General features: G+C 37.7%; 1 protein-coding gene and 1 long non-coding RNA gene across 2 annotated transcripts; both read right to left on the bottom strand.

The window, feature by feature from the left end:
- Positions 1 to 5,467: 5,467 nt before the first annotated feature.
- Positions 5,468 to 8,103, bottom strand: LOC126584668 (uncharacterized). Its single transcript, XR_007610061.1, has 3 exons — positions 7,480 to 8,103; positions 7,306 to 7,374; positions 5,468 to 6,613 (listed from the first exon to the last, which is right to left on the bottom strand). It is a non-coding gene; the product is annotated as an uncharacterized LOC126584668 (long non-coding RNA).
- Positions 8,104 to 22,592: 14,489 nt separating this feature from the next.
- LOC126584663 (probable carboxylesterase 12) lies at positions 22,593 to 23,948 on the bottom strand. The gene has a single exon (XM_050248996.1). The coding sequence runs from the start codon at positions 23,738 to 23,740 to the stop codon at positions 22,802 to 22,804; it is 939 nt and encodes a 312-aa protein (XP_050104953.1). The 5' UTR covers positions 23,741 to 23,948; the 3' UTR covers positions 22,593 to 22,801.
- Positions 23,949 to 63,260: the final 39,312 nt, after the last annotated feature.

Genomic DNA, 63,260 nt, shown 5'->3' on the forward strand with positions numbered 1-63,260 from the left:
TTGGACGTGTTGTGTTGGGAGTTTTTTTGCTTGCCCTTATCTTCTTCTAGATCCATGCAGATGGTCATCCGTTTGGCTCACTAGTGCAGCAATGGTGATGAATACTTCAACTGTTTCTGTACGGCTAAGGTTTTGTTGTTCTTTGGGCTTTGTTTTTGTTTGGGCCTAATCTCTGTTTATTGGGCCTTGTTTCATTTCCTTTGTATTTTCTTTGTTTGTTGAATGAAAAGTTCACTTGTCAAAAAAATAAAATAAAATAAAATCACCGTACATAAACAACAAATTCACACTATCATAGGAAGGGGAATTGAAAATGTAGAAACGTACATTAACCATGTAGTTTTATAAATATACAGAGGTACGGATTATAGAAATATAAATAAACATAAGTACAGAATTATCGATATATAAATGTACATAGATACAATAATATAGAATAAATATACATAAGTACAAAAATATAGATACAAAAGTGCATCTATATACACTCATATAAAAGTAAATAGGTACAAAAATATCCAGATACTAGATATACACCTCTTTGTAGATACATCACCCTTGAATAGGTTACCAAGGGGTTTGTGAACTTTAATCCTAGATAAATATCGTAATGTAATTAAAATCTAGTGTTATATTACATATTGCTTGTAGTCATTTAATGTGTGCTTTAATTCTAATTCAAATTCATATTCAGCTTTTATTTTAATATATATGTGGGTACTATATTGTCTACCATTAAATATTTGAATTTATTAATATACACATCTTAATTTATTAATTTTGTTTAGTATCCTTTAATTATGTCCCTATAAATGTACCTAAATGAGAGAGACTTCAAAATAATAATAATAATAATAATAGTGACACGTAAGAAAAATATGCAAAATACATAAGTGTACTGAAAATATATTAAAATAAATTTGATGTACCTAAATATATGTCCCCAAATATATTATAATAAATTCATGTACCTAAATGTATGTACCAAATAGTTGTACTAAAATGTATGCACAGAAATGTATTGTATCAAACTAACATACCGAATTATCAGTACCAAAATATATTATATTGAATTAATGTACCTAACCTAAATGTCTATACCAAAATATATTAAATTAATTAACGTACCTAAATGAAGAACACAAAATGTATTGAAATATATTATATAAAAAAATTTGTTTACCTAAATGTCAACAGAAAAATATATTATGATGAATGAAATGAAAAGTTAGATTAAATGTAATTAATACATTAAAATATGAAAGAAGAAGAAAAAAATAAAACATAAAAATATATATAATAAATGAGACGATTAAATGTATCAATAGATTAAAACTAGATTAATCTTACATAAGGTTTTAGTCTAAAGTCATCTTTTCTAAGGATTAGAATTAAGTTTTCTAAATGTTTGGTTTTTTTTTTTTATCAACTATATATTACGATTAAATAAAATATTATGAATATTATGGGGTCTTTGAACACCCTTTTTATCAGTCTAAAGTCAACATGACGAAAATATTTTTGAAAAATTATTTTACACACTATTTTTCTCATTCTACAACACCCTTTTTATTTTGATCTCTTAATATGAAAACCAATTATAAATTTGTGAAAATGATTTCTAAATATTAGTCTTTACCAAGTGACAAGATCGATGCTAGCAAGGTAGTGAGTATGAGCAGTCGTTTGGAATATAAATGGTACTTGTGCATATTTAATTTTTAAAGAAGATGATATATATATATTGTTGAAGAAACAATAATATCTATATGAAGGGGTTGGAGAAGTGGGTTAAGTTTCACACTAAGTTAAGCATAATGTGGTTCAAATTTGTCTTTAGTGAAAATTGAATTTAAGACCTCCCACTTATAAGTAAAGAGAAATACTATTAAATTGTAGTACTAAATGACGTAATGAAAATGAATTAGTCTTTGCCATTTTCTTTCTCCCTTTCGATTTTATTCATTATCTTATATACATAGATTAGCACCAGTGGCGGATTCAAGATCTTAGCATAGGGTGGTCTCAATCAGTGTTCTAAAATTTGGCCTAGGCACTAGGCGGTGAAGGTCCGCCCCGATTTTGGGCAAATCGTTTCGAAAAATTGGTCTGGAGCTAGGCTGTCCTAGGCGGCTCTTAGGCGGAGGGCTAGGCGGCACCCTAGGAGGTCCTAGGCGGTTTTTTAGAATGTGAATGGAAAATCATGATCTTTAGCTCTAAAAGGCTCCATCAATATATATGTTCTTTAGACCTCATCTCGAATATTTGGAGGATAATCCCTTTTATTTGTCTACCAAAATAAAAACTGAGTACAACTACATAATGTATAATTCTTGTCATGAATGCAAAACTATCAAAACTCTTGAGATTTACATAGATAAACACTATGTTGATCACTTGAGTGACAAGTCCTCACAACATGCACTAATAAATAAACCAGGCTCCCCGAGAAAAACTTGCATAACCCTAATTAGGGTTTTGGCATCAAAATGAAGAATGGAAGACATTTGCAAACCTAGAGGCTAATCCCTAATGCCAACAAAGATACAAGCCCAATAGGTAGTAGTAAGCAAGAAGGATAGCGATGAGGAGGGTAAGTTAAAAGTTTATTTTTATTTTTTTTGCAGAAGTTAAAAGCTTATTACTGGTTGGAAAAGTTGAGGAATCCCACTTAATTTAATCTTTTCCTTTTTATTAAAGTCTCTAAATTGTTAGCCCATCACATGGAGTCTAAGGGATGTCCAATCACAATGAAATGCAGTCAACAATGCTTTTTAAAAAAAAAATTATTGGCTTGGCTCAAAACGGTGCGTTTTGGCCAAGTCATTCCAAGTCATTTTAAAACAAAAAAGTCATATTCTTTCTCCTCTTGCAACAAAACAAGCAGTGAATCGGCAGCCATGGCTGCTATTCTCCACCACCATAGCCCAGACTTGGGTGGTCCTCGGAGGTTTCAATAGCCCCTTATGTGAGCTTCTAGGTGGTCCTCAGACCATCCTGGTCCCTTAGTAGATCCGCCCCTGATTAACACACATATGTGCACATGTGCAATCACACATTTTATTACTTGAAAATCAGTCTCCCATTGGAAGATATATCCTCCCTCTCATATCATACATCATGCATGACGCCAGAGATTTTCCTCGCTTGATCTTACACGTGTAGCTCTATAAATAAACACAAAACTTGCATCGTGCATGAGTTTTGCAACTTCAATTTATAACGTCCAACTGCTGCCGGCTCAAAAGTTGTTAAGAAAATGTATATTAGACAACTACCAATACCAACTCCTGGACTATATATTCTTCTCTCCTTAGTTTTATACTTTTCAAGAATACTGATTCTCGTACGTCATGTTTTTTTCCTTTTCCTTTTACACAAACGTCTTGCTTATATAAATAATATATACCATATCAGATACTGACAAGTCTATTCAACCAAATTGAAAAATAACAAGAATTGTCTGTCCTCCCAGTTCCGGTGCCCTCCTGTGCCCTCCTGTTTTGTGTGGTCACGGTTAAGCCACGTCAACATTTTATATTGTTTTTTTTTATAGAGATAATAAGACAAAAATGAATAGTAATATAAAATGTTGACGTGACTTAACCGTGACTACACAAACAGGAGGGCACAGAAGGGCATCAGAAGTGGGAGGACAGACAATCCTTGTCCATTGAAAAATATTTAAATGGTGAACAAGACAGGGCACTTTCAAGAGCATGTCTGCTAACTAATTAAAATATAGGGTGAATTGTCAATTTGATCTTTAAATTATCACTTAAATAAAAATTAGATTTCTAATTTTTTTCTTCCAGTAAAATCAGTACTTAAATTATAAAATTCTACCAATTAATATTATATTCGAAATTACTATAGTCATTTTTTCTTCAATTTAAGTTACGTTACTTGCATGTGATACACATTGAATGATATAATGATAATTTTTCATAAAGAAATAGTGTTTGGAGTTAAATTTAGAGAGTAAATTAGAAGTTACATTCACAACATATATAAAACGTTAAGGGCTTATAGGCGAGAAAATGATGGTATTACACTCTAAAGTATGTCAAATGACTTAAGTTGAAAAACAAGTGGATAAAATAGTTTTTTAATGAATTCAGTGACTTATTTTACCATAAAAATAATTGAGAAACCTAATTTTTACTGAGGTGATAGTTCAATGACTAAATCGATACTTCATCCTAAAATATATACTTTATGGAGAATTACTAACCAAAAAACCATTATCTAGAGTATTATTTAATAATAAATTGATTCGACCAAAAAAATTAATAAATTGATATTATTTATACTAAAGAGGTTTGAAATTAGCCTAAGTCATAAAATGAGGTTGTTATAGGTATAAATGTTGGAGTAAAATCCGGTTCTCACAAGATTTTGTGGTCTTACAATCATTGTACGTTACTTGAGGATCAAGTTATAGGATTAGGGAATTTACTTGGACTTTACCTGTTGCAAAAGGAATGTAATATTAAATTGTTATTCTTGCAAAAGGGGTTCCTAATCCTAATTGGTTAAGGAGATATAGACATATTCAGTTACCTATTAGGTCTCAATGATGGGCTAAGCCCGTTAGGTTAACATGCCTATATAAGTGAAGGTCCCTGCGTTTGCTGATACATGCAATATTCACAAACTCCCCATACGATTTGATTACTAAGGATCAGTACAATGTAGAAGACTCTTTGCGCACCAAGCTTTTGTCCATGACGTCTTCAGGTTAGTTACTTACTTGTGTTTTAATCTATATAGGCTAATAAAGTTTTACATGTGGTATTAGAGCGTAACTTGTATGATTAAGACCTTAAAAGAAAATTAAATTAGAAAACTTAGTAAAGTTCTTTTTATGTCGTTCATCATGTTATAGTTTATAGTTTTCTAGTTCATTTTTTACCTTCAAATAATTACGCATGATGGCTGCTATGTTTTTCAATTGTCTGGCATGCAAATTGGATTAGGGGTTTACATTATTATATTGTTGTGCATGGATGTCGTGTTAATTAACGTATTGCCAATATAAGGTTGAAAGACATTGAAACTGGACATATATTTGCATGATGGATTGTTTTCAGGTTCTAGTAAGACATGTTTGATATAAAGATTAATAATGCGACATGCATAAAGTAATATTTGATCAAGTTTTTAGGTATCGCTTGTTTGATATCGATTAAGCAGGCAGTAGCGGCTTAATTGATTTGAGTGGTCTCTAAATCCAAAGTCCTAGTCATCAAATTGTGTTGTTTTAATTATAACGATTACAATAATCTTCTTGCTTGTAAGTGTGGATTATTTTAATTGGTTCAATTAGACAATAGCATGGTATGGAATATATACTGTAAGAATTTGTGGAAGGTTTTCTTCATGCTTGTAAGTGTGGAAAATTTTTCATGAAAGTAATTCTTATAACTATGTATTTTAGTGCCACATACATATTAACTTTCTTGCCCATATGACACACCCCGTCCCGAATGAGGGCATGCTGGCCGTCACGTGAGAGTGACGTAACCATTTGCACAGTACGGAAGCTTTAAGATACAATTTATAAGTTGATACACCCGAAGGGAGTCCTAATTTTGTCCAATCTGTCAGAACACCGTCGAATTCCTCGTAGCCACCACACCTCAGCTATTCTTTAATCTGGAGGGGCGCAAAACCAAAATTGAGTGGGTCAGTAAAACAATTCTTTTCAAATCCAATTTTTTCTCAAAGCATTGTAACCCCTCTCCGTAAAACCTGTATACTTTCCCAGAAATGTAAAATATAAATATACATATATATTCTCAAAACTTCATTTTTACTATCTCAACATTTTTCTTTATCAATCATGCCATGCCATGTCTAATTCAACAGTTAAGTATGGATGCATCAACAATAATCATATCAGGTACAAGAAAGTAATCAACCGGAGGCCCTCTAATAGCCCTGTACGGTTGAACCTAGAGCTCAAAATCTATCATTCTCACACTCTGCCGGAGTCACTCCGCGTGACCTGTACGGCCTTCTGCACATAAGTTACGCTCTAGTGCTTCTCATAATCATCTGTGCACATAATCTAAGGTCACCCACCAGTCGGAATCTCACTAACACTCTCGCGACTGGCCTGTCGTACCCACTCCGCGTGGACTGTACGACTAGCATCTACTTGGATCCAAGGCGAGCGTGCGATGCGGTGAATACTATAAGCACTAAACTATGGTGCAGGATTTGAGCTCAATATACATCAACATCATCATAACAGAAATAAATACTCACATGTGCGTCCACCGCACCATTTCATACATATGCATCATAAATCAATTCTTACCTGTGCGTCCACCGCACCAATTCATACATATGCATCATATATTAATTCATGCATGGCATTTCAACTCACATTTCTATATACTTTTCATATCAATTCTATGCATGGTATTTCACTTCCCGTTTTTCCACATAACTCATATGCATTTCATTTTAAACATATTTTCATTTCAATTCAATTTCTGGGAAACGTCAAGTATATATATATACGGAAAACAAAACTGCCCACTCACCTGGAGTTCATCCAACAACTCCCTAGCACCACACATCAAGGCGTCACGACGATCGCCGCCTAGAATAGTAATCAAATCCAAGCTCAGAATTCATATCGATAGAATATATAACTGATATAAAATACGTCACTACGTAGTTCGATCCGGAAGATCCACCACTCGGATTTTAAATCCATAACTTCCAGAGGTCCACATTATACCTCTAGGACAACATCCTAAAATTTCATTACCATCCAACGGTCGGATCTCCGTCAATTTCCAAAACTAAGTGACGGTTAACATTCTATATTATGGACTTACAACTCCAATTTCGGAAGATCTGCAAATCGGATTCCCAATCTGTAAGTTCCTATAATCCTCAAATATTACGTATTACAACGTATCAAATTTTGGTGACGATCCAACGGTCGGATCATCAATTCACATTTTCACCAAAACTATAAAACGTTATTCGAACACCTAACCAACAATCCTTAATAACTTTCTCATACGGTGCTCAAATTGGGTATATGAATATACCACAGTGATCTACTCGACGTCACGGACGTCGACATATTTTTAAAATAATTTTATTTTTATTTTTTATTTTTTTACTGTAGCACCTTCTTCTTCCTTGGGTCGCCGGACTGGTTTTTCCGGCGGCCGTTTTCTGGGCAGTTTTTCAAATTGCCATAACTTTGTCATTTCTCAACGAAATCAAGTGATTCAAAAACGAAAGTTGTAGCCCTTGAAGAGAAAAAGAGAATGGTACCTTGCACAACACCTAGTTCGCCGTGGTTTGGCCGGAAACTGCCTCGAAAGCCTCGGAGGTCGCCGGAAACTGGGTATTTTTCAAATGAGTATAACTTCTTCAATACTCAACGAAATTGAGTGAAACAAAAAGGAAAGTTGTAGTACTTTACGAGACGAAGAGATTGATACCTACCTCGACTCCTAACTCGCCGGGGATTCGCCGGAAAATGCCTCGAAAGCTTCGGCCAAACTTTGAACTTGTCGATCTCCGTGTTCTTACGTCCAAAAACTTCCAACGAAGCACTCCGAGCTTCCTTGGGACCTCACTAAGCTCACTATGAGCTTGGATTGTCCTAAAAATCAACCAATTCAAAGCTCATGAACAGTACACATTCACGGCAACTTTAGAAACTAGGGTTTTCGAAGTGAAACTTACTTGAAATGGGTATCATCGTGATCGTATGGTCTTCAGGAGTACGATGGCACTCTTAAATCCGTCGTTGGTGGAAGTTTAGGGTGTTTTTTGTGGTGGTCTTGGTGGTTGCCGTGTGTTCGAGAGGGTGAGAGAGAGAGAGATCTGAAATGGAAGAAGAAGAGAGAGAAGGAAAGGTTACGGGTTTTAGGGAGTGCTTTGAGGTATGAGGATCCCACCTTAACCCAAACACAACATTACAACCTAGTTTTAGTCCCTAACACAAATTAACCATAGTTTAGGAACTTTAAATAAAACAAATGTCATCTCTTTACACACCTTAATCTCGTTTAAGGTCATTTTTGAAATTTCACGTCCTCGGAATGAAAAATCCCGGGACGGGCTGTGACACCATAGGTGTAAGTTAATTATGTTTTGAAGTTTATGGGGATTAAGTATGTATTTTTGTTTAATCTTCAGCTGTCAATGCTTATTTGAATTTCAGTTCAATCCAAGCTTTAACTCGGACCAACTATAAAATGTGGAAACAAGACATAAAGATTGTTCTAGGTCTCATGGACTTAGATGTTGCATTGAGAGAGGAAGAACCAAATGTTCCTGAAGAGGACGACTCGACTAAGATTAAAAACAAGTATGAGAAGTGGCATAAGGCAAATAGGATGGCAATTCTCATTATGAAAAGGGCAATGTCTGACACTGTGAGAGGTGGTATTGCTGATATGGGCAGTGTTAAGGAATTTTTGGCATCAATTGAAGCTAAGTTCAAGGAGTCCAACAAGGATGAAATTGGCAACCAAGTTTGTTGATGGAAGTGTGAGGGAGCACATATTGGGGCTGATTGATATTGCTACTAAGTTGAATGCTTTGGATGTTGCAATTAATGACCCATTCTTGGTTCATGTGGCTCTCAACTCTTTGCCTTCGGAGTACTCTCAACTGAAAAGCACCTACAATGCTCAAAAGGAAAAGTGGGATCTCAATGAGCTTATAGCTATTTGTGTTCACGAAGAGCAAAACATAAAACAAGAGAAAAGAAAGGTTGCTAATTTAGTCCACTCCCATGCTAAGAATTTAGTCAAAGAAAATTCCAAAAACCCCTCTTACAAACCTAAAGGGTCTAACAACTTTAAGGCAGCAACCAAGCCAAATGGTTTGAAATGTAGGCGTTGGTTGGAGAAACAAAAGACTAAAGGTAAAAATATTGTGTTTGTTTGCTTTGAAACTAGTTTGGTTGATGTTCCTTCTGATACATGGTGGCTTGATAGTGGTGCTTCTGTGCATATTACAAATACCTTGCAGGGTTTCATAAGCAAGAGGGTGCCAAACAAGGATGAAGTAAGCATGTTCGTAGGCAATGAAGAATGAGTACTGGTGGAGTTCATTAGAGTAGCTCGACTTGTTTTGGATTCTGGTTTTATTTTAGATTTAGAAGATGTTGTTTATGTACCTTCCATGAGAAGGAATTTGGTTTCCATTGGCAAACTCGTCAAGAATAAATTTTTTTCCTAATTTTAATGAAGATGGCTTCGATATTACTCATAAGTTGAATTCTGTTGGAAGTGGTCTGTTTGTTAGTGGTTTATTTAAGCTAAATTGCAAGGTTCCATTTGTCTCCATGAACATTGTAGGAATTAAGAGAAGGATTTCAACCAATAAAACTTCATCCAAGTTATGGCACAAACGGTTAGGCCATATATCAAAGGAACGAATGCAAACTTTAACAAAAATTGAAATTTTGACACCACTTGATTATCAAGACATGGATGTTTGTGTTGAATGTATAAAAGGAAAAATGGTTAACACAAAAAGAAGGGTGCAATTAGAAGCCAAAATCAGCTGGAACTTATTCACACTGACATTTGGTTTTAAATATTTCATCACCTTCATTGATGACTATTCAAGGTATGGCTACATATATCTTTTGGCTGAAAAATCTGCTGCATTTGAAGCCTTTAAAATATATAAAGCTGAAGTGGAAAACAAATTGGACTTAAAGATCAAGGTTGTTGGATCCGATAGAGGCGAGGAATACTATAGCAAGTATGATGAAACTGGCCGTCGTCCTAGACCTTTTGCACAATTTTTGGAAAAAATGGCATTGTAATACAGTACACTAATCTTGGAACACCTGAACATAACAGAGTTTCGGAAAGACGAAATATAACTCTTAAAAATATGGTGAAGAGTATGATGTGCTGCACAAAGTTGCCAATGTTTATGTGGGGTGAGGCTATAAAGACAGCGAACTACATCTTAAATAGAGCTCCTAGCAAATATGTTCCAAGCACTCCATATGAATTATGGTACAAGAAGAAACCGAGTGTATTTCATCTAAAAGTTTGGTTTGCAAGGTAGAAGCAAGAGCTTATAATCCATTGGAGAAAAAGTTAGACCCAAGAACCATTAGTTGTTTCTTCATTGGATTTCCCGAAAGAAGCAAAGGTTATCGATTTTATTGTCCAAATCACACCACAAGAATTATTGAAACTGGGAGAGCTAAGTTTATAAAAGAGTCTGTTGGTGATTTAGAAGTTGAAAGCTTCATCTTTGAAGAGGAAAAAGAAGTAAATAATGAACAAGGACCTACTGTACAAGAAGATATTATGGTTAACCCCACCATGGCAGTACGTGAAGAAAGTCCACTTCCTAATGCTCACGTGGAAAGTGAGCAGCAAGAAATTGCATATGATGACCATGATATGCCAATCCAAGTGAATGAGTCCATAGTTCCTGCTAATAATGTCGATGACCAAAACCAAGTCATTTTAAGAAAATCCCAAAGAATTAGAAGGTATGCAATATCAAATGATTTTATTTGTTATCTTTAAGAATCTGAATTTAATCTGGGAGAGTTTGATGATCCAATTACATTCAAAGAGGCCGTGACTAGTTCTCAAAATGAAGAGTGGTTGAAAGCCATGATGTCTGAGCTTGAATCAATGAGTAAGAATAGAGTTTGGGAGTTGTTACAATTACCAAAGGGGTGTAAGGCTATAAGATGTAAGTGGGCATTCAAAACCAAAAGAGATTATAAGGGAGACATAGAGCAATATAAGGCTAGATTAGTAGCCAAAGGGTTCACTAAAAAAGATGGAAATGACTACAATGAAGGGCTGGGCCCATCGTGGCCTGGGCGAACTAGTGATTGGGGCCATGGGGCATAATGCGGGGACGTTAGGCTCTGCGGTACTCTCAAAATTTATTTTTTTTGTCTCTTCTCGTGAGTTGCCTTCTAATATTTCTCCTCCATACTTTTTGCAAATACTTTGAGATGTCTTCCTCCAACCCAAAAAATGATGAATATCATCCACCTTTGTATCGTCAAGGTGGTTCTTCCGACAATGTGGGTTACTTCAAAGCTGCTTACGTCAAGATCAATTCCGATGAGTTGTTTCAGGATTTCCTCAAGACATATAAGCATGCAATTCCATCAAGGTTTTGTGTTAAGTGGGTGAAAGATGATAGCAACCAAGAACCATGTGGCAAGAGTGGTAATGACTTCAAAAAGGCTAACAAATTCCATCTACATTACTTTGTGCTGGTGTTTACTTTTCCCATACTGCGTCTTTTCCAATAGATGGTAGGGTTCTCAAACTTGAGCAAGTCATTTGATCTTGGCTGACCATTAATGTGTTCTGGTACTTCTTTGAAATTGGCCACAAGGAAGGCATAGGGCAGCTGAGGTCTCGCCATATGTTGCTTGATGTTTCCTGCAAAGGTGATCATGAGTGGGAGAGAGATACCTTAAAGGTTAGTGGGGAGTGGGAGTCTTACTCCTCGCCCGAGCTTCCCATTCCGAATGTGTTTATCAGAGGTAAGTGAATTGCCTCATTCCTGGTCTGCTTAAATCTTTTGTTTGAGCTACTCAATGACTTCAATTTATTGATCATCCTTTTTAATTTGTGTAGATATGGAATTTGGCTTAACTCCAAGATCTTCATCGGATATGAAGAAAGTGCACGTTGCCTTGGGCATTCCTTTTTAGTACTGTGAGTGGCGTTGGTTACTCAGTCCTATTCGTCGTTAGAAAGGTGGGTTGCTTCCAAAAGAAAAGACTAAGTAGATAAAGGATGAGGCACTTACTCGTTCGATCGTTGTTGTAGAGCCTGTTGCCAATGAGGCTGGAAAAAAGAGATATTCCTTACCTGTTAACCAAGCCTTCGTCCGTTCATCTACTGTTGAAAAGCTTGTCTTTGATCTGACTTCTCCCAAGGAGAAAAAAAAGAATGTTGAGTTTAAGCCTGTGAAACCCGCTGCTCTGAAGGAAGCCACGACCATTACTGAGAGGATTGCCCAACAAAAGGGTTCGGTGGTGCCCCTAGTGTCCAGGTTTATATCAAAGCGCATGGCTAGAGCTAAGTTTGGTTCAACTTTTGAGATGCTTACCACTATGAAGAGATGAAAGGTAGATTCTACTGCAAAAATGACGTCTGGCCTGTTCCTTCTTCTATTGTTACTGATTCGTCTGCTGAGAAAGGGAAGTCTACTTGCATGGGCAGTTGTAAGAAGTCCAATAAGTCTGGCTCTGAAGTATTTCCCAAGGTTTTTGTGCTGCTAAAGGCTAACCTACTTGAAGACGTCGATTCATATGCCAAGTTTGTTGATAGCATTGGGAAGGTCATCCACCCATACTCTTTTTTGCGAAGCGTCCAATTTACTCAAGGAGATCATTCTTGCTTGCTACAATGTAGAAGACTTTGATCCTGGTAACTAAGTCTATGCATGTTGATCAATATGTTGTCGAGGATGCTCAGGAGGTCGAATTGACTTTGATGCCACATCTTCGCTCGACTGTTGAAAATTTAAGAAGATTGAATCTAAACTTGCCGTTTTGAAGGGGTCTAATGTCTCTGCCCCTACTTCTGTGTAACTGAAAATTATTCATCAGGAGGTTGTTGATTTGAAAGCTAAGCTTATTACGACTTAAGTGATGTTGGAAGCTGTAGAGAAGAAAGTCAGTCGTGTTGCACCGTTGGTTCAAGACTTTAAGTGTGTTAATTCAGAGCTATGATCTGTTTCTTTTGCCATGGATGAAAAGCTTGTCTTCATCCATGGTGTAGGTTCTCGTCTTAAGGATGTTGCTAGTAAGCTTAAGTCTAAGGAAGTGGATCTGCAAGGTGTGTTGTCCATTAGCGAGAAGCTGAAGAATGAATTGGATAAGCTACAGAATGCTCACAATGGGCTTGCTAAAGAGAATGTGCGCTGAAGAATGAGAGGGTCAGTCATGAAGTGGTGCTTGCTTATTGTCAGGACGATTTCTACAAGCTTGGCTTTGTAGACCATATCTAAGGTAGGGTGTTGGATATGAGTTTTCCAAGAAGGATTTCGAGTCTTACTTAATTTCTTCAGTTTATTTGCTTGATTTTTTGTTTGAGGCTGCCATTGGTGGGACAATTGAGGGTCTGTCTGTCTAGGAAAGGGTAGATGAGGATAAGCTGATGAAAGCTTTGACTACTGAGAATGGCATGGCTGTTGAAAGTGTGGTAGTCAAGGAACCAATGGTTGCGGAGCCTGCTGATGAGTAGTCTTTTTGCTTATACTTAGGAATTTTCTTTTTTTCTTTTTTGTTCTGCTTTATTTGAACCTTCTAGGTATTCAAGCCAGTTTATCAATTTGCTAAAAATTTGATAAACTGATTTCCTTGCTTTACTTTATCTTTGCTAGTTCGCCATGTTGTTTGCAAAACTTTACCATAGGACGGGCGGTTGGGTGAGCTGCTTTGCCGAAGTAATCGATCTCACGTCGTCACTTAGGTTTCAGTTTTGGCTTCGGGGCTTCGGGAGCTTTGATTGCTTGAGGCGACCTACAAAACTTTGTCGTTTGATAGGCATTTGGGTAGGCTACTTTGATAGAGTAGTCGATCTCACGTCGTCACTATAGGTTTTAGTCTTAGCTTTGATGCTTAAAGAGCTTTACCTACACGAGGCTATCTGCAAAATTTCTAACTTATAGATCTGAAGGCCGAACGCGTTGCTTTTGTAGAAAGTAGATGAGTCCGCATAGCTACTATAGTCGTGAACTTCGATTTCAGAGGCTTCACGAACCTGGGCCTTCCTAGGGCTGATTGTGAAATTTTTAACTTATAGAGCTAGTGGTTGGACACAAGGCTTAGCTTTAATAGCTTCATGGGCCTTGACAGCTTTGACAGCTTCATGGGCCTTGGCCCTCCCAGGCAGGCGTAAACTATCATGCGGAAGCGCTACTTTTTAATAAGCAGACGGTTCTGTGTAGTCATAGTAGGCGTAAGTCTCGGCTTACAAATTACCTAGGGCTACTAGCTATTGGGTTGTTGGCCAAGTGCCTTACTTACAAAAGCAGGATACCCACGTGACCACTTTAGGCGTTAGCCCTAGCTCTTAGAGGTTTCTCCGAGGTACTGGTCATTTGATCTTCTAAGCTGCGTGAAGCTCGATATGGATCTCTTGGACAACATTGGGACTGATTTCCCATTGACTAGTATTGCAACAGTTTAGAGTCGAGTTTATGTTAGTTTAGAGCCGAGTTTATGTTCATAAAGATTGCACGTCATAGGCGGACCATCTAGTCACGCGAATCTTTCATAGGCATGGATTCTGCACTTGGCGTCTCTTCTGGTTAGAGACCGGGCTCCCGCATAATTGAATCCTTTGGTCTGCTAAGGCTTTTTAGGTAAAAGACTATTGTGGCCAATTCAGGGAGTGTCTTGACGCAGGTAGTCGAAGTCTTTAGGGTAACTGAGCAGTCAAACAACTCATCCACATCTAGATATTTTGGAGTAGTGTATCACCTCATAAGAAAGCATACGACATGTCTGCTAAGGCATGTGCGTCTTCTGCTTTGGCAGGGGTAGTCAGTTGGTACATTTATACATTTTGGCCCAAGCTTGTATATAATTCCTTTAATCTTCATTAAAAATAAAGAAATGTATTAACTTTGCTTGAAGGCAGAAATAACATAACAACTAATAATTCTCTGTGTGCGAGGTCTTGTTCATCGAGCTACTTAAGTCTTCGAACTTTATTTTTCTTAAACAAGGTCCAAGGAATGGTGAGAGGTCACACATATTACTTTCTTATATTATAGGCATTCCACTACTTTTCGATATCTTTGTCGCTTATAGTAGTGAGGTGAAGCACATACCTTCTTAGATAGGATCTATCTTTTTGGAGCCTTTCCGGTGGGTGATTGTAAAGGCTTTTCTGAGGACTAAATCTCCTGGCTGGAACTACTGGATCTTCGCCTACTTGTTGTAGTTGGAGATGAGCTGCTGTTAGTAAGCCGAAATGCAGGTGATAACCTTTTCACGCTCTTCCTCTACCAAGCCTAAGTTTATGGCCATCTATTTCTTGTTCTGCTCGAAATTCGGCAGTACAGTGCTGATGCTAGACATCACGACATTGGGAGCAATGATTTCCTCATAGCTAAATTCCATAAAGAAAGGAGTTTCACCAGTTGCTCGTCGCTTGGTGGTGTGATATGCCCATAGAACATTGGAGAGCTTGTCTGGCCACTTGTCCTTCTTGTCTAAGAATGACTTCTTGAGACAGTCGAGAATGGTCTTGTTAGACGGCTTAGCCTACCCATTACCTTAAGGATATCGGGTCGTGAATGTCTTAGCCTACCCTTTACCACAAACTACAGGCCATTATCTGTGACGAAGGAATAAGGGATGCCGAAGCGGTAAATGATATTCTTCCTTATGAAGGGCTCTATGTTCGTCTGGGTAGTTATGGTCATGGGTTTGGCTTTGACCCATTTTATGAAGTAGTCGATCATTGCGATCATCATGCATCTGCCCCCAGTAGCAGGCGACATGGGTCCCTATAGGTCAATCGCCTACTGCATGAATGGCTAAGAGCTCATCTATAGGTAGAGTTCACTGCATGAATGTCTAAGAGCTCGTCTGTGTTAAGAGCTTTTTGTGCTAGGGAATGACCTCCAAAGTGGTTTTCACAAACGTCTTATTGGATTGAGCTAAGAATCTTCAAGTCTTCAAGGCGATAAGCAGCAGAGATATAGTCTTGAGAATGATATGTGAGCAAGTATGCCATTCCACATGTAGTAGCATGCTGCCTTCGTTTAGAGCTTCCTATACTCTAGTCTGTTTGAAAGAAGCATTCCATTTTCTATGTAGTTGATGATAGGATCTTGTTAACTCGGAGTTATGTTGATCTGAGCCACCTCGACTGCTAGTGTTGCATCTATGCTCGGCTTATCCAAGTACCTAATTAGAATAGAGATTTTGAGCTTATGGTTTAAGGCAGAGCCTAAGCCTGCTTGTGTGTTTATGTGGGCGTTTTCTGCTTGTAGAACCTAAGTGAGTGTATACACCTAAAACGTCGCGAGCTGCTCTCATACCTTCTTAAATATCGGGCCATCCTTGAATGCTTTGTTGCGTACTCCCTTGAAGTTTAGTTGATGATCAGTTAGGAATCAAAATAGATTGCAAGCTTCTTCACCACTAGGTATTTTGCTAATCAGAGACCTACTAGTAGGGTTTCATACTCTGCCTCGTTGTTTGATACTTTGAAGCTTAGAGTGATTGCCTACTTGTGCATGGAACTGTTTGAGGTAGTGAGAACTAGACCTGTTGCTGATCCTTGGTAGTCGGATGATCCGTTGATATGTAAGTACCAGAAATCTCCTTTAGGTGAGGCTAATGCAGCTACGGCATGCTCGACTGCCTCTAGGGCATTTCTGGGCTGAGTTACTGCGTCATTTAGGCTTGGGGTGAATTCTGCTATGAAGTCTGCCAATGCCTGGGCCTTTATCGCCATGTAGGGTTGGTATGCAAAGCTGTATTAACCAAGTTTCAATGTCCACTTCATCACTTACTCAGAAGCGTCTTGACCATGCAAAATTGATCATAAAGGGTACTGGTGACGATGATCGGATGTCCTTGAAAGTAAGGTCTCAGCTTTTGAGCTGCAGTAACTAGTATAAAGGAAGAGCTCACTACTACCTCTGATACTGCAAGATAGATGTATAGGTTATCCGCTACTTCTGGTTTAAATAGTAGAGAATGTGATGTCAGGTACTTCTTTAGGTCCTGAAATGCTTTCTTGCACTCATCGTCCATTAGTTTCTCTACACTTTCTTGATTGCCTTGAAAAAAGACTTGCATCAGTTGGTGGGTCACAAGAGGGAATGATTGAGGGCAGCTACTTATCCAGTCAGACTTGAGATCTCCTTTAGATTTGTGGGAGATTTCATGTCCAAGATTAATTTGATTTTCCTTGGATGAGCTTCGAATCCTCGTTGGGTTACAGGGTACCCTAAGACCTGGTTTGAAGATACTCCAAAAGTGCATTTGGTGGGGTTGAGTTTAATTTTGTACTCTTTGAGGATGTTGAAAGTCTCTACCAAAATGTTAATGTGGTCTAACTGCTGCTTGTTTTTCGCCATGATGTCATCAATGTAGACTTCCATGGTTACTCCAATCTGCTTTTTGAACATCATGTTTACAAGTCGTTGGTACGTAGCTCCTATGTTCTTAAGGCCAAATGGCATAACCTTGTAACAGTATATGCTTCGCTAGATCACAGATGTCATTTTTTCCTTGTCAAGCTCATACATGGCAATCATATTGTAGCCTGAGTATGTAGAATAGGATTTTCTAATACTCGATCGAGGTCATGACTCCAATCTTCACTAGCCAAGGTACCCAAAAATCTCGTTAGGGGAAATGAGGCGTTGACAATCATGAAGGTCTGTGATAAGACAATTGAAGAATTGGTTACATCGAACGTGATCGTGCCAATAGTAGTTGAGGTGAGCCCATTGAATCCGGTCAAGACCTCTGCTTTGCGTCTGATTATGTATTCCAGACCCATCTTCTGGATGACTGACAATTGTAGAATGCTGATTACATTGCCATTATCCACCATAATCCTATAAACAATGGCGTGGGCCAGTTGAACATATATCACTATGGCGTCATCATGGGGAAAGTCTACTCCCTCAGCATTCTTCTTGGCAAAGTTAACAATTAGTCCAAGTACAGCATCTACGGCTTGAACCTGGAAGATTGATCTCGCCTGCTGGATCTTCCACTTCTTAGAATTGTTGATGGCGTCTAGATGCTTAAATTCGACAAAGATGTCATTGATTTAGATTGTCTTGGTGTACACCTTGGGCGCTGAGCCTTTTTTCACTTGGGATCGATCTCTGCGTCTGCTTTATGGCTTTTTTTTTTCCATTGAGCTGCTTGTCGCTCGTCTTCTTTTGAGCTAGCTCTGGGTTTTTGCGCGGCTGTTCAGGTGGCTTCTAGGAGCACTTGGCTTTACCCCATAGCAAGTGATTTTCTACCAAAGCATAAGAATCTACCAGGGTCAAGTTCTCCAAAAGAGGGGCTGATCTGTTGGAGGCTATTTCCTAAAGGTCGAGCTTACAAAGTTATCATCTCATTCAATGATCTTCATCTTCTCCACCTTGAATCACTTGATGTATGTGCATAGTGACTTATTCGGGTCCTTGTTAATGTTGAATCAATGGTCAGACTTCTTTTTGATCGAGCGATATGATGAATATTCCTTGGTGAAAACCAAGGAAAGTTCGTTGAAGTTCCAGATTAAGCATAGCGGTAATGTCGTGGCAAAGATTTTGCATATGAGAGCGTTTTTGTTGTCGTAGAGGGTCATAGCGCTACAGTAGTGCATCAACTATTGTCCCAATCTTCATCTCCCTTGAAGAAGGTGAAATATGGCTGGTAAAACTTCCTCAGTGGAGCTATCTGCTCAATCTCGTCCATGAATGGTAACCTGCTTATGTTGGCCACATATCTCTAAAAGGCATTGTCGATGGTTTAAATGCGCTGGAATTCACACAGCTGCTCTTCTATGAGCCTTTATACTTGTTCCTAGATTTGTCTCTAGTAGGGCAGATGAGCCTCATGTTGCCTTCGATGTTACCTTGTTGGTCTATGTTGTTTTTCTGCATGTCCTGCTGGTCTATGTCGTGATAACAGTGCACGTGGTTCATTTCCGGCTAGTGAGCGAGCTACTCGCAGTCGCACTTGGCAGGGTGTTGCCAGTGAAACTCTAGCTAGACTGCTCTCGTGCTCTCATCGGTCTGTCTTTGCAACTGCCTAGTTTGGTGCCTTATAGAAGGTTCTCTTTGTGGGCTTAACCTCGTATGGACGATTCACCTAGAATGTCCGGAGTGCTCATCGAAGTGTGGACCTAACCTCGAATGCACACTGACTCATGAGCCGAGTCAGGAATGAATGCTTCTTTACGCATTGAAGTGGGAAAAGATATTGTCTTGAGGGCCAAACTCTAAAGCATGGTTCATGACGAGCTAAGCGATTGCTTGTTGGGATGTCGATAGAACAAGTCACGGTCATCTACCCTTGTCTTGCTTCAGGACACCTTGTATCGGGCGCGCTGTGCCTCGATGCGCTCAAGGAATTGATTCACCAAGGTGGTCTGCTAAGCGAGGGTGTTGGTTAAGTCAACGACCCTCCAAGGTAGGTGATGTTCAACATTTAGATTGGAAGAGTATGGATGATGGTTGTCTCTATATGTGGTGGAAGTGTAATGGACTGCATGTATGAAACTCAGACCCGAAATGGGCATTCTTGTAGAAAAATAGGATGAAAATATACCTGAATCGATTGTTGGTCTGGAGGTTAAAATCTGGATTGACTGAAATGGCCTTAGATCGAACTGGGCCATGAGGCGTGCACGGAGATGTGATGGGGTCGCATGTGGGTTAGTTGGCCTTGGGTTTGCGCTGCACGCTAGGCCGGTGCCTGCTCCCATATGTCTAGGTTTGAAGTGCCTAGGCTCACTAGTTGGTAGTAAAGGCTGCTGCTGTAGTAGGCTGGGCTTGCTATGATAACTGTCACATTTTGGGTCTCCTGCCCAAGGTACATGGCTGCCTTAGCAATGTTGTGGGTTGTTGCAGCATGCGCCTAGGCCTTGGCTTGGGTTGCTACTACTGTAATGGTCTTAGTCGTTGGCTGCAATGTGGTGGCCACGACGGTGAGGCTAAGTCGTCGTCTCCACTTTCTGATCCAAATGTTTGAACATACAGCGTTCCGTTCTTCTTGGTTTCTGAATTTCATACCATGTATCATTTCTCCGGGGATTGATAAATAAACTTTTCTAGGAAAAATGAATTGATACGACATGTGAGAAATTCAACATAACAGAAAAGTCTAAAAACCAAATGCGAGAGTTTTCTTCGAGTATTTGAATTAGTTCTTAACGAAAACACCAATTTGTCGATGCAAACTTGCATCTCTTCTGGTTTTGACGAAAATGCACCTGCAAAACAAACAACACCTTTGATCAAAGACCAAAGCCTCCCGCGCCCACAAGGTTTAGGGGCAGGGGTGGTTAGGCCAATAGATATCCGCTGCCTAAGTTAGTTTCTCTCAAAAGAGTAAGTGTTTAGGGCAGACATCCTATTGGCCAAGGTTTATGAAAAGAATATTATCAAGATATTAAATAGAAAATAATATCTTGAGATAATGGTGTAAATATCCCTAATTGATTTAAATGGGTTACTTACTTGAATGAAGTCGATCTTCAATTGGGAATGTATTAAAGATAGGATTTGGATAATTAATCCTTATTTTTAACGTTTTGACTTTTCCTTGCCAAAGGCAAGTGAGCTGCTGGCAATCGTATTCAGATGGATGGACCTTCAGGGGTCCTGAGCTGTACGTGGGAGTATCTGAGTAATATGCCCATTTAATGAGGGCAATCTTTAATTTGCCCACTTAATAAGGGCAATCTTATCTTTCTTCAACAAAAGTCCACGTGTCGCTTTTTTGGGGGTTATTTTAGGCTCCACTAATAGCTCTCTATGTTTTTCTATTTATTGTTTGCATATACTTGTTTGTATATTAACCTGCCTAAATTTTTGGTTTCGATGGTTTACAAAGTTACAACTTTTGCCCCTACATTATTTTCTTTGGCAATTATTATATCACATTAAATACATATCATTTTAGTCATTCAACATATTCACAAAAAATTTACCAAACACTCACGATGTTTTTTTTTTTGTTAAAAACACTTTTACAAAAAAAAAAAAAGGTTTACTAAATACTCACAACTTTATTTCACACTTATTTATTCTCACAGTACAACATAAACAGTTTTTTTTATTATTTTATTTTATTTTTATTTTTTTAAGAGCAATACCAAACTTGTCCCAAATGAATTAATTGTGTGTTTACGTAAGGGGAATAAGGGGAATACAACGAGGGGAATGGGAATTGCAAACAATCCAACTGATTCAAGTGTTTACCAACACTTGGGGGAATGAAAGCATCTGTGGGACCCACTTAAAATGGGAATTAGGTTACCAATTTTTCCGAAATTGGATTACCGAACAATGGGTAATAATTCAACTCCAGAAGAAAGCCTCAATCCGGAATAAACTTTTCTACCCCAAACTACCCTTCTCTCTTCTACCTCTATCTCTACTTCTCTCTGTCAAAGAAAGATTATATAGATTTCATGGCTTGTGGGATTGTGCAGGTTTCATGACCAAAATCAGAAGGGAAGAAGATAGGAGATTTTGGATTTCAATTTTGATCTTACGTCGGTTGGCAATGACCAAAATCAATTTGATTCATCCACCGACTTGATCTTGTTGCGACCCGAATTAAACATTTACAAAATCAAGAATAAGTGGAGAGAGATGAATTTGTAGGAGGGAGAGAGAGAACGCAAGGGGAGCCGGTTGGTGGTGACATGCGAGGTGGCTAGTGGTTACAGGAAATGCGGTGGCTATGGGTTAAAGGGTGGGGAAGAGGGATTGGGTCAAGATAGAAAATGAAAATATGGGAAAGATAGAGATGGGGCAGTAGAGGTCTCAACAAAATATTAGAAAATCAAAATATGAAAGTTTACTTTAAAAAAAAAAGTATTCTCTGTACTAAAAAAATAATTAAAAGTAATTAGCATATAAAATATATTAGTTAAAATAGGGGTATTTTAGTAATTACATTAGTTTTTATTCCGATTCATGTGAATTAGTAAACAATTTTAATAGATCAATGTCATTTCTATTTCGATTCCAGATAGTTTAAGTAAACAACTTCAACATAAATCTAATTTTGATTCCACCTCATTCCAATTCCTCTTCAATTCAATTCATCCTCAATTCAATTCCCCTAAAACTGATTAAGGATTAGTAAATGAGCTATAAAATTTACAACACACCCATTCTAAAAGTCATTTTTCGTCCTTTGCATCAAAGACATGTAGTAACGAAAAAAGGTCCATTGATTTAGGCCCATTAGAGGAAAAGAAGCCCAATTGCCACCACCATCACTGTTTCATGATTTCAAGTCCCTCTGCCCTAAATTACTTAGTATATCCCCAAGCCTAGCCATGGTTTGGCCGAAAAACGGCTCGAAAGTGGCTGTTATGGTCTCGAGTTAGCCATTTTCGAGCCTTTTTCCAGTCAAACCATGGTGAATTAGCCATCAAGAAACATACCATTCTCTTCGTCTCGTTGAGAAGTATGATTTTCATTTTTGAATCACTGGATTTCGTTTAGTAATGAAGAAGTTATGAACGTTTAAAGTTTACGTTTTCCAGTTTTTCCTCGGAGCAGTCACTTTTCAGGCTAGTTTTTGGACATCTCTGGCAACCATTGGGCTTCCAAATGGATATAATCTTGTTCTACACTTTCCTATCTTCATTTTGATATATTATGGGTCGAATTTGGTTAAGAAATGATTGAGTTACGAAGTTTTGAAAATTGCCCAAACTTCCGACCAAGAGCTCCAAGACACTTAACAGAGTTTTTAACGAAATGACCAAAATAATAGATGGTGGACAATCTCAGGAACCATTTCTATTGATTTTCAATCTCAAGGACCAAAGTGATGTGTTATGCAAATCTCAAAGAGCATTTTAGCTAAAAAGCCGGATAAAAATGTAGATTTTTATTGTTCAAAAAAATACATATGTAATATCAGAAAGTTTTAACCAAGAAACATACACACAAAATTGTAAGTTCGTAGTAGTGTACAAGGCATAAAACAAATGAATAAAATATATAGCTGGTGAAACTAATAAAAAAGGGTAAAACAAATGTGTAGTAATGTTTTCGGAGTACCAATAAAATTTCTCTTTTTCTAATTCAAGAAAGAAGAAATCTTTTTCTTCATGGCCACAGCATTCTCACAAGTGGGTTTGAACAAATGAAAGACATGCTCCTCCCCCTTTGATTCTATCACCTCCACAGCCCCACTCCACCCACACTTTCTCAGTGTCTCACCATAATGCCATGCCCTATCTTTCAACCCATCTTTCTCAGCAGCAAAAATCAACACTTTCTCACAACCCAACTCCGCCAGTTTCGGATCCTTACATGGGTTTATAAGCAGGTCATCGGATCCACTAGTCGAAGGGTGCACAAAACGCCACATACCAGCCATAAACTCTCTTGTAGCTTCTGGGGTAGTTAACTCTCCCCCGACTGGTTCTGTCCCCCAAAAGTATGGATGTATCAATACAAGCCTAAAGAGCTTAACACCATCCAACCCCTCGGACCCTAATTTCGAAGCCAGGTTGTGTGCTATATTAGCCCCAGCGCTGTCGCCAGCGAAGAACACGCGATGACAATCCGCGTAGTGATTTAGCCAATCTTCAAAGCCGTTCCCATCAAAATGAGAAGCAACCCATTTAACAGCATCCCATGAATCATCGTAAGCAGCCGGAAGGGGGTGCTCTGGGGCAAGCCTATATTCAACAGAGACAGCAACAACATTGGCCTCGGATACTAAGGAGTTGAGGTAGTTGTGATATGTGGGAGAAAAGGCGCTTTCCACACAGAACCCCCCTCCATGGAAGTAAACGAGAAGAGGGAGCTTGTCGGTTGAGTTGGTGGCGGATTTTGGGAGGTAAAGCCTTGCGGATATGGGTGGTTCTTGTGAGATCACGACGTCCTTGGATTGGACACCGATTTGGGGCGTTGATGGAGGGACTGTGGATGTGCCTAAGAGTCTCTCGACTCGACCATCTTTGTATGTTTTGATGAGTGGAGAGAGATCATGGGCTACTTCGTTTGTCATGTTTGGATTCAAGGACTAGGAGACAATCGGCATCTTTGGAGGTTACCCGAGCTCTTCTCACCGATATGAAGGTAACTAATAATGGTAAGCAGCTGTCTATTGAATGGAACTGAGGGACTTGATTGCTTTTTAAAGACCATATTACGGTCGTTGCCGATCGTGATGAAAGTCATGCATACATTTTTAGAAAATTCTAATAAATTTATAGAAAATGTAAGGAGACCACTTCTATTGTATGGATAGATAGTTACCGTAACGTCTTGTGTCAATGGTACAAAAATATTATAAATTTGTGTTCACGTGAAACTATATTATTAACACTGTATGTCACAATATGTAGTTGTACTTTATAAGTTGCTCTTTATCTAGACACAATCGAATAAAACTGGATCTCATATACAATTATAGTACCAAACTATATTAGAGTACATCCACAATGGTGTTATTTGTGTGCATCTAATAAGATTATTGTTCTAACTGAAGTAGAGTTTATTTATATTAGTATGGCCTAATTTTATAATAATATGGTATCTGCCCAACGTCGCTCTAACTTTGTTAGGACGCCAAGGAATTTTCAAAAGGCTGACTGTCTAGGTTCATAATCATTTTTCAAAAGACGGTGCGCCGACTGCCAAACAATTTTCTGACCCAATTTAGAGCCAGTAAAAGCTTTAGCATGTGATCAAATTGACAAGTGCTTGCCTAGCTGCACCTGTTGGCTTTTCAAGAGGTCTTTGATTTTGATTTGAGTTAAACTAATGCGGCGTTTACTTATCAATATTATATTATTCATCGAGAACTAGTAAACTAGGGCACTATCAATTAGTATTATTCCTGACTAATCGAATACTCACTCAAACCGTTATATCATTTTTTTTTCGAATTGCTTCAGTCTTAGAGTGAATGCATCAATTTAATCGAGAGGGTGGTCCATGGTCTAGAAATATTTGATCCAGACACTGTAATATGAGCTACATATTTAGTTTTTTTTTTTTGAAACTACCAAACCGGTAAGGTAGCGGAAATTCACAATGTCCATAACGGGCAATTACATATCCTCGTAGTCACTCATAGGGCGTTGATAGAAGCTCTGCGCTACAAGGAATGATTTTTATCACGCTATTTCATTTATCTCATTATGCTTCTTTAACCCACTTGTAGCTAACGGTGGCGGTGTAGAAACTAAAGGCCCAATCACCTTGTTTTTCACAAGTAAATCAAGTTCGATCTGGATTGATTATTTACAGTTTGACCAATCTATTCTATGTCGATATTCATCAACGAAACATGGTTTAATGTCATCGATCAACATGATATCAATAGCTACTACATATGTGAATGCATCGTCCCTATCATCTCATTCCTATTTGAAACCTCATCCAAACTAGCATAATGGATTGAAATCTCTTGATTCTCAAGAGGAGGATTCGTCCTTCAAGGATGCTTCTATAATCTGTAATAACCTTCTCATGCATTGATAGGCGATGGTCAAATTTACACTAGTTTCACTAGATTGTGTAGTTGGCTTCCTCTTTTGCAGTTGTGAACTCATTGAACCATTAAGTCTGCCACGCTTCTAGGTAGGAGCAGATGATTTACTAGTCTCCAATGTATTCGGTTCAGCCATTAGGTGCGGAACTTGCCTTTGGGGGATGTATGATACACTTTAATGGCATCCCATCCCTTTAGGATAGTGGTTCGACATCCATTAGGTACATCTATCTTTGCAGGCACACTGGTATATGTGATCTGCTAACATTGGCTAGATTAACAAAAGCATTCGGCATGCTTTGAGAAATGCTCTGAAGATCTTGGATACATCACACTTCAGTTTTAGACTGTGTGATGTGGGGATCTAAATAAGACATAATGGGATATGTCCAAGATAATTCGCGTTATTCTTCAAGAACGTTGAAGTTCTTATCTCCCTCTAACGGTGGGAAGATTGTCTTATAAAAGTGACAATTTGCAAAACGAGTGGAAAAGAGATTGTTTGTCAAAGGGTTCTAAGTATCAAGTAATTGAAGGAGAATCATAACTAACATAGATTACCATCCTTCTCTAAGGACCCATTTTTGTAAGTAAGGGTGACTCAATTAGCACATAGATTGCATAACCAAAGACGGGCAAATGTGAGATGTTGGGCTCGTACTATCGACCAACTAGAGTGCATAATAAGATTGGGTCGAGATCGGTCTTAGGCGTACCAACATGGCTGTGTGAATTATTGCATGGCCCCAAGCAGATATGTGGAGTTTGGTGCGCATGACCAAAGTCTGAGCAATCAATTGAAGTTGGCTTAATGAATGCTTCTGCTAGGTCATTTTGTGTATAAAACATAGGGTACAAAATGTTCAACTTTAATCACAATAGTCTTGGAATAATCATTGAATGTTTTAAATGTGAATACTTGAGCATTATCCAGTCGAGTCGACTTAATCGGATAACAAAGGTGGTGAACCCTTAGCTTAATAATTTGAGTTAGGAGTTTGGAGAATATAGTGTTTTGTGTGGACAAAAGGGTGTGACCAATGTGTAGAAGTATTAACTTGTACCAGAAAGTATCTAAATGATTCATAAGGTGGTTGAATAGGTCCACAAATGTCCTCTTGAATTCTTTGAAGAAAAGTTGGAGGATATGCTTGGATCTTGTCCGAAGATGGGCACATGAGAAGCTTTCCCAACGAACATGTTTGGCATGTAAAATTCCGATGAATGTCGCCTAAACTTTGGTTAGGGGATGCCCGGTTGAAGTTTTGAGGATATAGCATTTCACAGCTCGACTAGGGTCTCCCAGATGATCATGTCGAACCAAAGTTTTCCAATACAAGCCCAAAATCAGGGCCGACCAAATAGTGGCTTTCAATGAGGCAAATGGTTGTAATGTACAAACCATTCGGAATGTGCTCCATCTTCTCTAGATGCGCTTCTGGCCATATTCATAGGAAGTTATGCAAAGGAATTGAACTCCATTTTCTGTAAAGGTTTTAAAGTGATAATTATTATCCCAAATGTCTTTAAAGCTCAACAACGTTCTTCTAGAAAGTGGTAAATGAAGAGCCTCTTTATTGGTTAATGCAGTACCAATTGACAACATATACGAGTAGTGCCGTACCACTTAATTAGGTTAGATGGACTAAAAAGATTATCAGAGGTGATATTTTAGGTATGAAGTTAGTAAAGATACATATGTTTTTCACGCAAAATGGTGTGTGTGCTTGTACTATCTGCCAAACAACTAACTTCCCACAACATACCTTAAAAAAAATTAATTGAATTGGTTACAAGTATAAGAAATTTAAAATGTTTGTTCATTTAGTTAATCATCTAGGAAATAATATCCATTAAATGCAATATTAATAAATTAAACAATCACCAAACAAATATTCCAAATAAAAGAAATTGTTCAAAACTTAAACCAATAAATAAGGGGCCAACATAGGGAATTCAACCTACAGGGGGAATTTGGCCAAAATTGGCCCATGTCCAAAAATTCTATTATTCTTTTGGAGCAGATGCCTCTAGAAAATTAGAAACCTATATCTTAGGATCTTTAGGTTTCTCTATTGGAGAAAAGTTTGTCTCAAACTTTTGGCGGCGTGAATGATACTCAGCTACAACTTAGTGGAAGCTCGATAAACCCAAGATCAATAATCCTTCAAACCACATCGGTAACATATATTCACTTATATGGTTTAAGGTGATTTGTCTTCGTTCTTGAAGTTTGAGGCTTTGAAAGCAAGGTTGTCGTGCTTTGAGGCTTTGTTTCCTCCCTTGGATGGGCCATAACTCTGTTGGTCTTGGGCTTCGTCTTCTGGTCATGTAGAACATGCCTAGATCGGCAATTTGGGCCTCGATTTTTATTGGCATATGCTTTAGGTACAATGATGAAGCTATTAGGTTTAGCTTTATGACTTTTCATTAACAACTGGTTTTGCTTTTGAGCAAGTAATAAGACAGAGATCAAATCTGAAACTTTAGAAAACTTATGTGCCTTATATTGTTATTGCAGGACAATGTTAGGGGCATAGAAGGTCGAATAGGTCTTCTCCAGGAGATCCTATTCAATAGAGTCATCTTTTTAGAACTTCAGAAGTGATTAGATTAAAAAAACTTCAGAGTTGTATTCGTTCACATACTTAGAGTCCTGGAACCGTAAATACTGCCAATCGTGTCTTGCTTCAGGCGAGAATATATCTCTTGAATGATCAAAGTGATCTTCCAAAGTGATCCACAAAGCTTGTGGTTCCTTCTTAGCGAGGTACTTGATCTGTAGTTCATCATGCATATGCCTTCGCATGAATATCATGGCAGTTGCTTTGTCAACTTCGCAAACCAAAATATCCTTCTTAGCTGCAATGATAGCCTTAAGACTCTTTCCAATGAGGTGGTGTTTTACATTTTGGACCCACTTAAGGTAGTTAGAGACTTCCAAAGCAGTAAAGTCGAGTTTGTTCAAATTTGTCATGTCATTGTCACAAAAGGGAACAAGATTATGGTTAACGCAAAGGAGAAAAAAATCAACCATACACAAATGGATAGGATATTCAGGTTCTATTAGACATGTTTTGGTTTTAATTTTCAAGAAAAACTTCGGGTTTTCATGGTACTATTCGAAATGTTGGGTTTGAATTTTTATGAATTACAAGTTCATAGGTTCCTACAAGCAAACGCAATATATACAGAACATATAAGTTAACGTTGGTCTTCAAGACCTACTATATAACAAATATATCTAAAAGAAAAAAAAAATTGTTACTACTGGGCTGAGGGCTAGCAGAGAAGAAGCGGGTAGCAAGCCTAAAACACCTAAAAAACCAGGCAATGATGTTTTGGTGTGGTTCACTAGACCAAGGGGTTAAGCAAAAGAAACATAGTCCCAAGTCCAGAATCTGGCTAGATTTGTCGCGCGAGCTAAGAAATGACAGAGGGCAGCAAGAGAAGAACTTGGTCCATGTGGGCTAGATGATGTAGACAAACCCAGACAGAATCCCAAAGGTATTGTGGATGCAAGTTGAGTGCAATAAGGCCCAACATAGGTCTCGGGTTGGTCTAGAATAGTCCAACATCACTAAGTAGAGGTACGTCAGAACAAATCCAATGGTACTGCGTTTGGCGACCGTGTTCTGTGTTGGGGTTGGTCAGGTCGAGCTATGGTTTGAAAGGAAACCAATGTACGGTGACGGAGAATCAAATTTTGATGTCGGAGTTCAAGAACCCATGGCAGTTCAATAGGAATTTGATAAAATCTCGATGAAATTCGTTAGGGACAATGATATCAGACCTAAGTGACAACTGTAGGTTGTCAGAGATAGGTGGTCTCACCAGAAAACGAAGAAGCTGTGGTGGTGCGCTCGATTTTTGCCGAGCCCAATTTTAGGGTTAGGGACGACACATAGCGGCGTCGTTTTGGATTCTATGATGGAGCAGCTTGGCTCTAGGGCTATCAGGTTGGCGATATATACGAGACCTCTAATTCATACATGTAAAGAGATCCATTCATTGAGAGATGAAAGCTAAGGAAACAAATATAATTAGATACCTCAGTAGTCCTAGTCATAAATGATGGATACTAGATGCTGTGTGTATTAACCCGTGCAGTGTTGTAGCTAATGCGCTACCCATTCAGTGACTTTGGCATTGGACATTCCAAAAATTGGTACTGTTTGGTCCGGTGAATTGAATTCAATAATAGTGGAAACTATCATGGTTATGAAGTTACAACCTTCCAAATAGAAACTTACTAATCCATGGATATACCATGAAGTTACAAAGAATGTACCTGTGAACCAACCTCTTAAATTGAAATAGGCACAAGGAAAGAGTAATACGCCAGACCAACCTACAAAAAATGAGGCGGTCCTTCCATAACCAGTCATCTTTAATATCAAATAAATCATTTTCGTCTTTCCTTATGAAACTTTCGTTAAAGCATTAAAGATAAAACTAATCACCTAATCCTATCTTTAATATATTCCTGATTGAAGGACAAATCAAACAAGTAAGAAATCCTGATCACTATCAATCAAAGATACTTACCTTATCATCTCAATCTCCTAATTAATATCTTAAGAAAAAAAAAACGTGATATATGAAAGTTTGAAAACTACGCTATTTGAGAGTAGTAAATTGAGAAGAATCCAAAAATAAATATTTCTTTTTTGAGATTTGTACATAGTCGTGATTTGTATATGGAAGTCTCCTATTTTGAAATGTGTACGTCTCTATATTGACAATTTGATTGGTTGACTTTTGATTCTTGTGCCATGTTTTTTTAGAAGACCAAGACTACAGACCAATTATAATAGGTATAAAAAGTTGACCGTGACCATATCAAATGCTGATAACGTTAAAAGATAAAATGAAAAAGTATTTTAGAAATTTAATTTAATTAAGGATTTAAGAGAATTGCTGTCACTTATCATTCAATTTTAATTTAATGATAGGTGGTTATATAACTGTTTTTTGTTGTACTTTGTCCTCTACCATTGGATAAAATCGAACGATGACTAAATATATCAGGATCAGCAAACCTCTTCTCCTAGACTGTAGGAAAACGGGACTCTCGGGATAAGTACTCTATTCAACCAAATAGAAAACTACTTTTTTCATGCAAACGATAAATTTACATTAAAGAGCGGGAGATTGGAGTTAAGTCACAAAAATAGTTAAGCCATAATATGTCGAACCTACATATAAGTGAAAAGAAAAACTACTAAATCATTAAGTTGAGTTGTATAGAGTTAACTAACTTCAGTTTACTTGAGAAGTGTGGAGTATTTATAGGGAGCTAGGGCCGGTCACATTGTAGGGATTCCCGTGCCATGTGTTGAAGTCCGATTGGCTAAAGCATATCATCCATTGGATGTAGTATGAAAGTGTCTTTAAGATGTTGAACTATCTTAAAGATGTTGAGAATAATCCCTAGGGATATTATTAAATAAATAATAATATCTAATGATTATCTTTGGAGAATCCTTGGTTGAATGTGATTGTGCTTCCTTGAATAAAATAAAATGTCTTAAATGAGGACAACTTAAAGGTAGGAATTATTTATTAATTCTACTTTTAAATCCCTTGGCTTATCTCCTTGTCATGGGCAGTGAAGCTTTGAGAAATTATAGTCAGCAACTCAAGTCATCTTGGTGGTTAAACTGTGGGTGGAATGGATGTGGGGCTCGCCAACTTAATGAGGGCATTCTCGTCAATTGGAATAAAAATCCATGTGTCAACTCCATGATTTTATGAATTAATTTTTGCTCCACAAATGCTCCGCACCTACTACACTGCACTTAAGAGTTGTAGAAAATCAAGTTGAATAAGCTTGCCAAAAGTAGATTCCTTGACTCTATTGGATTCTTAGAGCTTTTTCATCATACTATAACGAGTGAAAGTGGAGGGATTTTTCGCCAACGAGCATTCGCCCTTCGTCAACGAGCATCCACCCTTCGTCTGTAACGTGCATTTTTTGTTTTGCTTTAAAAGATATGTGCTACTAAGAACCAAATAGAACTTTTGAGTATAAAACCCGGAAGGGCTGCTCTAACCAACTAAGCTAATAGGGGTGTGAAAGATACAGTTACTCATGATTTTTTTCATCAGATTTTTTGGGAAAAGGTCTAGCTGGGTTAGATTCCCATCTCCCTCTTGTTGCTTAGGCAACTTAAACCCTTAACATAGTGAGGTGTTGAGCGAAAGGCCTAACTCCACGACTATTAATATACTGCTGGTGAGGACCGAGAGGCATCAAAGGGATATCCATATGACGTTGGATACCGCCTCGGAGTTGTAAAGTACAGAGTCTCTATTGATGTCAACAAAAGCCAAGTCAAAGGAAAGAGTGATGTCCGCATTAAAAAAAGGGATTCGTCATAGGTTAAAGAACCACATCCAGACCCAGCCACAAATCCTGAACTTTTTGGCTGAAGTCGACCTGCCACAGGCGCATCCGTTGGACTCAGCCGACACCCTGCGATTAAAGGCGGAGTCGTATTTCAAGGATTCCCTTACTTGTGACCTATACACCTGGTTGGACATAGCACAAAGCCTTGCTCAAAGGGTTAGCTCCGGGGATATAGTAACTCGAGATGATTTCAGTATGCTGCTAGACTAGTTGCAGAATCCGAGCAGTGAATTATATCTCAAAGTCTTGGAGCTTAAAATTTTCTAAGCGGCAGGATAGAGGGGGTCAAATTGCTTAAATCAAAGGGGAAAGAGAAAGATAGGAAAGATGCTAAGTCAAGCCATGTACTACTATTGGCCATACAATGATGGCATTGTGGTTCTTTTTCGTATTCCAGTTTTGTGGACAGAGTTAGATGTGGCCGTTCATTCTTTAGGGAGTGAGAAGGCTTAGGGGAAAGGGTGGGTGGCCCCTTTGTTTCGGGGCACCGCCGTTGTCACGGAGCATGGGAAGGACGCGCGGCGATCACCCCGAAAACCTTTGCTTGCTTGGAGGCTCACGCAGCACAACTGGCGAGCAGAGCCAACCCTAACCATTACAGTCACGAGACGCGCAGGCGGATAAAAGTGCCTATAAATGAGGTAGGCGAGGGTAGCTCGCCGGCAAACGACGTGTATGGTACTTTTTTTTTTTATGAGAACGAGAAGGGCAAGTGACTGCAATGTTTTTTGGCTTATTGGGTGGGGGCAACTAGAGGGGGACAGCATGGGGCAAAGGGCAGAGCTTCGAGTGACTTGATTCTTTGCTCTTCGACAACCCGTCACTTGAAGCTCATCTGGCACGCCCTGGCCGAGCGATCCTAGCAGGAAGGAATTTGTCTCCACCGAAGAAGGAACAAAAAAAAGGTTACTGTTTAGGTAGGATGTAGTCCAATGGCTAAAGCTCTTCCAATTTCTTATAGATTGAACTCTCTTCTCTTTAGGCTCAGAGTTGTTTTGGGGTAGGATGGTAGAATTTTTCTTCACCACTAGTGGCAACGAAGTTCTTGGTAATTAACCAGGGGGAAGGAGGATCTCCACTCATTTCATTCAGTGCCTGCGGTGAGGCGCGACCCACAACAAACAAAGGGGGAAAGCTTGATGTAGCCCTATTTTAGTAGACTAGGCTTGGTAAGCGTAAGCTATTTAAGTAGGCTCGAGAAGGGCGCAGCTTCGCTCAGCGGAAGGGCCTTACTATTATATTAGTAAAGCGCTAGCGCCCAACCTATGGGCTTTGAGGGGATAGGGGAAGGGAAGAAAACACAAAGATGGTCACTCCTTTTAGGAACATGGCTCGTTCATTCACTTGCTCATGAACTAGCAGCTTCGCCAGAAGCGACGAAGGGGGGAAGCTGTCTACGAAGCTTTGCCCCTTGCTTTACAGAGATTGTTATGAACTGACTAAATGACTAGATTCTCCTGGAATGCTAGCTAAGCTAATAAATAGTATTAGTTCCCTTCAATCAAATCAATAAGTTTTTTTTTATTGATTCATGGCGCCGTCCCCCTTTTTAAAACCCATTGAGGGGGCCTCCGCCCGGGAAGGGGAGAGTGGCCGAGTGGTCAAAAGCTACAAACTGTAAATCTGTTGAAGTTTTTCTATGTAGGTTCGAATCCTGCCTTTCCCACTTGTTTGTTGTAGACTTCAGAGAAGAGAAATGAGGCATTCGCCAGCGTAGGGGGGCCCACCGAGCAACGCTCTTTCTTTTTTTTTGGCAGTGCCGTGAAGTGAAATTGTATCGTATGTTAGTTAGAGAGGTTGGCGAACTACTACGATCTATAGATTCCCTATCTATATTCAATCCCAACGAGAATAGAAACGAGTTGCTTCCGGCTTGACTTGTAGTCGTAATCTTTATGCTTATGTAGTGGTCGACTTTCCTACACGCACGCGCCCGCCGGAATGCCCCCTTGGTTCTGGACGAAGCCAAGCCGATACATACGATAGGCGGAGGAAAGACCCCCATTTCATAGCGCCTGGGGAACGCAAGTTTGATCGAGGATTGGAGAGGAAAGGTGGAAGAAAAGGCTCAGGATGGATTCAGGAGTCCTTGTGCGAGCCGTATGCGGTGAGAGTCGCACGTACGGTAACGAGGGGGGTTCGCGTCTATACGTGTAGTGTGGTGGTTGGGCCTACCCACCCTATTTGTTCCATGATCTATGGGTCTACTGGAGCTACCCACTTCGATCAATTAGCCAAAATTTTGACCGGATATGAAATCACTGGTGCTCGATCTAGTGGTATTTTTATGGTGATTCTATCTATCGCTGTAAGATTCCTATTCAAGATCACTACAGTTCTTTGTCGGGTGATAGGAGCATATTTATGCGACTTAGTTGGCTTGTTCTTGTGCATTTATGTCGTGTTTCCTTAGTTATTTTAATGTTTAAAGTCATTTTCGTGTGTTTTCAGATTTTATGGACAAAGTAGGCAAGAAGATGCATTTTGGAGCAAAATGGGGCTTGGAATGGATAGCAAATGCATGGGCCAAAGTGGATGGACGAATTTGAGAACTAAAGAGGCCAAGAATATGAAGAATTATGGTCCAAAAGATGAAGAAAACAGCCCAAAAATCTGTCACCCCAACTTGCATTCCTTGCCATGCAAACCACATAGAATTCCCTTTGGATTCCCATGCCATGCTTGATCACTCTTGTCCCCTACATAATTTCTGATTTCATGCTTTAATTCATTTAATTATTAATCTCAATTGCTTGATACCTCTTGTTCCCTTCACTCATTAGATTTTAGACAACATTTACATCCATTACATGCACCAATTGATGCTCCATCATTCACATTTGGAATCCAATGCCATGTGCAACACATGTTGTTGCACCTTTGACCCATTTGTTGACACATTTCACCTCCCTTTCCATCTCTATGCAATGTACACAATCATTCATGTTCCCTAGCTACAACACCACTCCATTTTACCCTTCACACTTTGCATCATTACTTCATTTTCACCCTTGGACCATTGCACACCACACACACAAATTGCCATGCATTTCATCCTTAACCTAACCTGATTTTCTAAGGTTTTTGGGGCCTATAAATACATGTTTACACCCCTTGGCCAAAGGACAATCCCCCATATTCATCATTTTATTTAAAAAATTCGTCCATACACACCCTAGGAAGCAAAACACCCCAAAAACACCATTCTAGTGCCTAGAAAACATAACAGCCACTCCACCTTCTTCCACCCTCTTTGCCTAGTTCTCCACCACCCTCCAACCATCAAACACTCCTCCACACTCACCCTAAACCCTTCCATACCATTCCCCATCCATTCTACATCATAAAACTACCCAAAATCTGTCCATAACCCAATCTGCCGCAAGCATAGGGAAAGGAGGAATCTTGGATGCACTTGCTACCAAGTTGGAGCATTTTAGGTGTTTTCTTTCCTTTGATTTTTATGTCTAATTTTATGTATCTTTGCTTTGTGAGTATGAGGAACTAAACCCCTCTTAGTTAGGGGGTGATTCGAAACTATGTTCATACTTGCAATATGATTTGATTACATCCAGTTGTGATTCATAAGTTGTGAATTCAATTTACTTATCCGTTCATATAAAAACTAATTTGTGTATGTTGGTTAAGAGTGCACGCTTAATTTTCATGCATGAATTTGTCGCTAGAATATAAGGGAGTTTCACCTAATCGTTATAAACTTATATTCACAAGTAGTGAAGGTTGCTAGTCACAATCACGTTAAGTAAACTCTTGGCATAAGTTTCATGCAAATCATAGTAACGAGTGCCTCGTCAATGCTTATGTTTTTCATAGAACTTAATGATTCTTGCTTGTATCTCTATTATGCAATTCATGTAGGGAACTTGTAGGGAATGTTTTGGGTTGTCGTATGCAATCATCCAACCTAATAACTTGTGAAAAAAACTGAGGGTTAATTAGTGCAATTCACGGTTAATTTGGGGCGTTGAGTATTCATAGCTGATCGGACCATATTTATATATATTTTTACTTCAAATTCACTCGTCTTTTCTTAGTTAGTTCCTTATATTTTTGAGCTATTTACGTTATTTTTGTGTTTATAGGATTTGTTATGCAAAGAAAATAAAAATAGCACAAATGAGTTTTAAATAATAAACAGAAAATAGTGGAACACGGGTGGACCACTAGAAAAATAATGGAGAGCATAAAATATATATATATATATATAATATTTATACATATAAATAGATATAGATATATAAATAATATATATATATATCACATATATATCTATATATAGAGGGAGTTGGTGAATGGCATTTGTGAAGTGCGGTAGGTGTGTGTGCAGCTAATAAACAAAAGAAATGAAAGCTGCACTTGCAGCTAGTGTAAGAAAAGAGGATTAAACAAAACTCTTGAGTGCAGTGTGGTTGGTGAGCACAGAAAATAAGAAGAACTTGGCAGCATTTGAAGAAGCAGCACGTGGAGAAATATAAGCTGCCTTTGCAGCTGAGGCTCGAGGGGGGGAAAGATCAGAGCTGCCATTTGGCAGCTGGGGTGAGAAGAAAGAAAACCAAGAAGCAAAGGAGCTGCTTGGCAGCTCGGCAGAGGAGGAAAACAAGCTGCTTGGCAGCTGGGGGAGATGATAGGCGCGGAAAAGAACAGCTGCCTGGCAGCTAGTTGGAGAAGCAGAGACTGACGAGACTGGCGGGAGGCAGGATGCAGAGAGACTGACGGAAAGCAGCAAGGCTGCCTTGCAGCGTGAGCCTCGGCAGGGGTTCAAAGGCACGGACAGACAGAGCACTGAAGCACTCTCCTCTCTCGGTTAAATCTTTCCAAACTTCTATTTTATTTCTGTATTAATAATGTGTAAATAAACTTATTTTGGCTAGAGGTTAATTCAAAGCCATGAATATATTTGTAATATGAATTGATTACCTTCAGTTGTGATTTCTGAGTTGTGATTTAATTTGCTTAACTGCTTGATTTATAACTTATTTTTGTATGTCGATTAAGGATGCATACTTAATTTACATGCATGAATTTGATGCTAGAATATAAGTGAATTTCACCTAATCGTTATGAACTTATATTCACAAGTAGTGAAGGTTGCTAGTCACAATCACGTTAAGTAAATTCTTGGCATAAGTTTCATGCAAATCATAGTAACGAGTGCCTCGTCAATGCTTATGTTTTTCATAGAACTTAATGATTCTTGCTTGTATCTCTATTATGCAATTCATGTAGGGAACTTGTAGGGAATGTTTTGGGTTGTCGTATGCAATCATCCAACCCAATAACATTGTGGAAAAACTGAGGGTTAATTAGTGCAATTCACGGTTAATTTGGGGCGTTGAGATTTACAATTTATTGAAAGAACAACTGAAAATCAATTTAGGTTGCATATGTGTCATGTGTGGAGAAGAACCCTCTAGCTAATCCGTCACTTATCATTTCACCTTAATTTCATGCTTTTGTCAATTCTGTAATTTATTTAAGTTTAATTTACGTCTCGTCAAAACCAAACCCCCCTCATTATTAAATTATATTATTTAGTTAGTTTTCATTGTTTTTAGTCTTTTAATTCAATTTCCGTCCATTTCAATTCCTAGTGTCTAATTTGATTGTTTTCATTATTTTGAGTCATTTTAAGTGTGTTTCGAGTTATTAGAGTTTTTAGCCTAGTTTTGTGTCCTTGAGTCTTATTTAATATTTTTAAATTAATTTAGAATAGATTAGCAATCCCTCCTAATCCCTGGCCTAGAACGATACCCTACTTACATCTATACTACAACTGTCAAAAAGAGGGTTTAATTTGTGTGTCAAGTAATTTTCACATCAATAGCTTATCGAAAAGCAACTGGAAATCGTTTTGTATGCAAGTGTGACATATGTGGAGAAGAACCTCCTAGCTAATCTTCCATCCATAAGTTTCATTCAAATTCACTTACAATCTGTTTTGTTTTACAAAGTTTGTTTTGTTTTCAAATTCATTAAAACCAAAATCCCCCTTTTACTTTATTGTTTCAAAGTGTTTAATTTCTGTTTTGGTTGTGTGTTAGAGTGTTTTGATTCACCCAAATTTGTCTAAGAATTTGTTTATTTTGTTCTTGTCTTAATTTAATTATTTTCGTCAAAAATCAACCCCATCTTATTTCTTTGAGTCATATTAATTAGAACTTGTCTTAGATTATGTTTTTAAGTGTTTTAGTTCATTAGAAAACCAAAATTTGTCCAAGTTTGTGTGAGAGTCCCAAAATTGCCCAGATTGTGTTTTTAAGGTAGTTTTGAGTGTTTAGGGGCTGTTTTGAGTCTTTTGGTTTGTTTTAGTGTTTTAAAGTATAGTTTTGCATTCTTTGAGTCTAGTTAGTGTTTTAAACTTTGTTTTCACGTTTTCAAGTCAGTTTCCAAGTAATTTAGCAATCCCTCCTAATCCCCGGCCTAGAACGATCCCTACTTACATACTTTACTACAATTGATAAAAAAAGGGTTTAATTTGTGTGCTTAGTTATTTATGAATAACTAAGCACACAAATTAATTTGCGCAACTACAATTGATAAAAAGAGGGTTTAATTTGCGCAACTTTCATCAAGGCATGCAATCCTAGCAAGAGTGTCTAGGCCGCGATTTTTGGCATCGTGGGGTGTTGAGATATTACATTCATCGTGCACTGTAGACCCTGGCTTTGTAATGTTGATGCTTCCAAATTGGTTGTTGACTTCATTACTCGATCGAAAGTCGTCTGACATGAAAACATGTTTGTGCGTTTGAGGCGAAGTTCCATGGGCAGTGTACTTTGAGCTTATGATCAAAAGTTGCCAGAAAGTTGTAATGCATTTGTAATATGAGGTTACTAAATGGCAGTTGTCCGAACAAGGATCATTTCAGTCACCGCCAAAAGGCTAAGGCAAAAAGAGGCGAAAAAGGCTCCAATAAAGAAAAACCCGCTCGAAAACCTGCTCGAAAACTTTATACAACTAGCAAACTTGTGAGTGATAACACACAAACCTGGGATCTACGCCATTCAAGGGAATAGTCAAATGGGCGATCCAAAAATCTTCTGAAGGTGGCTCTGAGCTTCTATCCCAGACAAACATACTAAGTCAAGTATGCTATGCAACATCAGATGTTAGCAAGTCCGAAGAGGGAATCCAGACTAAACAATCCCTATGAGGAATTTTATTCCAACAGAGCGCTGATACCCATAAATGTTTTAGCTAAACTAGTTAAGGTAGTCTGATTGCTACCTCTCAGGTCTGAGAAAAAAAAAGATTCAAAAAGTATTTTTGACCCATATGCTGACGACCAAGTCTCCAAAGAACTTTCATTTACATTTCACTAAAACAAACACACAATCCAGTATGGGAAAGAAATCCCTTCCTAGTACTACATTACAAGTATTAGAATCCTTGTTCCAAAATCTTGGGAAAGGTAAAAAGTTGATATTGATTTATTTCTTGCAGGTTGTTTCAGATATGGTTTGAAGTTCTTAATTCCAATATATGTGTGTTGGTAGCCACATAGTGAAAGATTCTTCATGAGTTTAATGTTTAATTCCTGGTACTAGAGTAAGGTGGTACTTCAGATATTGCGATGAGAATACTTTATGAATGCTAAGTTTGGGAGATAATGTTTCTCCGAATCAACATTACTCGTATTTTTCTCTATTGCTTATTTTATTTCTCAAAGTTTGTTTACTTTAGAAAGATTTATTTGATTTAGGGTTTTTCATAGATAAAAAGGTAGTGCAAGCACATGTTTATTATCAAAATCCTAGCATACTTGCCTAGGATCATCAATTTTGATAAGGTGCCGCCACCGTCGTCGTCCAAAAGCAAAGGATGAGGAAGAAAGTGGTGACGGAGAACCCTTTCTAGAAAATCAACACTTTGTTGAGATTCAACCCATATGTAAAAATTGCATGGAAGGTACTATGAGGGGATGGATTAGTATGGAATTACAGCTAAATTGAGTAATACTTAGCTTCGTTCGGCAGAGACTGGTGAGGAAAAAATCCATTTTTGGTTTGGGTGTGGAGAGAAAGCTTTAGTTAAGACGCATAAATTCCATGGTGTGAAAGTGAAAAATGACTATGGAAATTTCAAAGAGGAGACATTTATGTAAAGGCAAGCCACTGAAGGATCTATCCATTGAATACGAAAGGTCTTCTGTTGGAACCAAATTTGCGCACATCCGCGGACGGAGGTGAGAACCAAGTCAGAATTGTCTATGATCACCAACAAAGGGAGAATGAAGTTAATTGGGGGGGGGGTGGTGGTGGAATCTTAGAAGGACTTCCTACATATCTCCGGAAAAGAGAATTAAACCATAGGTGTAGTTCCATGAAAGAATGGTGTGAACCATCCTTGACGAATAACTTATAACAGGGCATGAGGAGATAAGTTCTCTATGGACATGTTTATGCGTGGATGGCGGCGTCAGGATCTCTATTAGGCATAAAAAGAATAAGTGTATTATGGTTTTGTAAAGGGAAATATGTAAATGTATGTGGATATCTATGATATTCTTGCAAAGAATAAAGTTATCATCCCTTGATAAATACCCAGGCTAGTGTATTTGTATGGATCTTAAGAGTCCTTGTACGGAGAGTAATTTTCATCAATCAAGAGACTATTTAGGAGGAAATCTAGGATAAGATACCCAATATTGCCCAATTCCTAAGATATTTAATTAGGGTTTCCTTTACTTGGGAAACAAGTAATATCTTTAATAGGCCTAAGCCTATCTTACTGGACTATACTCCATGGGTTTCGAACATTCCGATCATTCTTTCCACGTGTCATGGGCCCAGAAAATCATGGTTCCACATCTTTCATATTGAGATTGACAAGTGCAAGGATCGAAGCCACTTGAAGAAACACGCAATTACTTTTTGTGAAGTATGTAAGCAAAATGGAGGTTTTTGTCATCATTATAGGTACGTTTACACAACTTTTGAGGTTGCATGGCAAAAATCAAAGCAACTCAACTACCCATTTTAACGCCAAAAGTCGGATCAACATACGGAGATAGAAGAATAAACGACATATATTCCAACTTACTCTGAAAGGCATGGTCTTTGTATAACAATCCATCCTCAAGAAGAATAAGTTACCTCTCAGATGCATAGTTGGGGGCAATTGTGGGACCATGATTTTCTAAGGCCGAAGTAAGGCTAATCCAAATACAGTTATCTCAGAAGTCCAGTCATGGACTCACCAACTCTGCACAGAGTTAGATCAAACGAAGCAATGGTGCCACCATCCCCTTGTTTTGGGGCAATAGACAAAGTCTTAGCGACTCCACTAGATGACTATGCTTGTTCCACAAGACACGTAGTCTAATCCAGATATGGACATAATCAAATCCTTGAAGTCTTGGAGTTTCTACAATCTAGGAATTGGCATGTGCCGCAAGTAATCATAACTCCTAACAGGGTGCAATATCTACTCCTAGAAATCCTATAGGATTTTTGCGATTTACAATAAAGATTATGCCGTAAAAAGGTCTCTCTCAGCACGGTATAAATATACCCGTCTAGGCTAATCCCTAATAATACAATCTAACACTTAAATTAGCTTGTCTGCTGCTTGAGTCTAAAATAGTTCACTAACTTGATTGTCGAAAATCCTTTAGTCGGCGCACCCCATGGTCCTAGGCTTGCTTACGGTTGTTTATTGTTTTGTAGGTAGTCGTGTTCAAACACTTCCTCCACACACGGCGGTTCGAGCAAAGTTAACTTCAACTTTGTTGAGAACTGTGTAGAATGAGGTATTTATAGGGAGATAGGGCTGACCGCATGTGTAGTGATTCCCATGTTATGTGTTAGCATACAAGTGGTCAAAGTTTGTCACCCATGTAGTAGGAAAGTATCTTTAAGATGTTGGAATATCGTAAAGATGCTTAAAAATAATCATTATGGATACTATTTAATATATAATAATATCTAAGAATTATCTTTGGAGAATCCTTTGTTTAATATGATTGTGCTTCCTTGAATAAACGAATATGTCTTCAATGAGGAAAGCTTAAAGACAGGAAGTAGTGATTAATTATATCTTTAATTCCTCGCCTTATCTCGTTGCCATGAGCGGCTGAGCTTGGAGAAACTATAGTCAGCAGCTCAGGTCTTCTTAATGGTTGAACAATGTGTGGAACGAATGTGGGCCTTGCCAATTTATTGATGACATTTTTGTCAACTGTAAGTAAAAGTATGCATGTCAACCCCAAGATTTTCTAAATCATTTTTGTCTCCACACTAGGTTTGAAAATTCGCCACACTAGCGTGTTAAGAGTATCAAACTTACATAATGAAAAGGACAAACCTTGTATGTAATTATATGTAGCTGACTATTTCCCATATTAACAATTTTTTTATGGTAGAACCTCAATTTTCTCTAGAGGTTAAACATGCCTTCAATTACCAAAAAAATAAAAAACATATAAATAAAAAAATAAAATAATAAAAAAAGAGAGAGAGAAAGAGAGAGATTAAAAAATAATTAATTTGGATCTTATCAATTGTCAAACGAATAATTTATCGGAATAATTAATTTGGGGTTACTGTAGTGTGTCAATCATTTGCTGTTGAGTTCAAATATCCTCATGATATAACTTTTTATAGATTAGAGTAATTTGAGGTTGTTTTTACGATCATTTCGTTTTCAATTGTTTAGTTTTTATTTTTATTTTAAACCTAAGAACTTGTTTCGTAATCAATTTCAATTTTTAGGTTTTAATAAAACAAACTAGAGGTGGGTTAGTTTGCCCATTTTCTAAGTGGAATGAGTTTTAATATTATAAACCTGAGCCTATTGTGTTGGCCTAGGGATTGAAGTCCAAGCCAACCAACTCACCCAAGGTTTACCGCTAGAATCAACTGCAAGACTAGTCTTCATTCGACATAGAAAACACAAATAAACCAAGCCAGCCCAGTACTCCTAAACTTTTGATTCGTCAAAAGAATTACATCACAAAAGGAGCTAAGTAATATGATTCTAAAAGAAAATACCCTAAAACAAAAATTGCACCATATATCCAACAAATTTAAATAAAACAGAGACTCAAAAAGAGTCCATCAAGAAACCTCCCCTGAAAATACTACAAAAACCTTGCATATCTGAATTATGAAGGACAAAAGTCTCGCGCAGTAAAACTATGGACTCTAAATGAATTTAAATACTTTACAATAGTCTCTAACATCGAAAACACATTGACAAAAATCACCAAATTGAAAATGCATTTACGTCGCTCGGTTACTGTTATAGCTTTTATAGGTTTATAGAAGGGGAGGTGATTTTCTCAAACTCTTTTTAGCTTCTTACACACTCCTATTTAATTCTGACCATTGATTCTGTTTGATTTATTCAATTAGATGACCATAAATAAAGATATGTACGTGAAAAGCAATAAATTGTGTGTGAAAAAATCACTTCCCTGATATAAAAACTCTAAGGCAGGCAAGATGATGGAATTAGTGATTACCTACCGATGAGGTCAATTCCTTTGTTACCCTAATCAAATCCACCACAAATAGACGATCAAATATGAGATCTGATTGAAACAAAAACAAAAATAAAAAGTAAAAATAAAAAAAATAAAAAAACCAAACAATTCAACAACAAAAACTTCCAAAAAATGAAACTAACAGAAATTGAAAGCAAACAAATCTACCAATTAAGACTAGCAAAACGCATGGATGAGGTTAAATTTTCATAACATGCATAGAGAGATTCGATTTCATCCTCAATCGAGATAACGAGTGGAAGATTGAAAGTACATAAACAAAAGACAAATAGAAAATAATATTAGTGGGAAAAGGTCAGTTAGAGTGCTCCTTGGACCTCAGCACACCTCCCCAAGGGATTGGGATGTGTAGTCGGGCTCTTACTTGTTGATGTGCTACAAGAAGAGAACAAAGTTAGTTCTGAAAGGTACTTTTATGGGGTCTTAGGTGTAGGCCTTGAGACTCACAATCAAAACTAACTAAGTGTTAGGCGTGCCACTGCAATCTCAGTATAGCAGATGTAGAACAATTGTGTTTTAAGTTGATTACTTGCGCCCCAAGTTATTCCAACTTCTTGTTATCAAATGATTGTTGTGGATGGGTTAAGTCTGTTGGAGAACAATTTAGAAATAAATAAAAATAACAGAACTCGAAATTGTAGAATATTTATTAAACAAAATACTTGTTGTGCGGAAGGAAATACAGAACTAAATATAAGAATATTAATGGTACTAACTTGATTACAGAAGGTAGAGGCTAGCGTAATAGTTATGTCCTTCGAACAATATTTCCGTCCCACTCTTGTGCTTGTGGTTCAACAACGTCTGCTTGACCAAGATTCAACTACCTAATTCTACAACCCGTATTGGATTATAGAATTCTAGCGAATTTGCTTTGTGTGTTTACTCTCTAGAAATTTCGTACAGAAGCAAGGAGGAAGGAAATAAAAGATGCCTGAAATAGAACTGAGGACTCCAGTTATATAGGCTCTTTCATACCTTTTCAAATACATTTTGGATGTATCTGAAGCTATACAACTCTTTCCAAAGAGTTGTGTCTATTAATCAAAATGTTTTTAATTAATTTTAATTAAAAACTTAATTCGAAAATTAAAACTAATTGATCAGATTAATTTTAATTATTAATATTAATTTCCCAAGGCCCTTGTCTTGATTAATTAATATTAATTAATATTAATATTATGGTATAGTCATCAAGCCCAATCCACACAATTGGTGGCCCAAGCCTCAATTCCCATTCCAAGTGGTCCAACACTTAACTAATATTGTAGAGGACAAAACATATATAAAGGTCATTGGGAATCTTGTTTTCTCCAATGTGGGACAAGAGTCTCAAAACTCTAACAAAGTCCACATTAAGTTCTTTTTCTTGCCTTCTAAACAAGGACTTTTAATTCATAGTCTTGTATGTTCAGATGAAGGGAGTCCAGAGCCCCTTAAGTCATTTGTTTAGTTCCAAGTTGGTTTTAAATGATAGCATATCCATTAAAGTGACTAGATCCAGATACAAATGAGATTCTTAAGGTAGAAAACAAATGGAAATGATTTGAATACATGCTGGAAAGTGCATTAAGTAATAGATCTACTAATTTAGAAAATAAACAAAGAGGTTCAGGCAAGATTTCACCTTGTCTGGCAATGTTGAACTTCTTATAGTTTATTCTCTTTGTATTTATAAAAGTTATATGCTTGAAAAGGGATGGATGGTACACAAGTTTACACGAGGGAATCGATACTATGATGCTAGAAGGTAGCAGAGCTTTAAACTAGAGAAAGATAGGCTTTCTAAGGAAAACTATTACTAAAAGATTTGAGATCTGGGCTGATTACAATTTTTGGATGCAAATATGGCTTGAGAATAGAGTTTGTAAGTTTATTTGATTGGTTGAGTGTTCTTGCCCCCGTTGTCTCTTATTCCTTTTATAGCCGACTGCTGTAGCTTTTGCTCTTACTCGAAAGTATTTGAAAGGTAGTGAGTCATCACACTTTTTACTAGCAATGCCACTGGAAAGTGCTTTTTGGCTGGTAGTAGGTTAGCTCCCATCACTTGTTACTTCCCAAATGGATACATGGCTTGTTCCTTGACTAAGAAGGCATCAATTTATATTTGGGCTTGATGTTGGGCTTCGGGCAAGTCTCTTTTAATTGACACCCTTGGCTTTATTTTCTTTAAGCCCAATATTCAAATATTAACCCAAGCAGTGCCCCCTTTAATTATTGTTGAGTCTACAACCCAAGATGCTAATAATGATTAAACAACCGTCGCATGCCTTTACTTGGGACTTGCACCATTTAAGACAGCCATTGTTAACTAAACCTTTGCACTAACCTACTAATTTCAACGTTAATTAACTGGTCACTATATAACCCTCACTTAAACCCTTTGGCTAAATACCTTAGCAACTTCAAACTTTCGAATTCATAGAACTTCCCAAAATTCTTAGAGCCTTCAGAATTTCTGGAAATTTCTCTCGTTCTTCAGTTCTTGATTTTCTAATCCCAATTTCTTTTTCAAAATCCAATGGCACCAAAGACTACTAAAACCCAATTTTCTTACAAGACTGGTGAGGGGTTTGTCACCATGCACCGTCTGCTCAACGGCCTTCATCGCCCTTGGGTTGGCCTGCAGACCTCTCTTTTCTTTGAGGAAAAAGGTGTGCATTCTCTGGGACCTGCATGGACTACCTAGGTACCAATTGCCGTGGAAAGTAACATTCCCAAGGCAAAGTGGTTCACCCCGAACCCATTTTCGACTAAGGCTGGCATTTCTTCCTCCAAATGGTCTACCCATTGACGATGATTCCCCTTGATGAATGATGAAGTTTGGGTGCAGTCGGTAAACGAGCTCGAACCTATCTTCAAGCAAAAATGGATAAACAACAGTATCTACGAGTTGATAATGCTCTAAAAAACTACTGTTATTGCCAAGCCCAAGCTACTGACAACTACACTCCCCCTTCTGGAACTCGGGCACCAACACCTTCGACATCAGGATGGGCCTCATGTTTCCTACCATCCTCGATATGGCCCAAGTCTTTGGGTTAAGGACTTCGGGTAGAGTCATAGACGTTACCCACGACTGGTCTCTTTCTTCCTGCTCGATCGCATAGAGCTCAGGTAGCTCTGATCCCTTCTTTCAAATGGAGTATAACTCATCAACCTTCAAGAGCAACGAGACCTTATTTGCAGGCTTCATCCCATTTGCTGAGAAGAATTTTGGTTCCTCCTCTTCTACTGCCAACAAAGATCAAGAGCACATGTATTTCCTTCTCTACTGGCTCAACAAACACGTCTTCCCCAACAAATCTAAATGAGTGACAATTGAATGGATCCTTCTGGTGAAAACTCTTGACAATTTCAATGACATGGCCACAGGCATTTTCTTTCTCTCCCATCTCTACCATCTTCTATTTAAGATGACTCGGGGATAACCATTTGAAACCAATCTCAATGTGCAAACCTGGATGGCCCAATTATGGCTTTAATGGTATTTCCCCGAGCATCGAGCTCCCAATCTAGAATTCCACGAGGGTGTTGCTCATGCCCGTATTCTGGTTGAAGCATCTCCCACCAATCACTTTACATTCGCTTATCTCTATTTCTTCAGAGTCTGCAGAACTCGGGCAGACTTGGAGTGGAGAGCTTAAGTTCTAAGAAGATACCCTTGGTTCTCTGACCAAGCCTTTCAAAATGCATTTGGGGAAGATGCCACCCCCTTTTGCAAAGAGAGGTTCATAAGTTGTATCCAATCAAATGACATAACTTAGGGAGTAAGAGGCGACCACTACGAGCATGGGCTAAAAGTTTATCACCCCAACTTCTGTGCTAGACAGTTGGGGTTTAGACAAGCCATCCTCGTGCCATTCTTCCACTTTGTACACTGTGGCACCTTATATCGTTTTCGTTCACCACAAGAAGTCACATTCCGAGCTGCCTGATATAGTCTCGAGGTACTGAGCAAGGTTGCCCGCAAACCTATGGCTTTTAATTTTGAATGCTCATCATCATTCTCTTCTTGGTAGGAGGCAAAGTGGTTCAAGAAGTACATCGGAGATATCAAGGAATTGCCTGACCGTCTCTTCAAGCAACTCACAATCAAATCCTATCCAAAGCCAAGTGAACTTGAAGATTGGAAGAAGATGATTCATCATAAGAACCAACTACTTTTAATAGGTATCATTTATTTCCTTAACTTGTACTTATCTTTATTTTACAACTTGCCTTCCATTAACCTTTTTCTTGCTCCTTTTAACCCTTGTAGCCCAAAGTAACACTGAAACAGTTGATGTCGGGCTTGATGAAGAGATTGGAGACACCTTTGTCCTCCAAGAGGTGGTAGCTGAGGCTACGAGGCAAGGTGATGGGGTGGGCGGAGATATTTCTAAGTTGTTTGAGGACTCAGAAGATGAGGTTGAGCCTTCAGTGGAGGTTCGGGTTACCAGGCGGACGAGGGTAACAGTTATGGAAACTTCAGAGCCTGAATCAAAAGAGCGTCATCGAGCTCAGCTCTCCATACCGGGTCCGCGGGCAACCCTCACCAAGAAAATTACTAGAGCTCAGACTTCCAAAGCACCTAAATCTTCCAAGTCCTCCACTGCTCCTCAAGTTGAAGCGGGTAGAAAAAAAAACGGAAGTGATCCAGTAAGTTAGCTTCATCTTAATTTTCCTTAATTGAAATCTTTACTCCCTGAGCTAACAACTTCTTCTCTCTCAAAACTAGGGCCCCAAGACATATAAAAGCCTAATTATGTCTCAAGGGGAGAACCACTGGGTGTGGAGATGCACCAAAAGGCCAAATATCTTCTTGATTCCACCATTGAGGAACTGGAGGTATGGCTTGCATCTTAAGTTACCCTTTCTCTTCATCATTATATATATTTTTTAATTAACTATTTGCCCGATGACTAAAACAGGCCATAAGGGAATAAAGGATCACTCCCCCCGAGGCATCTTCACCTTCTGCCCGAGAGGCACATGCTTTTCCTCCTCGGGCTAAATCTTCCAAGGTATATTTTCCTCATTCTTGGCTTTAAACCTGTAATTTTACTACTTTGGAAGTTAATGGCTAACCTTCACTTTATGGTAGTGTTTGGGCCCAAAAATATTGTTTTTGGGCCAAGTTTAGAATCCTTTTCGGCCTAGGATTGGTTGGGCCGAATTTAGAATTCTTATCGACCTAGAAGTCGTGTACAAGTGTCGTTGGAGTTATTTAGCTCATGGGCCGCACGATCGAAGTTGGCCATATCCTATCGAGAATCGGGGATGTGGATGAGTCCTATTATAAGAAGGAGTTTCGCGACAGGATCAAGATGTTGGAATTGAATACAGCCTGATAACGAGTTATGTTCAAAATTCTAGTAGGCGTAGGATTGGCCGAGATAAAGTTGGATCAGGGAAAGGAGTTCTAATCCATGAGTGATTGGGAGTCAATACAGGTTGGCTGATATAAATAGGGAAGGAAGACATCGAAACAAGCCTCTCCAATTCAACACACAAATTGCCCTGCGCATACCCCCGCTCTACGCGAAACCTCTCAACAACTTTGAGATTTTTGTTTTCCCTTTTTCGTCAACACATCTTCAGTTTGGATAAACAGCACTGTGAAGGCAACTGGCGAACATCTTCAGTTTGGATAAACAACACTGTTGCCGTATAATCAACCGACCGTGAAGCACCTTCAATTTGGATAAACAACATTGCGACAAGGCTGACTGGTTATCTATCCAAGTCTTGGTCGAGAAGGACTTTCGAATCCTTATCGGTAGGGGTCATCTTGTTAGCCTTCTCGGCGAAGCGAGGTGTTACAAGTTACTATACTCGGCACTTTGAACGCCGAGTCGTTTATGATTGGTTATTCACAAGTAGGTTTTAGAGTTCGGCATTTTGACGGCCAAACCACTTTCACAATCAAGACATACATTTGTTTTGAGTACTTGTGTCCCTATACTCTGTTATCGATTCGGCGTGCTTATACTCTCACAAATATAATCTCGGTGACCGAATCTGGTGCCGACAATTTGTGAACTTTGCAAAACTAGTAGCTTTGTCTTCAAGCTCTAAAACTTGAAGGCTGAGGAGTGTTTTCCTCGGCCGTAGTCGCAAGATCGAGAAGTCAACCGTTTACCCAACGCAACATCAACAAATTTTACTCTTCTGTCGAGCTTGGCCGACGAGTTGGCATGCCTCGAATAAAACCAAAGGGCGTAGTTAGCTTACTAATTATTCGACCTGCGCGCCACGTAGGCTTAGTAGTTTTTAGGGTCAACATTTTGGCACGCCCGGTGGGACCCAATACTAAGACTACGAAGTTCATGACCATTGAGACACGATCAGTAAAAAAGAAAACAACCATGGGAAAATCAGCGACTGATCTGCCAGTTCAAAGTCCTGGACAAGAGTGATCACATGCGCGAAATCCTATTGTCGCTGTGATCCCTGAGGCTACAAGTGCAACACACCGAGAAAATGAAGTGTGCCTTAGTGGCCAGCCTCGAAATACATAAGTACTCAACCGAACTACAGGCATTTTCATTGAAGGACTAGTGGAGGACTGTGATGAAGACGGTGGTGAAGGCTCTGATCCTCCGACTAGGTTGTTTCTTCGAAGACGACTTGACGAGCAATCCCGACAAGTGGAACAAACAGTGGGCCATAAAATGAACCATTTTCTTGAAGTGATACAAAGCAATGGAGACCCAAACCCAATTGCTTGAACTAATAGTTAGTAAAGTCTTCGGAAAGAAACCTGTTGATCAGGCTCGGCAGCTTCCACTTAAAGGTGATGTGAAAATTAACTTGACACAAAAATTAAACCCTATTGATGACAATTGTAACAAAGATGTAAGTAGGGTTCATTCTAGACCGGAGATTAACTAGGGATGCTAATCTACTAAAAACTGACTTAAAAACACAAAATTAATCTTGAAAACAGAAAACTAGACTCGAAGACTCTTAACTAGACTTATGTGACTCAAAACAAACTAAACTAACTTAAAACAACACAAAACAATAAAAAAGACTCAAAATTGACTCTAAAGAGTTATTTGGATGAATTTAAGACTTACTTGACTCAAAACACTAATTTGGACAGATTTAAACAAGTTTCTAACTAAACTAACACACTTAATTAAAGGGGGAATTGTTTTGACGAAATTAAAACTAAAACAAAGAACTTGCAAAAACAAAGCAATTTAAAAACGAATTTAAGTGAATTCAAGAGTGAAAAGCTAGTTAGAGGGTCCTTCTCCATACATGACATATGCAAACATAAACCAATTTCCAGTATTGTTCCTTTAAACAATGAATGACAACACCCCAAGTTAACCGTGATAGCACAAATTAACCATCAGATTTTCCTTATTTCATTGAATTGGACGGGATACGCATCACAACCAAATTATCCTTCTCAAGTCCCTTAACTATGAAAAGCATGATAGAAAACATATCAAAGGTCATTAAGTTCTTTGAAAATCATAAGCATTAATGAGGCATTCGTAACTATGAAAAGCATGATACTCCTACCAAGGATTTACTTAACACAATCGTGACTAGCAACCTCCACTACTTGTGAATATAAGTTCATAACGATTAGGCGAAACTCCCTTATACTCTAGCATCAAATTCATGCATGCAAATTAAGTGTCGACCCTCAATTAACACACATAAACAAGTTTTAATAACTCAGATAAGCAAATCACATTCAAGACTTAAGAAACAATAACTGGATGTAATCAATTCATATAAAGCATATAATCATGGCTTCGAATTCACCTCTAACTAAAAAAGAAATTAGTTCCTCATGTCTTTGAAAACATAAAACCAAATTAAAACAAACATTGAACTAAAACTAAGGATAGAATACACCTAGAAACACCCAGCAATCCAAGCTTGAATGGCAAGGCACGACTCTAAGGGTCTCCTCTCTTTCCTTCCTTGCAAATCTGCTCACAAGTATGTATTTTCTGATTGTTTGGCTCTTGTATGTGTGGTGCACGAAATTGTGGTGGATAGTGTGATGATTTGATGGTAGAGGGTGGTGTATTATGAGTGTTGCAACTTTGTATTTATAAGGAGAGAGAAGACACAGCAAAAAGGGTTGAATTAGGACTCCAAATCAGCAAAGAACAAGGACAATTCTCATCAAATTCCAAGGATGAAAATGAGTAAGAAATTAGTCAGATTTCTAGGAGGAAGAAGGATCAGCTTATTTGCATTATTTCAGGGCTTCTAGAATAAGATATTAGGCATTCTAATGTGATAAAGAGTCCTCATTGTAGCTAGATTTAAGGCATGATAAGACTGAGATACGATAAGATAAGATAAGATAAGGTTAGTTTAGATAAGATAAGGTTATATAAGGTTTTGGATAATGTTAAACTAATGTAGTTTAAATATAAAGGGCAAAGATTATTGTTTGAGCCGTCTCATATAAATGTTATATGCTTAAACGATAAGTCCAAGGAATATGTGATTGGGAGAATGCAATCTAAAGAAGTTAGATTTATGAGACCATTCTTTCGTAGACACATCCTAAACGTTCCTGATCATAGGATTGCCAATTGGGCATTGACAGTCCGTTAAGATCAGTACGTGCTGTGTCTTCTCTCAGGGATAGTGACTAGTCTCGAGTCATTGGTGTGTGTGACATCAAGACAAGTACGTAGGTGCTCAATAGAGAATGAGTTCACTGAACACGATCAACGAAGAGTTCTCATATTCATGTCACATGAGAACTCATGGTTGGGATAATGCAAAGTAGTCATTTGACCTGAGGCATCACAGTTGTCTTGTGGTTAAGTCCTTGATCTTTGATTATGTCAAAGTCACCCCATCCACGGGTGTCCACGGCATCGTTGGGGTTAAGCCACTTAGCCATGGAGACAATTAAATGCGCAACAAGGGATCTCTAACCTTCAAACCGTTTGGGGGAGAATACTCTATGATATGATTGAAAATCTCTGATCAGAGTATGAATGAGATTTAGGAAGGCGTTCCAAATCACATTCAAGGTAATCATATAAGTAAACGAATCACATTGGATAGTAGACATGAATAAACTATCAAACCAAACAATGTGGTCAAGAGTATTATATTAGAGAAAGACCGTATTGCATTTGTAATCCTAAACTGAATAGGTTCTCCACCTCTTCTGATTAGCTTGGGTAACCATGATATGCTGCTAGGTGTCACTCATGGTTTGTGGAAGCCCTAAACGTGTATAATCACTAAAGGGAGAATTGAAAGTAAGTTTCAATTCACAATCGATTTGAAATGGTTTTAATCGCCCACTGCCTCGCTAAAAGGAACCTAATGGATCGTACACCGTGTAAGGTGGAGATTGAAGAAACAATGGAGATGAGTAAGAATAATTAAATGGTTTAATTATTTATGGCAAGGATTAATTAATATGTTAATTAATCAAACGAATAAGTTTGTAAAAGACCACGGGTTAGTTTTGGGCCTCAAGGCCCAATGGGCTTCGAACGTCAAGCCCATTGACTTAAGTTGTATGACAACTTAATTCACAAAGGCCCAAAAGCCCAATAAAACCCTTATGGCCGGCCATGTTAGAGAGAATGGCTTTTTGGTTCTTTAGGTCACTTATTTGAAGGGACTATATAAAGGACTTTATAGCCAAAATTCATTAAGGGTTCTTTTGGAGAAAATTGGAGAGAACATGTCTCTCCTTTTCTCTCTAAAGAGGCCGGCCCCCTTGGAGGGATTTGCTAGCAAACCAACTCCTCCAAGGTCACTCATTTCTTCTCCAATCTAACCTTGGTGTGGAGACTTAGAGGTTCTCTATTTTGAGAACTTGGAGAAACCTTTTCATCCATCCAAATCCATAGATTTAAGAAGCAAGGAATGAAGGCCCTCTCTTTGGGTGATTAGCCTTTGCTTATGCAAAGAGGAATCTACAAAGGTATAAATCTCAACTCACTTTGCTTTGAGTTGATTCTTGGTTCACCAATCTACTAGGCTTTGAATTTCATGGGTAATGTTTTGTTTTTGAGTGCATGCTTGCATGATTCCGCCTTTTATTGTTACTTGCATGCTATATGATGTTGCTCAAATGAACATGTTTTCACAAAATCTTCCTTCAAGTGGTATCAGAGCCTAGGTGTAGTAGTTGGTGAATCCTTTTGGGTTTTGTATTTCATAGTTTTGATTTAAAAGTTGTAATATGTTACAAGCTTTATTCTTGTTTCTTTGAATGTAAATTTTGTTAGAAAATTTGCCATCTCAAATGTTGTAGATGTAGTTCATATGAGCATGAATATTAGAGCTAAAATTTGGTGCCATGCTTTTGGGAAAATTCGGCCAAATCCAAAGGGTGGATTTTTGGGTTCTTGTTTGACTTGTTAAAAGTGTTTTCAAGTGACTTTTGGAACCCCTATGTACCCTAGTTTGGTTATTTGTTATTTCCCTAAAGTTTGAGTGGTTTTGGGATGTTTTTTGGGTGAAAAATGTTCATGGAAATTTTTGAGTTTTTCATGAGTGTTCTTCATTGTTCTTGACATTTTTGCCAAGAACAAAAAGTTTGGTGTTTTGATTCAAAGTTTTGATTTATTTCATAAAGTTTTTGTTTTATGATTTATCATATATTTAAATGTGTTAGATATTTATTTAAAAGGTGTAAGAAATATTGGTGGGTGTGAAAGGATTAATTTCCTTTCACACACACCACTTGCATGACATTTATGTCATGCACCACTTGCATGACATTTATGTCATGCACCACTTGCATGCTTTATGTCTAAAACTACAAATCAACACACACATCACTCCCTTTGCTTCCTATAACTGGCCACTCCCTCAAAGGGAGTACTTTTGGGGCTTTTATGCAATTACATAAAGTTTTGATACTTTTGTGTATTCGCACTTTGGCCCAAAAGTTTACGTTTTTACGTTTAGGTCCAAAAACGCTAAAGGACAAATTGTTTTGCTCCTTTAATGAAGTTTTGAATTTATTGAAATTTTTGGGTTCTAGTTGTAATTACATGAAGTAGTGGACTTTTGTGTTTTTACAAAGTGACCCCAAAAGTTTGTGTTTTCGCAATATAGCCCAAAAAGTTGTGGTTATTGCATGATGGCCCAAATTAGGTTGAGAACAAAATTGTTTTGTCTCTTTAAATGAGAATTGGATTTTCATTTCATTTAGCTCCATTTAAATCAATTTTATGGATACAAAAACCAAATGAAAATGTTGCATTCAATTTAATTAGTTAAAGTGTTAATTAATTAAAGGGTGATTATGAACCTAAGCCTACGATAATTGAGCTATGTGAAAGGCCGTTTCAAATTTGTTTGAACCATGGGAATGTGTAGATTAGATTTTGGTTGTAATTTGATTTGATCAAATGTTGTAAAAGAGCTTAAGCTCTTCTTTACTTTAAAGTAATTTGAATTGTTCAAATGTTGTAATGAGCATAAGCTCACCTTTACTTTGAAGTACTTCTTTCTTGCTTTATTTGATATGCATGAAAATGAAGTAGTTGGGTCCAACGCCCCTAAGAGAACACGCCTTAATGTGATTAAACGCGTAACTAAAATCAATCACCATCCCTAGACCGAGATTCAACACTAGGCTCGTGTTGAATCTAAACAAAGGTTCATAGTCATCCTAAGGCCCTAAGGCAACTATATAGTCCATCAAATGAATGCAAAAGTTTATGCTAGTAGTATCATATACTCTTGCTTTAAAAAACCGTTTTATAAGCATAGTGGGAGTATTATATACAACTAAAACAATCAAATGGACCAATAGTTGTAATAGGACCAAAATTGTTTTAATAAAGATTAAAATGAATATTTATATGTGATGAGACCTAAAACCCTCAAACCAAACCATTATTAAGTTTGATAAGCGTGAGAGTGCTTTGAACACTCTTTCGTGGCCTTCCACCATGGTAGACTCCAATCGTTATGACTTGTACACCGCCTTCACCCTATCATGGGGGAGTGCAAAGTGCATGCTTATACTCAGGAGGAGTTTATTTAAAACATTTGATGAGGTTAAGGTAGGCAACGAGTGTGGCCAACATCGTATCATCGTGAGGTCATACTTGAACCCCTTTCTAAACCGGCATGGTGGGAAAGAACTTAACTAAGAGGAATGGAGCCAACATCATATCATTGTGAGGTAACATTCTCTAGAGGCCAAATAAGATGGGTACTTGCAAGAGATGCACATGAGTAAGCGTACTCTCTCATTATTCTTAATGCTAGCCAACATCATATCATTGTGAGGTGGGCTTGGTAATAGTGAGTCTCCCATACCCTACTAAGAGTTTCATCCAAAACTCTCGAATTCCAATGAGGGATATGGAATTTGCCAAAAATAGTGGGTGGTGCTATTTGATTTAAAGACCCAGATCAAATGGCTTAAAATCAATCAATTTATATTCGTTATGTATTTATTTACCAATATATTTGCAAACGCTATCCAACACTTGACAAATAAAAGCCGAAAGCTTTAGTTTCCGGACTTGGTACTACAAAACCATAGATTGTCTTTAATGGCTTGTAAATGTACCTAAGTAGTCTCATCCTCACAATCTTCCTATTGATAATGTATCATTAGAAGAATATGTTAGAAAAAGTCTATCATAAAGATGACAACACTTTTAATGTCATAATTCTTCAATTACAAATTGTTGTATGAAGAAATAAGAGTTGCTTTGAACAACCCTTAGTCAATGCAAACACTAGTGCTTGTTTCTTTGTTAAATGAACAAAGAACTTGAGAAGAAAGCACAATGGCATGGACACTTTATGTGCCATGATTCTTCACTTACAAATTGTTGTATGAAGAAATGAGAGTTGCCTTGAACAACTCTTGAAAGTTTGTAATTATGTTTAGAACATAATGGTTGGTTGACAAAAATAGTCCATCAACATGGACTTATGATGATTTTGAATCATTGAGTGTTGAAGTGTTAAACCATTAACGAGACGGAAACTAGGCAAGGACTTCACCTTTGTGTCCCTATTCTAATGGTTCACTAAGTTTATTGTAAACTATATAGTGAACAATAAACACATGATCTCCGAAATGTTTGATGTGTATAACACAATTGAAATAAGTTTCAAGAGAGATAGTGGGAGTTTAAGGACCATGACTATTGTAGTCAAAGGAGAAGTCAAATGAAAAAGATAAAATTAACTCCAAGGGAACAAACTTTCTTTATGAAATGATGGACATTGGAAGGGGTATTTGCAAGAAATGTCTTGCAAGTGTCAAGAACACACCTTTCGAAGGTGTTGTAAATTGTTCTTGAATAGTTCAAAATAGTTGGTTCTTCTACTTGAATGCTTGATTCCGTATTAGTAACTATGTTTTACAATCATTGTAAAAGTGTGACTAATAAGAAGTAGAAGAAATATGAGAGAAGAAAAGGTGCTTCACATTCGGAACATGAATAAAATATAGATCTCTGCGAAAGCAGATGGTACTTACTTCCTCATATGAACTACCAAAGAAATTGGAAAAACCAAAGATTGTCTTTACATTCCAATTTTAAGGAACGTAATTCCGTCACTATAGTAGAGATGGATGAATGTTTTGTTTGACAAAACATTGTTCTTTATTAATTAATAATTGGATTATTGTAATCTAATTGATTGTCTCTATAGTAGAGATGATATGGTAGTGTTAACTGTTTAGAACATAATGATGCTTAAAACCCAAAAGGTTGTAAGGTAGTGACTAATCCCAACTGAGTTGTGATACCTCTAAAACATAAATTACGAGTTGGTCATAGATAGATGCTTTGGATCATTAGATCCGGATCCAATACCTTCTTGTTAAAATTGTATAGAGGCGAAATGTTCGAATCTTTATTCTTTTGGAAAGAATAAAGAATCACAAAGTTGTTGAGGTTAATTCACTTAGATGTTAGTGGCACTTGTCCACAACATAATACTACTCATGTTGTATGACATTCACCGAAGATCACCCTCGGTTGGACTATAGTTTATTTTAAATAAACACAAGTCCGAATACTTTGCAAAAGGTTTCAAAGAATTCAAGAAATGTAAGTTGATGAGTAAGACGTCTAAAGTATTTACATCCTTAGATTTGATCCAAGGAATGGTAACACTTTAGAATAGTTTTCTTGAAAGATATCAAGGAAAGAAGCATCATAAGATAATGAATTTCTCCATTAGGAGAAGAATGAACTCGAATAAGATTTAGTTCGTTGGATGTTATCTATTACCCATATATATGATATATATACTTCTAAAAACAATATGATTGTCAATTAGAAGATCTTCCAAAATTTTCATAACTCCATAAAATGTAGTTGGAAAGAAAGACAAATCTCAAGCATGTTAAGATATGGGGTTGTGTGCTAATAAGCAATATTTGTTTGATAACAATCTTGTGGGATATCCTTAAATTAACTTTTGGATATCACTTCTATAAACCAACTAACAAATGTTGTTTTGTTGGGTAGTTCATTGTAATCCTACAATGTGATTTGCCTAAGAGCAAATGAACGAGAGATAGAACTCAAAGAATGGGTTCTTTGAGAGACAAGATAATAATCAACAAATATAACAACCTAGTTCCTATACCAAAAGCTCCAAGGTAGTCAAGAAGGATTTTTAAACCGTCTCAGTTGAATGGTTTGAACTTTATGACTATGTCATAGAGTTGCACCTCTTAATTCGAAAGAAATAAGAATGAAAAATCCTTATGACTACATTGAGCGTATATACGATATATACTCAAGGAAATAGTAAAGTACCATTTGACCCGAAATAATGAAACCTTCATAAGCTAATTGGTAGCTTAAGGTAACTACAATCAAAAGAATGGTTGACTTTGAAGAAACCATCTTTGACGTAGTCTTGGTTTCAATTAATTCGAAGATAGCTATCTACAACTAAATGGTGATTCAATGTTTGAACATAATATTGGGTTTCGAAACCATTATTAAGATAGTCTTAATAATATATGTCTAAAACTATGAATCACAAGACATGTAATGTGTAGAGATCCATCCATCATGAATCTAAGCAAGCTAGTGGGAGCTATGAGCATTTTATGAGAAAATGATCAAATCATTTGATTTCTCATAAAGATGTAAATGAATATTTTGTTTACTAGGTTTACAAAAGATTAGTGGGAGTTAATCATATTCCTAAAATTTAACATATATATGATATATTAATTTTGGAAATGAAAAGAATACTTCTTCGTTAAAGTTATGACTTTAAAACATTATATGAAGATACAATGTATATGAGAGACATAGTCTATATACATGGGATGGAAATCTATATTGATAGATTTTAGGATATAATTGGATTATATCAAGTCCTAAATATAAACAAAAGATGATAGGAAGTTTCTCATATGATGATGAACTTCAATCAAAAGGACAACTCTAGTAAGACTAAGAAGTTGCTCTTCTCAAAGAGAACGTACTCTTTGACTCCCAAAGAAATAATGCGTAAATAGAATCCTTTATGCATACGCAGAAAGGTGATTTATGTATTTCATATTGTATGAAAAACATTGATATGAGTTGTACCTAGAAAGGTACAAGACGATATCAGTACAAGCCCAGGATCAGAACCATGGCAACTGTTAAGTGAGTCCTTAAGTATTTAAGAAATACTAAAGGATAAATTCCTCAAAGATCGAGGAAGAATTAGAGTAACTTAATGGAAGCGTAAATGTATTAGATTATGAATCTAATCCATCATTGGATGTTTCTTCATTATGAATGAAGAGATAAACATATATCTCTTTATTATGACTAAAGAGATATTTGGATAGAAACATTAAAGTAATGACTTTAGTGTGTTCCATTATGAATGCAAAATATATTGCCATATAGAAGCTTACAACAATGTTGTTTGGATGGGAAAGTTCATTTATGAACTCTCTATTCGGTTCCAACCAGAAAGTGTATCTAGTGTACTGACACTATGACACTAATGGGGCGATAGCTCAAGCCAGGGAATCAAGGTCTCATCAAGGTCCGAACTCAAATGAGAGACTGAACCACATGATTGAGAATCATGTATAATGGTGACGTCATTATTCTCAAGGTTGCTTCTATGGATAACATATAGATATCCATTGTCTAGGCCTACTACTCAGCCATTTATGAAATGACTACAGAAGAGGTATCATCACTGATGACCAAGCTGATTGGCTCTAGTGCAAGTGGGAGATTGTTGGAAATGTGCCCAAAAACCAATCATATGATGATACTTTACGGACATTTCACAAAGTTAAACTAATGTAGTTTAAATATAAAGGGCAAAGATTATTGTTTGAGCCGTCTCATATAAATGTTATATGCTTAAACGATAAGTCCAAGGAATATGTGATTGGGAGAATGCAATCTAAAGAAGTTAGATTCATGAGAACATTCTTTCGTAGACACATCCTAAACGTTCCTGATCATAGGATTGCCAATTGGGCATTGACAGTCCGTTAAGATCAGTACGTGCTGTGTCTTCTCTCAGGGAGATTGACTAGTCTCGAGTCATTGGTGTGTGTGACATCAAGACAAGTACGTAGGTGATCAATAGAGAATAAGTTCACTGAACACGATCAACGAAGAGCTCTCATATTCATGTCACATGAGAACTCATGGTTGGGATAATGCAAAGTAGTCCTTTGACCTGAGGCATCACAGTTGTCTTGTGGTTAAGTCCTTGATCTTTGATTATGTCAAAGTCACCACATCCGCAGGTGTCCACGGCATCGTTGGGGTTAAGCCACTTAGCCATGGAGACAATTAAATGCGCAACAAGGGATCTCTAACCTTCAAACCGTTTAGGGGAGAATACTCTATGATATGATTGAAAATCTCTGATCAGAGTATGAATGAGATTTAGGAAGGCGTTCCAAATCACATTCAAGGTAATCATATAAGTAAACGAATCACATTGGATAGTAGACATGAATAAACTATCAAACCAAACAATGTGGTCAAGAGTATTATATTAGAGAAAGACCGTATTGCATTTGTAATCCTAAACTGAATAGGTTCTCCACCTCTTCTGATTAGCTTGGGTAACCATGATATGCTGCTAGGTGTCACTCATGTTTTGTGGAAGCCCTAAACGTGTATAATCACTAAAGGGAGAATTGAAAGTAAGTTTCAATTCACAATCGATTTGAAATGGTTTTAATCGCCCACTACCTCGCTAAAAGGAACCTAATGGATCGTACACCGTGTAAGGTGGAGATTGAAGAAACAATGGAGATGAGTAAGAATAATTAAATGGTTTAATTATTTATGGCAAGGATTAATTAATATGTTAATTAATCAAACGAATAAGTTCGTAAAAGACCACGGGTTAGTTTTAGGCCTCAAGGCCCAATGGGCTTCGAACGTCAAGCCCATTGACTTAAGTTGTATGACAACTTAATTCACAAAGGCCCAAAAGCCCAATAAAACCCTTATGGCCGGCCATGTTAGAGAGAATGGCTTTTTGGTTCTTTAGGTCACTTATTTGAAGGGACTATATAAAGGACTTTATAGCCAAAATTCATTAAGGGTTCTTTTGGAGAAAATTGGAGAGAACATGTCTCTCCTTTTCTCTCTAAAGAGGCCGGCCCCTTTGGAGGGATTTGCTAGCAAACCAACTCCTCCAAGGTCACTCATTTCTTCTCCAATCTAACCTTGGTGTGGAGACTTAGAGGTTCTCTATTTTGAGAACTTGGAAAAACCTTTTCATCCATCCAAATCCATAGATTTAAGAAGCAAGGAATGAAGGCCCTCTCTTTGGGGGATTAGCCTTTGCTTATGCAAAGAGGAATCTACAAAGGTATAAATCTCAACTCACTTTGTTTTGAGTTGATTCTTGGTTCACCAATCTACGAGGCTTTGAATTTCATGGGTAATGTTTTGTTTTTGAGTGCATGCTTGCATGATTCCGCCTTTTATTGTTAATTGCATGCTATATGATGTTGCTCAAATGAACATGTTTTCACAAAATCTTCCTTCACATTTGGTGCCCAAAACTACCTCAAAATGCTTCAAATTGCACTTTCTTGCCAACTTTGTCATATGGACCTACAAACACACGAAAATAGCTTAAAACACTATAATAAACACAAACTAACTATGAAAATACACGAAAACAAGCTAACTAAGTCGCATAAATATGCTCATATTGTTGGAAATATGCCCTGAAAGTCAATCTTTGGAAGAAACCTTTCAGGATAATTGAATCGATGTATGGATGACTCTTATACCTCAAATGGCAAAGATACTAATTAGGACTATCTCAATAAACGATATATGTCCTAAATAGTGTATCCATGGACAATGGATCGATTGAAGAAGTAATCTAATGATGTTAGACTACAGAGACCTTCTTCACATAACCAAATGTCCAAAAAGGTTCATAGTCATTGGATTGTCGGAGGGAAACTGACAATGCTTAGACCGGTACATATTGTGTCGGCTTCAAATGGAAGGATGGAAAGTCTCATCCCATTCGTGTTGTGACACTATGACAAGTATGTAGGTGCTCGTTAAGAGAATGAGTTCACTGAACACAATCGAACGAGAGTACTTGGATGGAGGTCTACTCACATGTCAAGCAAGTAACTCTAATGGTTGGAATAATGTAAGTAGTCCTTTGACCTGAGGCATCGTCGTTGTCTTGTGGTTAAGTACTTGATCTTAGATTATGTCAAAAGTCACTCTATCAGAATGTCAACGGCATAGTTGGGGTTAAGCCACTTAGTCATGAAGGCAAGTGTATGCGCAACAAGGAATCTCTAATCCTCGATAAGAGAGGAAGAATACTCTAAGATATGATTCGGGAATCTTCGGCCGAAGTATCGAGCGTAATAAAGGAAAGCGTTCCTATACGACTCAATTGAATCATATAAGAAGGAATAATCACATTAGGGGTTTGACATAATATATCCATACCCTAATGATGTGATTGTGAGTATTGTTTTAGAGAAGGATCGAATTACATTGTAATTCCAACTGAATAGGTTCTCCGAATAAACTTCTACATTAGCTTGGGTAGCTATGACATATGGTTAGATTTCACTCATAACTTGTGAGTTCTTCTAGATGATTAAATGTAGTCGTCAAAGAAGAAAGGTGAATTAGAATGAAGTTTTAATTCACTAAGTGATTGAATTAAATATAATCAATTGGATTGATGCCAATCACCTCACTGCCTTGCTAATTAGAACCTAAAAGATTGTTCACCAATACACTATTGTAGTGAGTAACTAATGGATGATGGAAATAATTAATTGGATTAATTAAGTGTTGTGATTAATTTAGAAAGTCTAAAGAAATCATAAAAGCGATAAAGATCGTTTTGGGCTTAAAGAAACGTTCGGGTATAATTGGGCCCATTGGGCCTAAACCCATTGGGTTTTTATTCAAGCATTGGATGACTTGAAATAATAAAAGCCCAAAGCCCAAACCAAACACTAAAGGGCCGGCCATTTTAGGTGCGGAAAGTGTGAGATATTTAGTCAAGTTGTTGGCTAGGTTTCTTATGTCTATATAAGGAACTTTATAGAGATATTGTTAATTAGGGTTTTTGTGTGGTTAAAAACAACAAAGAGGCAAAAGAATATCTCTCTAAGAACTACACAAAGGCCGGCCACCTTGGGGTGATTTTACTAACATATCTTTCACCCTTTGGTTATTCCTTCATCCTTCTCACTATACTAGTGGGTGAGGATCTTTAGAGGTTTCCTACTTTGGAAACTTGAAGAGAACCTAGGAGCACTCATTCTATCAAAGTGGAGGAGGCAAGGAGGGAAGCTAGGCTCAAGGAGTTCAAGGAACAAAGGGCTTGGAGGTGGTCCATCCTTGGTCTCAAGTCTAGATCAAGAGGTATAAGACTAAACCTTCACTTTGTTCTTTTCTCTAAATTTTTATTTGATGCATTATATATAAACCTATGAACCTTGAAGGGGATTTGCATGACTATGGCTTTGATAATTTGTTATAAATGCTTCCGCTGCTTTCGTATATTAAATTTGATTTGTATATGCATGATAGTCATTATGAAATCCCTTTATGTGAAAACTCATAATTTTACCTTCAAGTGGTATCAGAGCCAAAGGTTTATGTATA

Source organism: Malus sylvestris, chromosome 10 (genome assembly GCF_916048215.2).
Source record: "Malus sylvestris chromosome 10, drMalSylv7.2, whole genome shotgun sequence".
Taxonomy (NCBI): Eukaryota; Viridiplantae; Streptophyta; class Magnoliopsida; order Rosales; family Rosaceae; genus Malus; species Malus sylvestris.

Bases quoted from the DNA above. Each gene is read 5' to 3' on its own strand.
- LOC126584663 (XM_050248996.1), bottom strand. From the start codon at position 23,740: ATGACAAACGAAGTAGCCCATGATCTCTCTCCACTCATCAAAACATAC.